Here is a 71,257-nt window from a genome sequence, read left to right on the forward strand (position 1 = left end):
CCAGAGAGATCATTTGTGCATTTTGCTTGGTTTCTGCTCAATGGTAACATTTTGCAGAACGACAGGACAATGTCACAACCAAGATGAACCCGTCGTGCTTCCCGATTTCCACACTCTCCTTGCCCTCCTGTGTCGGTGTCGTCCTGCCCCCTGTGCATTTCTTGGATCCACCAACGTAGTCCGGACCCCAAGGCACTCCAACACCCCAAAGAAGCCCGAGCTGTCCTGTTACTCCCTCCCTCGTACTATTTTTTAAAGCAATTTTTTCCAACTGACTTAATGCAAAACTCCAAGTGGGTCAGTAACAGGTGGACTCATGGAGCCACTGCAGGTATTCCTCCGCTTCCTGATCAGAGCCACTGACGGGCTGGGGATCAGGAACTAGTGACACAAAGCAGCTGGGATCTGGGGAATCCACCGTGGAGGTGCCTGGACAGATCCAAGGGACTCAGTGTCCCGGGCTGGAGGCCCGGCCCTGGCCCAGGACTTGCCTCTGAGCGTGAGCTGGGGTGCGGGGGGAAGGTCCCTGGACCTGGGTTAGAGGCAGAGCAGGAGCCAGGGTCCCAGGGCCCAGCCCTGACAGGCCAGGGTGGGAGTCTGAGGTCTGGGTGCCCCCTGGCCACCCAGGAGGTGAGTGGGGCTCTGCGTGGGGCGGTCCTGGGTCCAGCCCTAATAGCTCAGATGCGAGCAGAAGTCCCGGCCCAGCGCTGGCAGCCACCGCGGGTCCTCAGCACGCGGCAAGCACTGGCCTCACTCGGAAGGCTCCCCCCATCCTCCCACGCTTGGATCACGATTTGCCTTTTGGAGCCCAAGTCTCCTTCCATCCGGGTAGTTCTGTGAGCCCCCGGCTCCTGTTGACAAGCTGCTTCTCCGTGAGATCAGCTCCAGTGTCTGTCGCTGCCGCTCAGAGCCCCCATTTCCCCGAAATGGGACCCCCCAACTCCGTGTGGATCTCAGAGGGCCCTGGCCTTGTGAGAGGGCTCCTGGGCTCAGACTGGAAGCCGAGGTCAGGGCCAGATGCTGCTCGTAGGCAGGACTGCATCCCAGATCTCCTTCCCTGGAGCGCGCGGAGGGGACGGCACACGCTTGCCATCTCTGGGCCAGGGACCTGTTCCCACATTGTGCCCGTGAGCTCACAGCACTCCAGCTGGGGAAACTGAGGCACAAGGGACAAAGTTTTACGGCAGCTCACGGTAGCCGGGCCGGAACCGAACCCATGGTCCCTGCAGCCCCGTCTCTCTTCCTCACAGCCCTCCGGGATGGAAGCCGGGCAGTGTCCTCTCTAGCACGATCTCCACTGACAAGTTCTCTTAGGTCCTTCTCGGGGGCCTGCCCACGCCTCCACGCTCCCCGCAGAGTGGGGTTGGTTGAATTCAGCCCCAGTCACATGGGTCCACCCTTGCACAAGTTTCAAGAAACCTATTCAAGATTCTGATTTCATCCGTTTTAATTTTTTTCCCCTGAAAGTGAAGACTGGAATTCAGGGCTATTTATCTCACCAGGCGTGTGAAAGCTTAAATAAAATAAGCTTTATCTGTTGGAAGCTGTCAACTGATAAAAAAGAAAAGAATTAAGCGTATTCCTACTTAATGAACTCTCCAGACAGAGGCAGATTTCTGCCTCTTGGTTTAGTTCTTCTCTGCAGAAACAGCCATGTGCCCAGTCTGAGAACTGCCTTGGGACTCCACTCCCCGACCCCCCCAAACTGTCTAGACATCCTGTAAACAGAGCGACTGCCAGGCGGCAGCAGCAGGGAGGTGGGGATGTTTGTCACTTTGGTGACGGCTGAATGAAGATTCATGGCCACAGAATGTTCTCCTCGGGACAAAGGAATACCAGCTTCCCACCTTTCTCGGAGCGTTTTCCTGGGTCAGGAGCCCCACTCGGGAGAGCGTCATCTTCTCTGGGGAAACTATTCTCTTTCCACGACAGCCTCCCGAGGGTGCCAGGCCTCGGGCACTGATGCTGAGGGAGGCTGCTGAGCCGGGGCCTCCTGGGAAATGCGGGTTCCCCAAGATCGCCCCCCACTGCAAAGACCCTCTCCACCCAGTCAGGAAATCCAGTCGGCTCTATGTCCCACACCTACAGAGATTTAGCCACACCTGCCACTTCCACTGCCATCCCCCGGGCCAGGCCAGCAGGCTCTGCAGCCTGGACCATGGCCATGGCCCCCTCCCCGGTCTCCCTGCTTCTGTCCTCACCCCACTATGCTCCAAATGATAGGTCAGAGCGTGACAAGCCACTGTTCAAAACCCTGCAATGTTCCCATTTTATTCACAGTAAACCCCAAAGCTCTTAAAATGGTCTCAGGGCCCTACCTGATCTATGTCCACAAAACCTGCCACTTGTCCAAACTCACCTCCTTCTACACCCCCCTTGCTCACTACGTCCAGCCCCACTGGCTTCCTTGCAGGCACACTGTGGCCTCAGGGCCTTTGCACTGGCTGTTCCCTTTGCCTGGAATGCTTTTCCCGCAGATGCCGGCACGGCTCACCACACACCTCCTTTAGGTCTTTGCTCAAACGTCCCCTCCTCAAGCAGCTCTTCCCTGACCATCCTATTTTGTAGTATAGGGTCCACTCTTGGTGTTGTACATTCTATGGGTTTGGGCAAACGTTTGATGTCACGAACGACCATTATCGTATCATACAGACTACTTCCACTGCCCTAAAAATCCCCTGTGCTCTGCCTATCCTTTCCTCCCCCTGCCCCCACCTCTGGCAACCACTGATCTTTTTTTTACTGTCCCCACAATCTTTCCTTTTCCAGAATGTCATATAGTTGCAATCATATAACATGTAGCCTTTCCAGATTGGCTTCTTTCACTTAGTAATATGCATTTAAGCTTCTTCCATGTCTTTTCATGGCTTGCTAGCTCATTTCTTTTTAGTGCTGAGTAACATTCCACTGTCTGGATGCGTCACCGTTTATTTATTTATTTATCCACCTACTGAAGGACATCTTGGTTGTTTCCAAGTTTTGGTCGTTATGACTAAAGCTGCCATAAACATCCATGTGCAGGTATTTGTGTGGACATGTTTTCAGCTCTTTTGGATAAATACCAAGGAGTTTGATCACCAGATCCCATGAGAAGAGTTTCGTTTCATGAGAAACAGTCAAACTGTCTTCCAAAGTGGCAGCACCTTCTGCATTTCCCACCAGCACTGAACGAGCGTTCCTGTGGCTCCACAACCTCACCAGCATTTGGTGTTGTCAGTGTCCTGGACTTTGGCCTTTCTAATAGGTATGTCGTGGTATCTCATTGTTGTTTTAATTTGCCTTGCCCTGATGATGTATAATGTGGAGCAACTTTTCATATGCTTATGTGCTCTCTGTATATCTTCTTTGGTGAGGTGTCTGTGAAGGTTTCTGGCCCATTTTTAAATTGGGTTGTGTGTTTTCTTATTGTTGAGTTTTGAGAGTTCTTTGTATATTTTGGGTAACAGTCCATTATCCGATGTGTCTCTTGCAAATGTCTTCTCCCAGTCTATGGCTTGTCTTCTCATTTTCTTAACAGTGTCTTTCACAGAGCAGAAGTTTTTCATGCTAATGAAGTCCAGCTTATAGATTATTTCATTCATACGGATCCCATTTTTTGGTACCTAATAACTCATTGCCCAACCAAGGGTCACCTAGAATTCTTTCCTGTTTCCTTCTCAAAGTTTCTTAGCTTTGCATTTTACACTTAGGTCTATGATCCAGTTTGAGTTAATTTTTGTGAAAGGTGTAAGGTCTGTGTTCGGGTTGATGTTTGGGCATAGGATGAAGACAGTGATGAAGAAGATGATGATGATATAGCAGTGATGATGCTGTGACGCCGCTGCTGTGGCTGATGACGGTGATGTCAGCAGCTCTAGCAGATGCTGTCAATGGCCCACCCTATCTCCATGGTCCACCCTGGAGCTCGGCTGCTGACGGCTTCCTGCACTTCTGAAGCCTCAGGGTTTCTCTGGCCACAGGTGGAGTATTCTGAGCCCAAGCATAGAGACAGAGCAGAAGTGCTGGGGAGTTAAGACGTCCTCCTTTACCCTCCCCAGGGGCAGCCTCAGTCAATGACAGACAGGAGTTGGGAGGTCAAGACCCCTTGGCCCTTTGTGGGGCAATGTTGAGGCATGTCCTACACAGTCTAAGCAGGTCCCTGCCACAGGGGGGCCACTCTATCACACCTTGTATTCATTTACCTTCTTCACTGCCTTGCTCTCCACTCCCTCCCCTCCTGGACCACCTCCCCTAAACTACTTGCACCAAAACCCTTGCCTCAGGCTCTGCGTTTGGGATGCCCTAAACTAGGAGAGACCAGATGCTTGTCCAGTGCCGGGGGCTGCAGACCTGTGAGGAGGTTATTACTACGCTCATTTACAGTTGAGGAGACTGGGGCTCAGGGGGGTTGAATGGTTCAGCTGGAGTCACACAGCTGGTGGGCGCTGGCCCGGGATCCAACGCAGCCCGCTCACCTCTGCAGTCTGGGCTCGTGCTAAGTCATGAACGCACGCTCGAGTGAGAAGTGGGCACATGGTCCACCCCTCTGACTAACAGAGAAACAGGCCTTGATGGGGGGCCAGGGTGGCCAAGGTCACAAAGCAAATCAGAGCACCACTAGGACAACAGAATCCTTTTCTTTTCAGCGGCCAGCCTGGTCCTGCTGGGACAGAGATCCAGGAGTGTGAAATCAAGAATGTGCAACGGGTGGTGAGTGTGTCATTCATCCATCCCTTCATTCACAGGGTGTGTGCTAGTGTGTATAAGTGTGTGTGCATGTGTGTTTAAGTGTGTGTCTCTGTGGGAGTTTGAGCTTGTGTGAGAATGTGGGCCTGTATAAGCGTGTGCCTGTGCGAGTGCGTACATCTGCGAGCGTGGGTGCCTCTTCCATAGTGCAGCATAAAGGCACACACCTCGGCCCTTGCCCTCGTGGGGTCTGTGCTATGAGGAGTCAGACAAGTGTCCAGGCAGGGCCAACACAGGGCTCAGTGATGTGCTGGGAGAAGTTCGGGACAGTGGGGCTGGGACAAGGGGCCTGCTGCCTGCCTGAATGGTCAGGAGGGGTCTGGAAGAAGGGGGAGCCCAGCCAGGTCCTGAAACGTGAGTAGTCTGGGTGACCTGTTGGGTGGGGCTGCCGTGCCCCTCTGGGCTGGCCGGTGGAGGGTAGAGGGAAGATGAGTTTCTCTCTTCTCTTCTTGGCTGTGCTTTGACTTGCTTTGTGACCTTGGCCATGTCCTTCCCCCACTGTGGTCTCAACATCCCCAGTAATAAGGCGTGAGCCGGACCAGAGGTGCCCTCTGACACTGACCCTGGCAGGGAAGAAGCAGTTCCTGGCACAGGAACGGCCTTCTCCGCACCTGCTCTGGCCCGGCCACACTGAGCATCTTTCCCGGGGGGAGCCTTGCAAACAGGGTGGACCCCAGGTTGGGGCCAAGCTGTGGGCAGATGAGCTGGCATCTGGCCTGGTCCCCCCAGACTCACAGTGATGGGCTCACAGCTGGCAACAACCTTTCAAGGGGACACTGTGATGCCTTGTCAGGCGGCTGGTGAGCCCTTTCTGAATCCTGGTCCAACAAGGCGATGATAAAATATGCCTTCTCAGGGCAGGGAGGCCCCAACAGCCCATTATGGGAGACATTACCTTGTTTGAATTTAGAAATGAGGTCGTGGGGTGACATGTCAATGCAGTCTCTGTTTGCTGCTGGGGCCAGCGGCCTCCTCGTTCACGTGGAGACACAGAATGCAAAGTTTACATTTGCTCTTAGGATGTTTGAGACCCTCAGCTGATGTCTGGAAAGACGCAGGAGCTGAGGGCTTCCTGCAGCACCGGGTTTGCCTGAAGCCAGGCTGAGATACTTGTCTGAAATCTGAGAAATGATAAAAAGGAAACATACTGTATCCCAAGCACCCCCCCCTTTTTTTTTTAAAAACAAGAATTGTTTTTATTGTTTCTTTCAAATCTACATGGGATAAATAAATGGCTGACATTGTTGACAAAGAGACGCAAAACAAACTTTAAAGAAGTACGACATAAAAGAGTTTCTCCACAGCAGATAAAAGCAAACGAATAGAAGAAAAGGATGCTGTAATCCAAAGATTGATGCTACGGCAAGATTTTAACATGATGTAAAATTGTTATATAATGTGAAATTTTAAAAAATATTGCCAGCATTGGATAAAAGAAAACATTCCAGTATAATTTCTTCATAAGCTAAAGGAATGTGTTTATTAGATCTTAGCAAGAAATGGCTGAGAAATAATTAAATTGATTGACATTTTAATTTACTAAAAGAAGTTAAGAATAAGATTATATGTAAAAAGTACTTAGCGTTTTTTGTCAACTATATATATATATATATATTTTTTTACATCTTTATTGGAGTATAATTGCTTTACAATGGTGTGTTAGTTTCTGCTCTATAACAAAGTGAATCAGTTATACATATACATATGTTCCCACATCTCTTCCCTCTTGCGTCTCCCTCCCTCCCACCCTCCCTATCCCACCCCTCTAGGTGGTGAGAAAGCACAGAGCTGATCTCCCTGTGCTATGCGGCTGCCAAACCCCTTATTTTTAATCCTCACAGTAACTCCAGTGGGTGAGGGGTGGGGTGGAGAATGTCCACTTGCAAAGGGCTGGCTCACTGGGTGGGGCTGATTATCTGGGTGAAATTAGAGTAGGTCAGAGACATCAACCCTGGCTGAGACCCCTGATTGCACCAACTTGCTTAGCTGGGCCCATCTCGCATCTTAACCGAGTTCTTACATCAGACCAGAATGCCACCGAATTTGCTTATAATAAGAAATACCTACTGTTGGGTCAGTGATCAGCCCTATTCTCCTCCTAAGCAGACCTTGCCGTGGAAGACAAGCCAGCGGGTGGCTTGTGGAGCGCAGAGTCACAACAAGGGAAATTTCTTAGTTGATGCAGATGCTTGCTGGCATCAGCCCGAGGAAATACCCATAATGCTCCCATTCAGCAAGTTGTGTCTTAAAAGGTTTACGTTTTATCACATTTAATCATTTCAGCCATAGGGCCTTTTGCACGTGTCAAGGTCAGACCCTCCTATCACAATCATACTTTTACATTTATGCCTTTGACAACGTGATTAATGTCTCACTCCTCCCCAGACTGTGCCTTTATGAGGCTGAGATCTCTGTGGTCTTGTTCACGGCTGTATCCTCAGGCCCAGCATACAGTCCGGCATAGGGCAGAGGCCCCGCTGCTCTCTTGTTGGACGCGCTCGGGAACGTCCACGTGCCCTCGGCTGCCGAGGCTTTATGGAGCCCAACGCCTTCTCCTCAGGTTCTGAGGAGTTTTCTCTCCACCCTCCATCCCCTCTTCTGTAAAGAGCTTTGTTAAATTGCAAAGAGGCAATTTAATCTTTGTCCTGAGAAAGGCTTGTTCAGAAATCATATTCTTTTCTTTGTTAAGCCTGATGGGTTTATTTCACTTATAATGTGAAGTATCAAAGTTGTCATTCTGGAAAGTTTCAAGGCAGGGAGCAGGTGGGGGAATGAAATGGCTTTTCAAGGATATCAGGAGAGGCTGAGGGAGAAGGTGATGCATTGTAGCGGATTGGAGTTGGGCTCCAGAGCGAGACGGCCCGGGTTCACATCCAAGCTTTGCTACTTACTAGTTGTGTGACTTTGGACAAGTGGCTCAACCTCTCTGTGCTTCAGTCTCATCCATGAAATAGAAATAATAATCGTATCTGTTTCTTGGGGTTGTTATGAAGACTAAACAGGTTAAGGCACATAAAGTGCTTAAGTGCAGAAGAAACATTATGTGTTAGCTGTTATTTTGGTATCATTAGAGTATCCCCCTTCTCCCTCTCATGATCACCCATGGCAGCATTATTAGGGCTCATAACAGGAGTGAGGAACATGGCCATTGCATGACCTGTCAGTTAGGAGCATTTGGTTGCTGCTAACAAACATCTAAAATAATAGTGGCTTAAGATGAGAATTTATTTACCTCTCTGGTTTGAAAGTAGGTTGTGATGGCAGCTCTGTGGTGTTAGTTAAGACCCAGGTATTATTCTTGTTATTTTGGTTTTTGTTTTTGTGGTTTTGCTTCTCCATCTTTAGCGTGTGGTTTCCATACCTAGGTTTGCCTCATGGTCAAATATGGCTGCTGAAACTCTGGACATCAACTCTGTGTTCCAGGGAGGAAGAAAGGGACTGGGAGTATAAGAAGAACTGCTGATGACTCTCACTGTTCTTATATAGGCCAAGGTTGCCCTACTGTAAGCCCCCATGACTCTGCCAGGAGATTCACTCTCAGCTCAGGAACAGGGGCTGAAAACAGGAAGTGCCCTTAAGCAGTCCTCAGAGATAAACAAGAGCTGGTGGATAAATACCTCAGCTTCTTCGCCTCCTGGTGGGATAAGTCTGAGAGGTGTGTTCTGCACCATTTCCCCGAAGGTCCCAGCAGCACTGAGTCGTCGCCCACAGCAGTGACTGCCCATCCGTGTGCTGTGCACCGTTCCTCCCTTTCTCCGACTCACCTCCCCATGGCGCTACTCTGAAAAAATCCATTACGCTTGAATCCTTGACTCAGAGTCAGCTTGTGAGGGAACCCAGTCAATGACAGGGGACAGGGCAAAAGGGGCACCCCCGGCTGGCTGTCCACCTCTTAAGGAGCCCCTCCTCCCACAGCTCCGGTCAGCATCCACGCTCATTTCATTGTGCTCGAGCTGCAAGGGCAGCAGGGACCCGTAGGCCATTAGCTGGGATCTGCTGCTCAGGAAGGAGGTGGGGAGCGTGGCCATGGGGCGGCAGCCGGCACTCTCTGCCGCTGTGAAAGAAGGAAGAATTATGGAAAGTTTCCGCCTTCCTTTGGGACCAGATCTGACAAGGACCCGTCAAGTCTCTTGGACGCTTCCTGAGAAATGAATTCATTTATTTCATTCCACGAATGTTGGCTGAAACCTACTGAGTGCTCGGCTCTGGAATGCCATCGAGAAGAAGACACGGTTCTCACTGGTGTGAGGTGATACCTCCACTTAGAATGGGCATCGTCAGAAAATCTACAAACAACAAATACCGGAGAGGGTGTGGAGAAAAGCGAACCCTCTTGCACTGTTGGTGGGAATGTAAATTGATACAGCCACTATGGAGAACAGTATGGAGGTTCCTTAAAAACCTAAAAATAGAACTACCATATGACCCAGCAATCCCACTACTGGGCATATACCCAGAGAAAACCATAATTCAAAAGACACATGCAGCCCAATATTCATTGCAGCACTATTTACAATAGCCAGGACATGGAAGCACCCTAAATGCCCAACGACAGACGAATGGATAAAGAAGATGTGGTATATTGGAATATTACTCAGCCATAAGAAGGAAGGAAATTGGGTCATTTGTAGAGATGTGGATGGACCTAGAGACTGTCATACAGAGTGAAGTAGGTCAGAAAGAGAAAAACAAATATCGTATATTAACGCATATATGTGGAACCTAGAAAAATGGTACAGATGAACCGGTTAGCAGGGCAGAAATAGAGACACCGATGTAGAGAACAAACGTATGGACACCAAGGGGGGAAGGTGGCGGAAGTGGGGTGGTGTGATGAATGGGGAGATTGAGATTGACATGTATACATTAATGTGTAAAATGGATAACTAATAAGAACCTGCTGTATAAAAAAATAAATAAAATTAAATTTTAAAAAAAGATGACACGGTTCTCAATCTCACGGGGTCTGCTGGCGCCATGGGGACAGCTGTGGCCAGAAGCAGAGAACGGGGCCAGTGGTGGGAGACAAGGCCGGCAGGGGCCTGGCCCAGCTGCCCAAACCCCTAACCCCTGGGTGGGAGTGACACGGAGCACGTGTCGAGGGAGGCTGGATTATTCTTCAACAAGGGTAAAGACGAAGAGCCCAGATGTCGGTCTTTGGTATTGTGGACAGTCCCACAGTGGATGTCCTTGCCTGTCTCTTTAGTGCACGCATCTCAGAAAAATGGAGGTGCTGGGTGCTGGCTTGTGTATTTAAATTTCCACAAATACTGAAAAATCATCCACCAGGTGATTATCAGTATACACTCCCATCGGTAGCATATAGCAATTCCCCACATATTTGCCAAAAAGCGATATAATACAGTTTGAATTTATTTTTAATCTCATTGGATATCCCCCCCTTTTTTTTTTTTTGCGGTACGCGGGCCTCTCACTGCTGTCGCCTCTCCCGTCGCGGAGCACAGGCTCCGGACGCGCAGGCTCAGCGGCCATGGCTCATGGGCCCAGCCGCTCCGCAGCATGTGGGATCTTCCCGGACCGGGACACGAACCCGTGTTCCCTGCATCGGCAGACGGACTCTCAACCACTGCGCCACCAGGGAAGCCCTGGATATCCCCTTTTAATGTTTTAAATTAAAATTTAAAAAGTTACTTTTAAAAAATGTAAACAGCGGAGAAGTACGCATGGAGCAGAAATCAGAAGTCCCTTCTTTGTTTTTCTTATTTCTCACTTCATGCCCCATTCCAGAGGAACCACTGTTAAAAGTTTGTTGGGTATCTTTCTAGATTTTTCTTTCTGCATTTACATAATACACATTCATGAACATATATTGCCTTTTAAATGCATAACTGTTGTTATCACTGTATCATCTAGTGTCCTGGACTTTGCTTCACCACTTCTCTGTGCACCCCCCTTAATTTTTAGCATCTTTTAGTGCCCTGTTTCTCTGTCTTCTCACGCATCTACAGGCGGGAGGAGGGGGAAAGGGAGGGGAAGTTGATTATGGGGCTGTCTGGTTTTTCCCTTTCCTTCCCAGAGTTGCCTGGGGTGGGGTGACCAGTGTCCAGACATGTCTCCGGGGTGAAGACAGGAAGAAGAGAAGACGGGCTGTGGCTGCAGAGTCCCCGAAGAGGAGAAGAGAGGCAGGAGGCTGGCTGAGGCAGGGGATGCAGCACAGACTGGAATCCTTCCAAACTCCCGCGGGGAGGAAATCTCCTGAGGCGAAATTCAGCAAAATGCGATTAAGGATAAAGTTTTTATTCTTCTGTCCTGCAGGCAGCTTGGGAAAATGCCGTAGTCTCGGCATAAATGAACTCCCCCGTCTTATTTTAGTTTTAAATGACACTTGGAGCACCGGTTCCGACTCTGGGATAATGGCGGAGTCCCTGCGGCAGCCACGGCCACCGAGGGTGGCAACTGCACAGCCAGGGCGCTGGGAGCAGCGGCGCGAGGCCGGCCCGCGCGCCACACCCTCGCCCCGAAGGGAGCTGCCATCTATCCAACGCTGGCCGAAGAAGAATCAAATACATCAGATACAGACCGGAAACCACCCGCACCCTTTTCATGAAGAATACCTAGATTCGTTCACTTGTTCACAAACTCTTAGGTGGTGCTTTTGTACGCAGGGCACTGATCCTAGCGCTTTAGAAATAGTAATTGATTTGTTTCCTACAAGCTGGTGTGGGACGATTACCAGGCCTGTCGTGGAGATGGTGGGGTGGGTAGCCGTGCAGGTGGTGCGGAGTGAGGGCGCCAGCCCAGCTTATGTTTCACTCCGGGCTCCACACGGTCCCACCTGTTCCTGGGGCCTCGGCTGCTTTCCCCAGCAAAGCAGCATTCTGTCCCCAGGGTTGCAAACCACCAGCTGCCTCCCTTGTTGTCACATCCCTGCACCTCTGCACGCCCCACCCCTGGACCTCCCAGCCCCTGGCGAGGGTCTGGCTTCAGCGAAGCCCCTGTTTTGCCCTTGGACTTGGGGGCCCAGGTTCACACAAAGAGGACCCTCAGATGCTTTGGCTTCTCCAGTGGCTGTCCCAAGCAGCACAGTCTAAGAGTATGGGGAGCAGTCGACACCCACCAGGGTAGAACACGGACCAGGGTGGGACAGGAGATGAGTCAGCCTCGCCTCCTTCTGCAGGCAGACTGGTCTGGGAGGAAGGGGTCTCACGGCCTCTCCCGGGACATCCTGCCCGAGCGAGTAGGCAGCGGTGGCTGGCTTGGTGATGCCAGCCTCTCCCTCTTCTCACTCTTGCTTCCTGGGACTGCACTCCACAGTCAAGTGTCAGGGCCGAGCTCGGCCCCCAGCTCTGTTTTCCAGGGAATTCCAGCTGAGCCAGAGAGACGTGTGCCGAGTAACTTCAGCTGCCATTTCTGTGGTGTTCTCCATCACCAGGGACCTGCTAAGATCGCCACGGTGTCCGTTTCTTTCATCCTCACAGCAGCGCACGCTTTACATAGATGAAGGTTTGGCTCCATACGTGCCCAAGGTCACCAGCCCAGACGTGGAGGAAGCGGGCAGTTTGGGTCCGGAATCTGTGCTCTCAAGTGTCCTGCTAGCTGGAGCCGCAGGTGGCGTGAGGGCTGGCGGTCACCGAGCAGTCGCCACCGGCCGTACCTGACTCCGAGGGCTTCACATACAGCGTCTCAGGACCCCCGAAAACCCTGGGGAGGGGGGACTGGGATTATCATTTTACAGCCGAAGAGCATTTGGCTCGGAAACGTTTGAACAACGTCATTTATTCATTCAACACGTATCCGCTGGCTTCCTCTTCCGTGCTTGGCAGTGTTCTCGATGCTGGGGGTGTGACAGCAGGAGCTCCCGGTCTGCTGGGGGGCTGGGGGAGGGGCAGACAGCGAACAGTCACAAACACAAAGTAATGACAGGCCATGGCCGTGCCACCAAGGCATGAAGGGCGGAAGCGCCACCTCTGGTGTCTGGAGGAGATGCCAGCTTTGTTGACACCTGAGGGCCCCAGCCTGCAAGGGGTCGGGTGCGGAAGAGCCTTCCAGGCGGAGGGAACGGCACGTGCACAGACCTTGAGGTGGGAAACATCTCAGAATGTTTGGGGAAAAGGAAGACGGCCCACGTGGTGGGAGAGTAGTGAGGCCTAGAGGGAGGACACGGGAGCAGGGCCGGGGCTGACCACACGGGCCTGGTTGGCCTTGGGAGGGCGATGGGAAGGGACGGGGCCTGTCTGGCTGTTGAGAAGATCCCGGGGGCGGGGGGGGGGGGCGGTCTGTGGAGAATGGACTTGCGGGGCAGGATGGGAAGGAGGATGCCAGCGAGGAGGGTGGTAGCCCTCGTCCTGGGTGAACTCGGCACCCCTCAATCCCTCACCTCCGAGCCCTTCAGAGAAGCCAGGGGTCCAGCTCCTGGCAAACTGTAACAGCTGGAAAAACCAGGGAGCCCCAGGGTCTGGATGCCTGGTTATTTGAGGGGGGAATGGGGAGGGGGAGAGGGAGGGGAAGGCTTGGGGGCAAGTCGTGGGAGGGCTCTCTGTCTTCCAGCCTTCCGCAGTGTGCCTCTGGGATAAAATCTAGACCATTCCAAACTCCTCAGCATGCCCTGTGCAGCTCCCGCTGACTCCTTCAACGCCTCCCACCCGTCTCGTGCCTCTCTGCCTCTAGCACAGGTCTGCAGCTCAGGCGTGGGAGAGCTCCAGGCCCCCCAGAGGCCCCCTCCCACCCCTGGACCTTAGCACATGCTGTTCGCTCTGCCTACAAGCACGCCTCTGCCTCCCCCTGCCCCCCAAGATAACTGCCCTAACCTCCCAAGTCTTATCTCAAGACTGTTCCTTCTGGCAAGACTGCTGCTCCCAAGATCAGGTGAGGCCCCCTCCTTGGGGCTCCCACAGGCCTCCCCTGGGCTTATAACTACCTGCTTGTTTGCATATTTGCTCCATTCAGCTCTGAGCTCTGAGTGCGGGGACTGGGTCGGTGCCGTTCACAGTTGTACCCCCGGCACTGAGAACAGAGCTTGGCCCATTGTAGGTTTTCAGTAAATACTGCTGAGTGAACGAGAGATGGACGAATGAGTGAAGGTCCGAGGGGGAGAAGGAGCTGGTGCATCTCTTGTGCTTCCAAAAGGCAGAACCAGTTTTAGGGGCTGAAAAGGACATAAAAGCTGCTTTAATAACTGATTTCTTTGGGGATGACGGGGAATCTCCATCCCATCGTGGAAGCTTTTAAATGGGTGCTGGGAACAACCTGACAGGGTCCTGGGGCTGAGAGGTCCCCGTCTGTCTCCTCACGGCACAGCAAACCCCGGGGTTGGGGCAGGGGCTCAGTAGGTACCCATTGGGTGGATGCATGTAGTGGTCCTCCAAACCCAGAACGTTCTAGATTTGTCCAGTAGGGCATCTTAAAATGTGGCTGGTCTGAACTGAGCTGTGCACCAAGTATAACATACGTGGTGGATTTCACAGTCTTGGTATTTTCAAGTGAAAATGTCAACAATTGGCTTGCACGTTGAAAGGATAAGATTTTGGATATTTTGTGTTAAGTTCATATATTATTAAAATTAATGTTGGGAATTCCCTGGCGGTCCAGTGGTTAGGACTCGGTGCTTTCATTGCTGGGGCCTGGGTTTGATCCCTGGTCGGGGAACGAATATCCCTCAAGCCACATGGCGTGGCCAAAAAAAAATGATGTCACCTCTTTTTTTTTTTAGAAGGGATTACTAGAAACTTTTAAATGTGGCTTGCATTACATTTCAATCATGCAGAGCTGGCCTAGAATAGCAGTTCCCAACATTTCTGGATTCACTCCATTCTTTTGCATACGTACAAATAAGGAGTTTTCAGCAGTGTGTTTGAAAGGATCAAAGGACTCCAAACAGCAATCAGCTGTGACCACTCAGCATCGTCCTCAGGACATTTGCTGGGCTGGTGCAGTCCGGTCCCGCCCCCCTCCCCCGCCCCAGCGGCCTGGTGGCGTGTGGGTGACAACGTGGGACCCATCACTGTGCAGGTCCTGCTGTCTTCTCTTCTCCTCTGCAGTTCACACGCCACCCATCTTTGCAAAGGAAGTGCCTTCCTGCTTGTGGACACAACTCATGGCGTGTATTGTGCACTAAGGCCCTCAGCTCACTCAACCCCGAGGCCCCTTGCATAGAGGTCAATGTAAGAGTTTTGTATCATTTGCAGAAAAAGAAATGCTGGTGATTTATATTAAAAGAAGAGTGCACATCCCTAACCGAACAATCCCGTCTGTACAAATGGATCTTAGAGAAATAAAAGCCTGGGGACTTCACCGTCCCAGGAGCTCTTCTCAGAGCTGGCCTCCTCTGACCGCCCACTCCAGACGCTGGAGGCCACCTCCTTCCGACAGGATGGTGCCCGCGCAATTACAATTGTTCAGTCTCTTGGCTTTCCCACCTGCATACACAGATGTCAATGGCAGGGTGGTTTGTAGTTAACAAAACAAAACCAGGAACAGCCTAAATGTCATGCGCAGGGTAAAGTGAGGAATATTTGCTGCTATGGAAAGTCACAAGTTAGGGCCACGTGAATAGATCTGGGAAGATGCCAGCACAGGTTTCTGTAAAACAGTTCTGAGTGGTGTTTATTGCACGATTACACTTTGTGGGGTCTTCGAGGGGTGTTTGGGGGGGAACAGAGAAGAGGTGTGGATGGCAGAGTGGGGGATTGGGAGTGGGGGAGGGGAGGGACGGGAGAAGTCAACTTCCTCTTCATGCATCTTGGTCACCTGGCTTGTTCCGACAAGTGTGTGATGCGTTTATAATTGTAAAACAGTAGGAAAGCTGGGTGCCTCGCATTGATCCGAGCTGGGGGCCCTTGTGAGGACTGAGTGTCCAGCAAAGAGACTCCACTGCCTGCCTCAGAAAAATCAAGCACCACTGCAGCGGCTGCCGCCTCTTCCAACCCCAGGAATCTATTCCGTTTCTCATGCAGATTCTTCCGTGCGTGCAGTCTGCAGGGTGGAAGATGGGTTCTCTGCCTGCGCTGACACTAGCTTCCCTCATTCTTGCCTGGTCTGGGATCCCACCTAGACATGGGGTCAGAACCAGGAAAAGCAACAAGGAGAACACGGCTGAACGCCAGCTGGGGCGAGATTCAGGGGCGGTTTCGTTTAAGGGTGAGGGTCCTCCCGGCTCTGCTTCCCATTTGGGCCTGTGGAGACACTCGTGATTCTTGTTCCATTGTTTAACACCCAAAGAATTCCAGAAGCGAGAACGCCTTCCCTGGCTGGGAGCCGCCCCCGGCTCCGTGTGTCGGAAACAGTAAGGCAAGTTTCCTCTTGCTCCCCTCGTGAAGGTTTATCAGTCAGGCTCGGCGATGGGTGTCTGATGCTGTACCCTGGACCGCAGTCAGGTGAGGAATTCCTCGAGAAGATAAATCAGTGCGGAGACGGTGGAGACCAAAGCTGGGCAGGGCTCCTGGGTCCAACAGGCCATACGCATTGCCAGGGTCGGCGAGCCCAGACAAGAAGAGTCAGACCCAGGAGGCCCCTGGAGTGGATGCTCTGTTGCTGGAAAAGCCCGCGGGTGCCCGGGGACTGAGTGATGTTAATTCTGGGGACTCACCTTCATTAGGGAGACTAGGGCTCAAGGGACAAGCCCACGCACAAGACAGGCAGCGTGGGTTGGCTGCCCCAGAAAACTCAACTCCAACTGACTTTAATAATGAAGGGAAGGTTTGGGGACCTGCTAAACCTAGAAAGTCAGAAGCTGCTGTGGCTTCAGCAGCTCCAGCAATACGGCTGGGCCAGAGTCCCCCACCTGCCCCTCTGTGTCCGCTGTGTTGACATCATCCTCAGACCAGCCTGCACTTGGCCAAAGGTGACAGTCAGTGTCTCTTGTCACTGTTTTCTTCCAGGTTTAAAATAGTAGGAAAGAGAAAGTTCACTTCTGCAAGAGCCCAAGCAGTTCACTTCCGTCTGGGGCCAGGGACCCATCTTGGAAGCAGGGCCTGTGGCTGGACCGGGACCCAGGGCTGCTTGGCTAACCTGGCCAGGGCTTGTCCCCGAACAGAGCATGGGCCATGCTCAGCAGGGGGCCAGGTAAACTTGAATTCCTGATAAACAATGAAGAATTTTGAGTACAAGATGTTTAGAATGTCCAACATATAAATTAACAAATATATATATATATTAAGCCGTACGTGTAATGTATTATAATTTATATTTACACTTATATATTATAAGTATACATAGATATGGATATATATCTAAACGTATTAATGTTATTCACTGTTTATCTGAAATTCAAATTTAACTGGATATGCTGTATTTTGTCTGGCAATCCTGTGCACACAGGAACTTCAAGGCCCTGAGAGGGCAGTGGAACAGGGGAATGGATGCTGTCTGGGCAACCAGGAGTGTCCACTGCGGACCACGGAGAGGGCTCAGCCCGAGCCTGGATTTGCCAAGATTGATAGCATAAGGCCGGCAAGGCGATGCGTTCCATGCAGAGCTCGGACGCCGGATGGAGCCCTGGCCTTGGGACCACGTTGCGTGGAAAATGACATCTTTAAGCTGCAGCGTCATCCTTCACCCGCGGGGTGCTCAGCTCTGAGCAGAGGAACTGAGGAGATGGCAGCTCAGCCTCCGGCTCAGATCTGTGGGCCGCGTGCTGGAGGGCTCGGCCCCTCCTGATGGGCATTTCCCTCCACCCCTATTCCTGGGGAAGCTGAATGCTTATACTCAACTCCCCCCGTAAGTCTGCTGTGTGTGTGAGATGCAACCCGGTGTTCATTTAGTGTCATTCTGCTCTGCTAGACTGTGCATCCCTGGGAACGGTAGCCAGCTCCTTGCTGCTCATCAGGCAGCCCCCGAGCCTGGCCCGGGGCTGGCCCCAGGAGAGGTGCCCAGCACCCACCTGTTGGCCGATGGCCCAGCCGGTAGGGAGCAGAGCGAGGGTCTGCCTGTGGCTCCCTCACTCCCAAGCCGGGCTCTTGGTAACTTGCCATGTCCTTGAGATCAGGCAGCCTGCCAAGGGGGTCACAGGGGCTGGGTGTCCCTCTCTGCCCAGGCTCAGACCTGCTGGCCAAGCGGGCCCTCCCCCTTCCTGGGCCTCAGCGTCTCCATTCTGATGATGTTCCGGATCTTTTCCATCCTGGTGTCTCAGAACCGGACTCTGTCTTGCCCTCGTGCGTTTGCAGGAGGCTGCAGGTGCTCTACCGTGTCTGCTGGGAGTTGGCTGACGTGTACTGCAATACAGCAGCAGCAGAGCTGGGAAGTGGGAATTCAAAGGACATCGACCCACATCATCACTGAGCTCCCTGCACTCTTCTTGGCCGTGTGTGTGTGCCTTGCACGGAAGTGTGCATATGCTTGTTGGGATGTGTGTGTGTGTGTGTGTGTGTGTGTGTGTGTGTGTGTGTGTGTGGAGGGGAGCAGTGGGGCAGTTCAAGACCAAGCAGGGCCACGCAGCAGGGTGAGTTCATCCATGGGGTGCTGCCCCCAGGTGGGCTTTAAGCTCATGAGAGGTGAGGCCACCGTGGGCCGGGGCAGTCTGGGAACCCCTCCTGAGGACACAGGTCTTGTTTGAGCTCCACAAACATTTAATTGAACAGACATGGCCTTAGCAGGGGTGGGAGTGGACCCAAGTTGGAAGGCTGGGTCCTACTGGTCCCAGCGTGTGACCTGACATTGTTCACATCCTCTACGGAGGCCCAGAGTCGTTATCTGTAAAATGTGTACCAGTTTCCTCCGGGCCGCTGTGACAAAGTGCCACAAACTTGGCTTCAAACAACAGAAATGTATTCTCTCAGCGTTCTGAAGGCCAGAAGTCCCAAACCAAGGCGTGTGGGCAGGGCCGTGCTCCCTCCCGCAACGGTAGGGTCTCCTTCCTTCCTTGCCTCTTCCTGGCTTCTGGTGGCTGCCAGCCATCCTTGGTGTTCCTTGACTTGTAGCTGCGCCGGTCCAGTCTCTGCTTCCATCATCCCGTGCCCCTCTCCCTGTGTGTCCGTGTCTTCACATGGCTGCCTTCTTACAAGGACACTGGTCATATTGGATTATGGGGCCCACCCGGCTCCCGTTCCCGGCTTGCGTGGCTGCCCTGACCAGCTGGCTCCTCTGCAGGTGGACTGGTGGCCGCATGCCTTGGGCCTTCTGTGGATACCTGCTCAGGTGTCTGCCCTTGTCTGTCCCCTCCTGTCTGGTGCCACCACTCACTGTGACCTTAGACGCCCCTGCAGGTGCAAACCCCAGGCTTCCCCATTCAGGGCTGGGAGCCTCTGAGGAGGTCCTGGGCCCCACCTGTGGAGGGAGGACCCAGGGAGCCCCCAGCCCTGCCTATGGAGAAAGATGGGGCCTGGAAGGAAGAGTGTCCCCCTGGGGGAGCAAGCTTTCCAAACTGCACACATGCTCCTTCTATGAGCCCTTCTGCGGCTCGTCACAGCCTTCAGGACAGCCCCGGCACCCAGCCCCATCTGCCGGGGTCCTGCCTCTCTGCTCTTTTCTCCTACCGCCTGATCTCTTCACGCCCAGGCTACGGGTGCACCGGACCTCTCAGTTCCTCATGTGGACCCACCATCTCCCACCCACAGGCCCTTGCTCGTGCTGCTGCTTCCTCGGACAAGAGTTCCCCATCACTGCCACCTCCCAGCCCTGCTTCAGCTGCCCAACCTCCCCAGCTCTCAGTGCGGCAGTCACCACCGACAGGAAGCCCCTCCTCTGCCCCCAGTCCAGACTCCTCAGGGTGCCCCATTGCAGCACGGAGCTCCGGAGGGCAGGCCCTGGTGTGTCAGGTTCACTGACGGCTTGCGGGGCTTAGAACAGAGCCTGGCACAAAGTAGGTGCCCCGTTAATATCTGTTGAGGGATCCAGCAGGATGCCCCTCGGACTTAGGTGTTAGGCTTCTGTGAAACATCGTCTCCCAGAAGCACTGAATTGCATTCCAGGAGTAAGATGAGCTCTGGCCTGGGGAACGCAGACACAGGCACCGCAATTGTGGCAGGGCAGGAGGGACTGAGGGCGGGGAGTATCTTCCCATTCCTGCCCAGGATTCTCTCCTGAACTGTGGGTGAGGCCAAGCAGGAGGGGTAGAGGAACTCCCTGAGTATGAGGTTGGGCAAGTCACTTGAGTGCCTGGGAGCTTGGTTTCCCCATCTGCAAAATGGGCTAATAGTCATCTCTATATTTCAAAGCATGGTTGTGAGGATGGGTGCCTGCGTGTGCCAAGTATTCCACAAATCATTATTGTATTTGTTTCCTGGGGAAGTTGTAACAACGTAACCACAAATAGAGTGATGTAACAACAGACTCTTATTCTTCCATAGTTCTGAAGATAGAAGTCTGAAATCAAGGTGTTGGCAGGACCAGGCTTTCTCTGAGGAGAGAATCCTTCCATGCCTCTTCCTGGGTCCTGGTGTTTGCTGACATATCTTGTCATTTCGGGCTTGTAGGCACATCACTCCAATCTCTGCCCCTGTCATCACATGGATTCTCTCTGTGTATTTCTCCTCTCTGTTTGTTATGGATTAATTGTGTCCCCCACCCCAATTGTCTATTGAAGTCTTAACCCCCAATGTGATGTTATTAGGAGGTGGAGTCTTTGGGAGGTAATTAGGGTTAGATGAGGTCATGAGGGTGGGGCCCCATGACGGGATTAGTGCCGTTATAAGAAAAGACACCACAGAACTTGCATGCTGGCACCCTGATCTTGGACTTGTGACCTCCAGAACTGTGAGAAATATATGTCTGTTGTTTAAGCACCCCCTGTCCACCCCATCTGTGGTCTTTTGCTATGGCAGCCTGAACTGACTAGTTAACTCTCTCAGTGTCTGCTATCTCTGTTTCTCTCGCCTCTCCTTCTGAGGACAGCTGTCATATTGGACGAGGTCCAGCCCTGCTCCAGGATGCCTCATTTAACTCGATACACCTGAAGGGACTCTAGTTCCAAACAAGATCACATCCTGAGGTTCCAGGTGGATGTGGATTTCAGGAGGACATTTCAACCCGGCACAGGGGTTATCTTGTTTAATGTTTCATCCAGCCCAACAATTACCCAGTGAGATCAGAATTATCACCACCATTTCTCAGATGAGGAAACTGAGGGCGCAAACAACTGCCGAGTGACAGATGTAGGACTTGTACCAGACATGAAACCAGGACACGAATGAGAAGGTGGGGAGTACCTGGGTCCTGAAATTCACGGTGCCTCTCCAGCTCTGCAACATACACAACTGGCTATAAAGAGGAAACCTGAAGGAAAAGAAAGAAAACTCAAATTGTCTCTGTATGTTTACAACCAAAGGGCCTCTCTGGGAGTAGCATATGAAATTTTAATATTTTAGGCAGGCAGGCAGTACTTCTTGTCTAGACATGGAGAAATGTTGAGATGCAGAATTATTTCCAACGCTCCAGCCAATGCAGCATGGTTCCTGCCTGTCCCCCCAGATTATGGGGTGTCATTTACTGTGCATCTGTGGACATACATCACAGAGGCCCCAACTGCCCGCGGGTGGCCTCAGCCGCTGCATGTCACCGTGATGCAGTGGGACTGAGAGATGCCGGCTGGTGGGTTGTCTTTTCCCAGACAATTGAGCTGCTTACAAATCAATAAAAACAAGGTTGATTGGGATGAGGGCTTTACCAGAGGCTCGCACCACTGTTAGAACGACAGTGACTGTGTAAGAGGGATCATTAAACCTGTAATTAAGCTCTCAGAAACATTGGGCAGGGAAGGGAAAGAGAGTAAGGGATGGGGTCGGGTTGGCGTTTCCCATTGTTTGGCCATATTTCTCTCTTATTTGCTACCTGGAAAGGTAAGCAGAGCAGTCTCCTGCTGGCCACTCCGCTGGGATGCTGAAGCTGGGGCTGGGGCACCTGACCCGCCCTCCTCTAAGCTGTGTGATCTTCAGCCAGTTCCTTCCCCTCTCTGTGCCTCCAAGTCCTCGTTTATAAAGCGGGCTCATGAATGGGCAGAATTAGTCTCTTCAACCCCAACAGTCCCCATGGGACCCAGACTGGAGATCCACGGAGGCCGAGGCTGGGAGGCAGCTGAGGATGAGGGCAGTCCTTGCCGCTCTTGGTGCCTCCTGCAGCGGCCATTTAAAGAGGGCACACTGTGTGCTCAGCAGCAAGGGGTTCTCTCACCTGCAGATGGGGAAACTGAGGCTCAGAGCCGGGCAGCGGCAGAACCAATGCTCGGACCCCAGCTTCAGTTCCCTCCCTGCTGCATCTTCATTCACCAAACGTTTCCTTACATTGACTGTGTCCCGGGCCACGTGCTGCCAGACAACGGCGGAGCCCCATATAGCCACCAGGACAGTGGAGGCTGGCAGAGCAGCTGGGACCCCACCTCACTAAACCTCTCTGCATCCCGTCGTTACTCAGATGCAGACTGTCAATCAAGCAGCCACATGTGCCCAGTGCCCCGTGTGCTCCAGCCACCAAGGGCTGCGCTTCTAATCTGGGACGAGTGGACAGAGGGATGGCGAGTGGGGTGAGGTGTCAGTAACCCCCAGTGTCCTTGTTACAGAGCTGCCACCACCCTCCTGGGTGGCTCTGGCGTTTTTCCTTCTCTCTTGGGCCCTCCCATGGGGTGGTGTCTGGTAAAAACATACCCTCTCCGCCTTGTCCAAATGGCAGTCACAGAGGTAACCCCGGGACGTGCGGCATTGCACCCTTGAGTCCTTATTCTATTCGACATTGCTTGTCACCCAAACCATGTGCTGCCTTTCTTCCAACATAACTATGAAGCTCCTCAGAAATGCTCGTGAGTAAGTCCACAGATTCTGAGGCTGGTGGGTGACCTGTTCACTTGTTGAGCACCTACTGTGTGCCAGGCTCTATGCTGAGAGCTCTCCTTTCTGCCTCAGCATGATCCTTTGAGGGACAAATGCTACTGTCCAATTTTACAGACAATGGCAGTGAGGTGAGTGTGGTGGGCAGAATAGTGGCCTCCCAGCTGTCCACAGCCGAATCCCCATAGCCTGTGAACATGTTACGTTTCGTGGCAAAGGAAGATTAGGTGGAATTAAAGTTGCTAATCAGCTGACCTTGAGATGGAAAGACGATCCTGGGTTATCAGGTGCCCCAGCGGAATCACAGGGTATTCATAAGTCAAAGAGGGAGGCAGGTGGGCAGCGTCAGAGTCATGTGATGTGAGGAAGACTCGGTGGACATTGTTGGCTTTGAAGGTGGGGGAGGGGGCCACAGTGAAGGCGGGGGGCCGGCTCTGGAAGGCAGCAACGGCAAAGAAAGGGGTTCTCCCCTAGAGCCCCCAGAAGGAATCAGCCCTGCCAACACCTTGATTTTAGCCCAGTGATGCCCATTTTGGCGTCCAGAACTCAGGGATAATAATTTTGTGTTGCTTCCAGCTACTAAGTGTGTGGTAATTTGTCATCACAGCCGTGGGAAACCGACTGCAGCTAAGTTCCTCATCCTAGGTCACATATAGTAAATGGTGGGGCTGGATTTAAACCCAGACCTCAGGGACTGGTTCAGGGATGGACATGCGAACAAGGCTGGCAAATCCAAAGCGATCCTTGGAGTTTCCTTGGAACAAACAGGAAAGGAAATCTCTTTCCATCAGGGCTGCTGAAGACCTAGGTGCTATAGCCTGGAGGGGTGGATTAGCTACCGCTAGGTAAATGTCGTTCTGAATTACAGAACTGGGGTGAGAGGAAAAACAACGTGCTGACATTATTTGAGCCCCTGGATACCACCGTTCCTGAAAGCAACACATCTTTACATTCCGGGGACAAATAAACATGCCTTTTTGCTCAAGCTGCTTTGAGCTGGGCTTTCTGTCTCTTACAACGGACAGATTCCTGGCAATCTCAGGATTTGGGCATGGCTTTTGAAAACCTAAAGGATTAGAACTTGATTTTGATTTCCTCTGTGCAAACAACACCCCCCACCCCTTCCCCCCCCCCCCCCCACTGCCCTTTAGGTTTTCAGAGAGAGAGCAAAAAACTCAGATGCCAAGGAGCCTTTGAATCGTATAATCCTACAACGGCACAGCCTCTAGGAGCCTCTTAGTCCTTAGTTTTACCCTTTTTACACGGATACAGAGAGTGGGAGCGACTTGCCCACAGTGACACAGCTGCTAGGAGACAGCCGAGACCAAAATCTGGGTCTTTTCATCCCCACTCTACCCCTTTGCCTTCTGAAGTTCCACGAGAAAGGGCTCTGAGTGCACACTTTCTGGATGGTTTTCCTGCCGACAGGACTCAGGAAAGAACTGGGCTTGTCCAGCCTTGACTTTGCCGCACTCGTAACATGGCTCACGTTTGCTTGTGGTCGAGCCTTTAGAAGGCGGCTTTCTGGCTGAGCCACTCTCCAGCCCCGGACTCGCCTGGAAGTCACTGTGGGTTCTGCCCGTCTGGTCAGCTGTGGGTGTACAGTTAATATTTCCCAGACTACGCTTTCTTCCTGGTCCCCAAACTCTCTGACCCCCTCAAAGCTCTGAGAAGGGAGGAATGTGTCAGGGGTGGGTCTCCCAGCCATCTTGGTTCCTTTGCTGGTTACCTGTCCCGCGTCGAGGAATCAGATGGCTTCACTTAATGAGCAGCTGGGAGCCAAGAGGTCCAGACCCCAGGTTCGTGCTAAAAATGCCAGCTGTGTCCAAAGCGGGCACCAGCTCACACCCACCGACCAGCCCAGGTGGAAACACACCCTCTACTCCTCCTCCCGGCTCACGCTTTTGTTTTTTCCAGCCCCGCCACCATTTACAAAAGATCTTTCTGCATCCCCTGCCGTGTTCATGGTGGAGGTCCTTCCTCCTCTTCCTGGGAGTGGTCTGAGCAGATTCCCAGCCTCTGATCATGAGCCGGATATTTACTGAGCACTTACTAAGTGCAAGGAAGCTTCTGTCAGTATTAGTATCAGTATTAGTTTAATCCTATGAGGTGGATACAAGTCTCGTCCCATTTGAGATCCTAGGGAATGCGCCCAGGTGTGTGGAGTGACTCCCCCAGGACAGCACAGCTGGGAAGAGGCAAAAGTGGAGGCAAAGCTGGCATCAGTCTTACTCTGTCCATTTTACTGTTGAGGAAACTGAGACCCAGAATGGGGAAGTGACTTGCTCAAAGTCACACAGCAAGTGAGTGGCTGAGATGGGCTCAGAGTTCCTGTTTCCTGACTCCCAGTTTTCTGTCTCCCCCAGGGGTCCCACAGGCCCCCGGGCAGCAGACCGGGTAGAGCATGTGGACGGCCTCCACCATGGCCACCAAGGGTCCCTTCTGAAACCTGCCTCCGCTAAGGTGGTTAGAAACCCTCCCCGGGTGGGGATCCTGCCCCGCAGTGGGCGGTCCTATCCGGCCCATGGTTCGCAGTGACCCCCTCCACCAGGGCACCCCACCTGCCCCACCATGACCCCCAAGAACTGCAGGGCTCCTGGGGTGGGCTGTGGAGAGCACAGCCTGGTGCTTTGCTTGAAGCTTTAAAAAAAGATTCCATTCAAGGTGGATTCTGTCCTCTTGGAAGGAGAGAATCCACCTTCTAGTGGGAGAAGCAGATCGTTGCTGTGGCTACTTCCCATGAGGAAGTCGTGAAAACAGAGCAGGAAGCTGGGCTGGGGGGAGGGGTCGGGGAATCTTGAGGTGACGGGGCAGGGAAGGCCTCTCTAGGGAGGTGACATTGAGATAAAACCTGAACAATGATCCGGAGGTGGCCATGAAAATATCGAAGAGCTCCAGGCAGAGAGGACAGCAAGTGCAAAGGCCCTGAGGTAGGAATGAGCTTGTCTTACTGAAGAATCCATAAAGTCAGTGAATGAGGGGGTGGGTGGTCAGAAATGGAGTCAAAGAGATAGACCTTCTTAGATAGAGAAAATAACCTATCAGTGATGTCCTCCACCACCCAAATATCCAGGGTGCGGGGGGAAGGGGACTTAGGTTTATGGCAGGTACATCACGTGACACATACGGCATTTCGTGCTGCTCTTGTATTAACTGGTGAGGTGAGAACTCCCATCACCCCCATTTAGCAGAAGAAGAGCCTGAGGGTCCAGGAAGTGGGAGGCCCGTGGAGCTATCGCTGGCCAGGCTGGCTGCTGATGGGGCCTGTGGGCTGAAGGAGGCTCTTTGCTGAAAATGCAAAGTCCAGGGGAGCTTGCTCGCCCGGCGTCTCAGCTTTCCTCTGTATCACAACGTAGTTCCACTTTTCCTATTTCCAGCCAAACGTTTTGGAAACTCTGGGAGGTGTCAACCCATACAGGCTCCAGAGGCTTCTGGGACTGCTTGTGCAAAACTGGTGGGGGGCGGGGAATGATATCTGCCAACCTTTCCTCGCTCAGACATGGGGCGTTGCGACTCTCCCCCTCAAGGGAGAGGGGATCTGGGGATGTGGAAAGCACCTCTCTGGGTGCCGGCTTTCCGGAGAGTCTGAAACACAGCGTCCCACGGTAAGGAGCTGAAGGAAGCAGGCGCTGTTTTGGCAACGTGTACGGATCACTCACAACTGGTTTGATGGGCGATGGCGCCCGGGAGGCCCAGGAGCCCTGGCACCCAGCCTGAGGACGGCTCCTTGCATGTTTGCTGGGGGCGTGTAACCCATGGAAGCTGCGTCCGGCATCTCCCGGGGGCTCCCCTGTGCTTGGCCCAGGTGTGACGGGACCCAGATCGACCTGTGCCGGGTGGGAAGCCGGGATGGGCACGTGAAAAGATCTGGTCTTCTGTTCACAAATATTTCTTGGTACTTCCTTTGTCCCAGAACCTATCAGCACCAGGATGCGGCCACAGGCAGGACTGATGGAGTCTTTTCTCCCGAAGCTAGTGTTCTACTGGGAGAGCCACAGGCCATATAAAGAAACAAATAAAAATACGCTACCCAGGAGTGACACGTGATGGGAGGGGATGAGGTGACCCGTGGAGAAAGGGGGGTCATGGAAGACCACTCTGAGGAGGTGGCCTTTGTGGGGAGACCTGAATCGAGAGGGAAGACCCCCCCCCACTGGGGAAGGACAGAATGACACAGGGCCTCATGCACCCAGTTGATGCTATCTGTCAGCTGTGCCCCCGCCTTGAGGCCCATTTCACAGATCAGTAAGCTGAGGCACAGAGAACCAAAGTAACTTGCCAAGGATATAGAGGCAAGAAGTTGAACCGAAGCCCCCTGGCTCCAGGGCCCACACAGAGAACCAGTAGGCTGCACAGCCTCCCGAAGATATCTGGGGACACAGGGTCCTGCCCAGGATTCCCACCGTAGCCTGCGGCTCCGAATCAAGTCCCTGTGCGCGTCTGAAGACCACGTGGGGGCGGGTGCTGGGCAGCACCAGCCTGATCGATGGAAAGCTGGCCCTACCCCCTCCCTCGTGCCATGTGTCCCCCCACTTCTGGGTGCTCTCAGTGGGGACCTCGAGCAGGTTCAGAGGGGAGGCTGCTAGTTACAGCTCCCCACAGTAAGTGTGGCAGAGGGCTGAGTATTTTGTTTCCAATCTGCCAGAGACCTGGAGGTAACCCCTTGGTGCCCAGGCCTGGCTATGCACGGGTCACGTGCTCTGATGTCACTGCGGCGTCAAATCGCTAGAAAGCTTTTTAAACACTCTCATCATGAATGGGTAACAAGGTCCCGAGGTGAGATGTGCGAAGCTAGCGTCCCTGCACAGCATCCGTCATCCACTGGCCTCCAGAGTCTGGCCGCACTGGTCCCCTCCAGCAGCCTGAGAGCCACCAGCCGGTCTCACCAGTGGCATCTGGGAACGAGAGTGCTGGGCTGAGGCTCTGTTCCTAAATGTCTCCAAAGCCCCGGGCCTCTGGCTCCCAGAGGGGTGTGAGCTCTGTGCTTCTGGGAAAAGGCAGGGAGCGATGCCCCGCTGCTTGCTCTGGCCGCGGACTCTATGCTGGTCTTTGCGAGACCCGGTGGACAGGCACAGCTACCATGGGGCTGGCTGACCCGATTCAAGTGATTCCATCAACTTCCGGCCCTTAAGCAGCTGTCCACCATCCAACCATTACTACGTTCCCAGCCCCTGCGCCTTGCCTCCAGCTCAGTCTCACATCAGAACTGCCCCTTCTCCCGGGAACACGCCTCTGGATGGCCCACCCACCCACGCGGGAGGGAGGGGTGGGTCCGACCGCTTGCCCCAGCCCAGCCAGCCCCAAACGTCTCTTCCCTGGAGCCGGGCGGCCAAAGCAGCCTCAGGACTGGAGGGCACGGTCAGCCCCTGGCCGGAGAGGGTGGACGGCTCCTGGCGGCCCAATGGAGCAGAAACATGAGAAAATGAAGTGCATTGCACTAAACTTCAGGCAGGAAAAGCATTGACTCATCCCCCTGCCCCCAGCCAATTTTTTTTTTTCCCCCAAAAAGCAACCACTGAACTTTTTCTACTTTCAGTCCCCAAACGAATTCAATCATGTATTGGGTTTGGGTTTTATTGGGAGACGGACCCCAGTCGTGCTTTGTTTTCTCACTTAGGTTCTCAGTGATCTCATCAACCAAGTTGGGGTGTCCTCAGGGCTGGGACCTCGTGGTCCTCCTCTCTTTGCCCCAAGTCCCTCTCTGTTTCAGAAACAGTCAAAAGTAATCCTCCAGCATGAGCTCCCGGGAGGCTTGGGGCTAACAGGAGTTTGACTGGGTCTTGGCACCAACGCTGTGGATACTTCATTTTAAAATAATTAATTAATTAAGTATTTTTGGCTGCGTTGGGTCTTCGTTGCTGTGTGCAGGCTTTCCCTAGTTGCGGTGAGCTGGGGCTACTCTTCGTTGCGGTGCACGGGCTTCTCATTGCGGTGGCTTCTCTTGTTGCGGAGCACGGGCTCTAGGTGTGCGGGCTTCAGTAGTGTAGCACGCAGGCTCAGTAGTTGTGGCTTGCGGGCTCTAGAGTGCAGGCTCAGTAGTTGTGGCACATGGGCTTAGTTGTTCCACGGCATGTGGGATCTTCCCGGACCAGGGATTGAACCCGCATCCTCTGCATTGGTAGGCAGATTCTTAACCACTGTGTCACCAGGGAAGTCCCGTGGCTGCTTCCTTTTAACATGGGAATGTTATAAAGTCAGTGGCAGCAGGACCCCCAGGCCCAGGTCCTCTGGAATGTCTTGCTGTAAATCAACACTGGTGTCTTTGGCCACACGTGTCCCTAGAGGATGTTCCAGAGCTTGACCCTGTGTGAGAGCCATTACCTTGAACACGGAACACAGGACGGTGTGTGGCAAGGGTGGAAATGGTTGACTGTCTGGGACTACAGAGGCCGCAGGCTAAAATATCACCAAAAAAGGCACCGAAGTGCCCGGAACCACCTCAGTAAAGGGTGCTGGGAGGGTCTGCAGGTTCCAGCACCCTGGGCAGAGGGGTGAACTCAGGCTCACCGCCCAGATGGGAGTGGTGCTGTGTGGTGTTTAGAACACAGAGTACTCTCCAGAACTCTTGCCTTAGGCTTCCACAGCTCTTGTAAGTTTATAAGAATAAATACAAACATGCTAGTCGAAAGATAAAGAAATAAAATAAATGTTATGAAGTCATTTTGAAGGACGGAGGGGAAAAGCTGCAAAGGGACACGTCCATTCTTTATAAGACACTTTATGATCACCTCCTTTCTGAAATGTCTACCGGAAATACGTTATATGAGGATGCAAAGCTGTTTGTTCAAGTTATCACTGCAGCTGAAAAACATAGTATTTTTCCCACTTTTTTTTTTTTTTTAACTCTCATCACTAAGAAAATTGAAGTAGAAAATCCAGCAGACAATTATGCTTCGTGGAGTGGTGTCACGTCTGCAGGCTTCTCCGATGCTCACGGTGGCCTCTAATTAGATTCGGGGTTCTCTATATGTGGGGGCCTCAGTCTAACGCAATTTGAAAGCTAATCATGCTTAATTAGGTTGTACTATTAGGAAACAGCCAAGCAAACGGAAGAATTGTGAGTCATGCTTGGGAAACTTACAAAAGCAATATCACAAAACACACTGTTACTACCGGAGAGAAGCGCAAAAGTCACTCGCCTTCTGTTTGAACGACTGGATACGCAACCATGCTGGAGAGGCACTGAGGGTCGTCCCTTCTCTAGGGGGCCAAGTTCTCAAGGTGTACTGGCTACATCTGGCTGCCTCCTCTCAGAATGGAGGGGACTTTGTTTCAGGAAGTGATCTGGAGAAATTTCTTGTGCTTTGCTGCAAGATGTGAAACAGACACCTTTATGCCTCATTTTATTGGGGCACGTGGTTCAAAAGCAGCTGAAACCCGGGGTAGAGGGAGGCTGTCACTGTGCTGATACGTCCACGTGTCATGGTTTAAGGACCTGCAAGAAAGTAGCTGAAAGACATGTGCCTTGTAGACGGCACAAGTCCAAGCTCAAGGTTAATTCACCTCCGGACAGTTGGGAAAGCTCCGAGGCCTGGAGAGGAAACCTCTTGTGTTTCCAGCTCTCTGAATTTATATCACCAGGTTCATCTTCACAGAAGTGAAAAGAGGTTCTCAATTCCCCACCTGTTGATAAGAGCATAAGGATTCCAGTTCAGCCATTAGATCAATTTCTGACCAAGGATGCTAAAAGAGAGCTTCCACTCACCTCCTCTGTGCTTTTATTTTTCATTGGCAAAGTGAGTGTCAGAAAAATGAATGAACACATCACTCCTCATATATTCATTGCCAGGCACTGGGATTAAAATAATGAATAAGACATGTTCCTGTCTTCAAAGAGCAGGGATCCTTTAGAAAGCAGAGCCTGAGGCAAGGATTAGGTGACTTCTGATGTACTGGGGAGGAGCAAGCCCAGGGCAGTGGAGGTGATGGAGAGGGAGGTGAGGTGGTGAGGGAGGATTTGATGGGCGGTGTTGCAGGGCACTGGCTGCCACACCCAAAGTGCTGAGGAGGGACAGAGTGGGCTGCCCGGCAGGTGTGTTCACCCAACACACGAACTTCCCTGGAAGGGCTTCAAGGAGGAACCGCATCTCCAAGAAGTCACGGGAGAGAGAAAGGAGAAGGCGTTCTGCCCGGCTCAGGGAATCCCCCCTAACACACTTCCTCCCCAGGCACCTCATCCAGCCCCTCTGTGCTGCTAGAAAAGCCAGGGTCCCCTCTGTGTGGTATCTCACGTATGGAAGTGGAGGTGTGGGGTGGTGTCATCCAAGAGGGAAGGAAGGGGCACCTGGGAGAATCTGAGAAGGGACACGAAGCTTGTGACCCAACACAGGGAGACAGACAAGTGAAGACACAGGTGCATGTGTCCGAGGGGTTGTGGAGAGGGGGCATCTCACAGTCTGCGAGGTTCAGACAGACCTTATTCCAGGAGGAAGGAACATGTATCCCGACACTGGAAAGATGAGTGGGATTTGGCCAGGGGAAGGATGGGGCAGGGACAGTGTTCCAGGCAGCAGGTCCAGGTAGGCAAAAGTAGGTAGGCTGGAAGGTGCAGGGGGAGACTGAAGCAGGAAGAAGGCTAGGATGAGCCTGGAGAAGTGGGGACCACGAGCCAGACCACGCCCGGCCTCGTCAGTGTGGGAGGGGCTTGGGTTTTGCCCCCAGCAGTGGGGAGCTCCCCTCCAAGCAGCCGGGGCCCTGGCCCTTGGCTCTCAGCACCGGGAATCTGTTTCTCTTTTACATTTCTGGCTTTGCTCTCCTTCCCTCTGGGCTGGGAGCTCAGGGGAATTTAGAGCAGCTGTCTCCAGACACCAGGGGTGAGAAAGTCCAGTCTTCCCCATGCTAGCCTCATAACAAGTCACCGTCACACCTCGCCGGCCTTGGGGGACATCAGCACTGTGCCAAGAGCTGGCAGCCTCGCTCGTCTGCTGGCCCAGGATCAGCAAAAATGAGGGCAGGGAAGCAGGTGTGGACAGGGCTGGAGGCGTGGGCGGCCGGCTCTGCTGTCCTGCCTGGTTGGCTAAGGAGGACCCATGATGTGAGGCCAGCTCAGCCTCTGGTGAGGGACCTGGGGATGTGGCTTTGGTGGGTCCTGTCGTCTCTCTTAGGTCCCCTCTGGAGTTAGCTGAGCACAGATCCACTTGGTTGCTATGGTTCAGAGATGCCCACCAGAATTTCCCTCCTCTCTTCCTGGGTATTGGATGAGGGATGGGCGTGTGACCCACCCTGGACCAATCAGAAGTCTGAGATCGAGGCTCTGAGATGTTGCATAAATGAAGCTCAGTCTCTGGGTGTGGTGGGCAGAATAATGGCCCCCAGAGAAGCCCAAGTCCTAATCTCTGGAACCTATGAATATGTCACCTTATGTAGCAAAAGGGACTTTGCGGACGTGATGAAGAATCTTAAGATGGGAAAATTAACCTGGATTGTCTGAATGGGCCCCATGTATTCATAGAGGTCCTTATAAGAGGGAGGCAGGAGGATGAGAGAGAGAGAATGTGAGGCCAGAAGCAGAGGTTGGAGTGATGACTTTGCTGCCTTTGAAGATAGAGGAAGCGGCCACAAGCCAAGGAATGCATCAGCCTCTAGAAACTGGAAAAGGCAAAGAAGCAGATTCTCCCCTAGAGCCTCGGGGAAGGAAGACAGCCCTGATACACCTGAATTTTGGTCCAGTAAGAACCACTGCAGAATTCTGACCTCCTGAACTCTACGAGAATAAATCCATGCTGTTCTAAGCCACTCAGATTGCGGCAACTTGTTAGAGCAGCAAAGGGCACTGAACACGCCGGGCACATGGGTCCTTGCTGTCGGAGCGCCTTCATTTCAGAACAATGTCACGCTCCCCTCGTCAGAGATGTGGGGCTTGACATCGCTTGTAGGAACCTGGGGGCGATGCCCTCTGCGTTGCCCCTGGCTTGTGGGCTTCCCTGCAGCCAAGCGTCTACACTACCTGATTCTCCCTCCAGATCGGCCTCCTGGGGCTGCAGAGTATTCGTGCTCCACTCTCCTCACTACAAAATAACTGACGGCTGCTGGGGGATTAGCCTTGGGTTTCCTCGTCCACAGTGGTTGAAGTTTCCCCGAGTTCGGAATCAGCCGTTACCCTGACGGCACTTTTGGTGGGCCGCTCTTTTCTGCTGTGTGACTGTGACCTGGCGGGTGGCCTTCCTCCCTCCTCCCCTCCCTCCTTTCTTCTCCCTGTGAACACACACAAAGTGCACCCTGATGAATTTTCACACGTGCACACACCTGTGTCGTCACCACCCAGGTTACTCAGACCATTTCTAGCACGTCTTCTGTTTAAGCCCCCAAAGGTAACCTCTGTCCTGACTTCTATCACTGGATCTGTGTTGCCTGTTTTTTTTTTTTTTTTTTTTTTGCGGTACGCGGGCCTCTCACTGTTGTGGCCTCTCCCTTTGCGGAGCACAGGCTCCGGACGCGCAGGCCCAGCGGCCATGGCTCACAGGCCCAGCCGCTCCGTGGCATGTGAGATCTTCCCAGACTGGGGCACGAACCCGCGTCCCCTGCATCGGCAGGCGGACTCTCAACCACTGTGCCACCAGGGAAGCCCTGTGTTGCCTGTTCTTGATCGTCACATAAAGTGAGTTGAGTTGGGAAAACTGACTCTTGTAAAATGTGCATCTGGTTTCTTCCACTGGGAGATCCATCAGTGTCTTGTGGACCAGTAGTTCCTGCATCACTGCTGGGTAGTGTTCACTGTGTGGATGTATCACAGTTTGTCCATTCTCCTGTGGATGCACGTTTGGGTTCTTTCCAGATTTGGGCTACAATGAATAAAGCTGCTTCCAACATTCATGTGCAGGTCTTTGTCTGGACATTTGCCCTCTTTTCTGTTAGGGTGTTTCTAGGAATGGAATTGCTGGGTCGTAGGGTAGTTGTATATTTGGTCTGAATTCTTTTTTGATTACTCTCTTGCTGGTTGGATCTCACTGTCAAAAAATTGACTCCAGTTCTCTTTCCAAAACTCTCCCAAGGAGTTCTCCAGGCATGTGTGTCCTCTTGTGTGTGGAGCATCTAGCCACTGTGTTGATTTGAACATCTTGCCTACATGTAACGTTTCCAGGTCACATCCACGGCCCGTCTGGAATTTGTGGAAGTTGTTTTCTGGTGCAACGTGTTTCTGTGGAAAAGTCAGATCAGCTCAAATATTTCCCTCCTTTACCCTGATCTGTTTTCCTGCTTCAATGTTTGAAGAAGTCTTTCTCTGTCTTTGGAATTCAATTGTTCAATTACAGCATATCTCAGTGTTGGGCATTTTAAAGAAAAGTTTCTTGGAACATATGAGTGTTTTAAGTATAAAGTTTCAGAGGTTTTTCTTCATTTCAGGGAAAGTTTCCTGCTTCATGTCTTTGAATACATTGTCACTGTTGGGCTTTGTAATCCAGGGACACCCCCAAACGCTTATATCGCGTCTCCTGCGACAGGCCTCCACCTCTGTTAGCTTCCCTCAGCTTTGATCTCTTTGCCCTTTTCATGTGTATTCATTTCATCTCATGCCTTTTCTCTCTGTTAATATTTGATTTCCAGCTGTATCTGTTGTGTTCTCTGTCATTTAAAATTTTATTTCTTAGTTATGTAAAAATTTTTTTAAAAAGTCTGTTCCCTTTGGTCAGTTTATATCTTAAATAGGATTTGAAAATCATTTTGTCTTCCAGCATTTGTTTTACTGAATGCATAATGTTTATTAAGTTTTTCTAGAGGGTGAAGCAACGGAGAGAAATTCTCTTCTGTTTCTGGAGACATATTTTCTTCTTGGTTGGGCTCTTTTTTTTTAATACATTTATTTATTTTTTATTTATTTATTTTTGGCTGCATTGGGTCTTCATTGCTGCACACGGACTGTCTCTAGTTGCAGTGAGCTGGAGTTACTTTTCGTTGTGATGTGTGAGCTTCTTATTGCAGTGGCTTCTTTCATTGTGGAGCACAGGATCTAGGCGTGCAGGTTTCATTAGTTGTGGCACGTGGGCTCAGTAGTTATGACCCACGGGCTCTAGAGTGCAGGCTCAGTAGTTGTAGTGCACGGGCTTAGGTGCTCCGCGGCATGTGGGATCTTCCCGGACCAGGGCTTGAACCCGTGTCCCCTGCATTGACAGGTGGATTCTTAACCACTGCGCCACCAGGGAAACCCTGGACTCTTTTTTAAAAATACCTCTTTTCGGCAGAAGGGGAGAGGCAGCACATCGAAAGGAGGGCCTCTGGAGTGTGGAGTTCCGGAGTTTGGAGTTCTGCAGAAGGGGCTAACGGATACCTTTGCTGATGTCCAGGTCTCTGTAGTGGATTGCCCTAATTTGACTAAGGAGCCATTTACCTTTCCCGTAAAAGGTATCTGTGGGAAAACTAGAATTGCAGAAGTAGGAGGTGTGCCTTACTTATTGCCTCTTATAAATAAAAAAAAATTATGATCTAAATAAAATCGCAGGAGAAATCCAGCTTCCTGGAGCTTTTGTTCTTGGAGCAGAAGCAGGCCCATTTCCGACTCTTGGATTCAATTCTGAGTTTATGCCAGTTGTTCACACGGAAAGTGAACACAAACCTCCTGTGAATGGACGTTACTTTGCTCATGTTAACTCTGCAGATGGAGGGTGCCTACTAGGGAAATACAGTGAGAAATATCACGATTTGGGGTTTGCATTACTGGCTAATCTTTTTGCCAGTGAAGGCCAACCTGGAAAGGTGATTTTGTTTTAAGAATGCAGTATTCTCCAAAAGTTCTCAGATAGCTAAAACTTTGAATGCTTACTGCAACTACTGTAGTTTTCTTCAGAAAATCCAAAGCTACCCAAGTCCCAAACCTCTTTAAATAACCCAGTTATAAAAGATTCAGAAAATACTACAGGCAGAGTGAGAGTCTCATTTAAAACTAAGGTTAAGAATAATACGTTGGGCTTCCCTGGTGGCTCAGTGGTTAAGAATCCGCCTGCCAATGCAGGGGGACATGGGTTTGAGTCCTGGTCTGGGAAGATCCCACATGCCGTGGAGCAACTAAACCCATGTGCCACAACTATTGAGGCCCACGCGCCTAGAGCCTGTGCTCCACAACGAGAGGAGCCACTGCAATGAGAAGCCCGCGCACTGCAACAAAGAGTAGCCCCTGCTCGCTGCAACTAGAGAAAGCCCACATGCAGCAATGAAGACCCAATGCAAACAAAAATTAAAATAAAAAGATTTTTTATTAAATAAAATAAAAAAATTAAAATTAAAGAAAATTTTTTTTAAGTAAAATAAAAATTTTTTTAAATAAAAAAAAATAAAAAAATTAAATAAAAAAAATATTTAGTAAGCGATAGCATTTTTCCAAGGAACTAAAAGGTCATTGAGGTGAAAGCCAAAAGAAGAACTGGAAAACTTAACTTCGTGACTTGTATAAGACAGACTCTTGAAAAACATTATGGAGATAAGCCTGTAGGAATGAGAGGTACTTTCGTGATTCAGAAAGGAAAAGTGAAGACTCACATTATGCCGGCAGAATTTTCTTCCTGCCCATTGAACTCTGATGCTCTATCACATTGATAAACCAATAGAGACCCATTCATTTAGGTGAGATTAAATCAACAGATACTCGTTTGACTGATTAACTCATTAATTGATACTAACATAAAGCCTAATAGAAATGATCTCACTACTTAAGCTCTATTTTTTTTGGCCTTTGAAATGAAAGGTATGTCGACACTGTGCTCTGTATTACTTCACAGATCTATCTGAAAGGGATTATCGGGAACAAAGACACATGATGGAGATGTTTTTCATTCTTTTTATTCTAAAAATAAATCTTATGTTTATAATTAAATATAAACACGATTAAGAATCAAGTGATTATTAATAAACCTACCTAAGGAGACAAAAGACCTGTATGCAGAAAACTATAAGACACTGATGAAGGAAATTAAAGGTGATACAAACAGAGAGATATACCATGTTCTTGGATTGGAACAATCAACATTGTGAAAATGACTATCATTGACAATAGCCAGGACATGGAAACAACCTAAGTGTCCATCGACAGATGAATGGATAAAGAAGGTGTGGCACATATATACAACAGAATATTACTCAGCTATAAAATGAAACGAAATTGAGTTATTTGTAGTGAGGTAGATGGACCCAGAGTCTGTCATACAGAGTGAAGTAAGTCAGAAAGAGAAAAACAAATACTGTATGCTAACATATATATATGGAATCTAAAAAAAAAAAAAAGGTTCTGAAGAACCTAGGGGCAGGACAGTAATAAAGATGCAGACATAGAGAATGGACTTGAGGACATGGGGAGGGGGAAGGGTAAGATGGGACGAAGTGAGAGAGTGGCGTGGACATATACACACTACCAAATGTAAAATAGATAGCTGGTGGGAAGCAGCCGCATAGCACAGGGAGATAAGCTTGGTGCTTTGTGTCCACCTAGAGGGGTGGGATAGGGAGGGTGGGAGGGAGACGCAAGAGGGAGGAGATATGGGGATATATGTATATGTATAGCTGATTCAGTTTGTTATAAAGCACAAACTAACACACCATTGTAAGGCAATTATACTCCAATAAAGATGTTAAAAAAAAAACCCAAACACCTCTTTTCTTCTTTCCCCCATCCCTCTCTCCCTCCTTCCCTTCCTTCCTTCCTTCCTTATCGTTCTGACTTTCGTTACTCTGAAGTCTGCTCTGTCTGAATTTAAATATCCACTCCTGCTTTCTTTTCATTAAAAAGAATGATCTATCTTTTTCCACCCTTTTATTTTTAATGCATCTGTGTCATTACATTTAAAGCAGGTTTCTTGTGGACAACATATAGTCAAGTCTTGTTTTCTTATCCACTCTGTAAGTCCATGTCTTTTAATTGGTGTATTTAGACCTTGATGTTTAAAGTGATTATTGATATAGTTGGATTAATATCTACTGTAGTTGTTTCTATTCATTGTACTTGTTAATTTTTGTCTTCTCTTTTTCTGCCTTCTCTGGTTTTAATTGAGCATATTCTCTATGACTTCATTTTTCTCTCTTCTCTAGTATATCAATTATGCTTCTTTAAAAAATTTTTTTTAATGGTTGCCTTAGAGTTTGCAATATACATTTATAGCTGATCCAAGTCCACTATCAACTAACACTATCTCACCTCATGGGTAGTGAAGATACCTTATAACACAGTCTTCTCAATCCATTCCTCCTTCTGTTTCCTATAGTATTGTTGTCGTTAATTTTGCTTATTCACAAGCTATAATTACCCAATGCATTTTGCTATTATAATTTTGAAGTTATCTATTAATCAATTACAAGTAAGGAAAATACAAGATTCAATTTTACCTTCATTTATTCCGTTTCTAATGCTCTTTCTTTATGTAGATCTGAATTTTCCTTCTCTCTGAAGAACTTTTAAAAATATTTCTTTCAAGGCAGGTCTACTGGTGACAAATGCCCTCAGTTTATTTTCCCTTCAGATTTGAAGGATAATTTAACTGGATACAGAATTCTAGGTTGTCAGGCTTTTTCTTTCAACACTTTAAATATTTGACTCAAATCTCTTCTTGCTTGAATGGTTTCTGAAGAGATGTCCGATGTAATTCTCATCCTTGTCCCTCTGTAGGTAAGGTGGGTTCCCACCCACACCCACCGCCCTGGCTTCTTTCAAGATTTTCTCTTTGTCTTTGGTTTTCTTCAGTTTGATATGCTTAGGTGTAGATATTTTGGTATTTAACCTGCTTGGTGTTCTCTGTGCTTCCTGGTGTCTGTCATTAATTTTGGAAAATCTCAGCCATGTTATTATTCATATATTTCTTCTGTTCCTTTCTTTTTTCTTCTCCTTCTGTTATTCCCATTATGCTTATGTTATGCCTTTTGTAATTGTCCCACATTTCCTGGATAGTCTATATTCTCTTCTGTGCTCTCTCTCTCTCTTTTTTTTCTCTTTGCTTTTCGATTTGGAAAGTTCCTGTTGACACATCTTCAAGCTCACTGATTCTTTCCTCAGCCATGTCAAGTCTACTCATGAGCTTGTCAGAGGCATTCTTACTTTCTTTTGTAGTGTTTTTGGCTTCCAACATTTCCTTTTGATTCTTTCTTAGAGTTTCCATCTTTTTGCTTTACTGTTCTTGCATATTGTCCACTTTTTCCATTAGAGCACTTAGCATATTAATCATAGTTATTTTAAGTTCCTGGTCTGATAATTCTGAAATCTCTGCCATTACTTAGTCTGGTTCTAATGCTTGCTTTGTCTTCTCAGACTGTGTTTTGTCTTGCCTTGTAGTATGCCTTGTAACTTTTTCTTGAAATCTGGACATGTTGTATTGAGCAACAGGAGCTGAGGCAAACAGGACTTAGTGTGAGGCGCTATGACAGTCTGGGGCTCAGAGCTGGGCTGTGTTTCATGTTTGTTGTAAACATAGGTAACAACAAAGACTTCAAGTTCCTCTCACGCCCATGTTTTCATCCTCTTGTTGTTTTTGGTTTTCCCTGGAAATTCTTTCTTAAGTTGAGTCTGTGTCTCATGGCTCTCACTTGTAACCTCCTGTTATTATACTGGAGCTAGTATAGTGATGTGATAGTAAAGTAATGAGGAAAGGACCTATTCTGTAATCTTATCATCAAATCTCTGTGGGCCAGAGCCTCTGGGCTGTGACCTTCAAAAGAGTTTCTTCCTCTCCCCTAAAGTGAGATGGAAGGCCAGAAGGGGCTCCAGCTATCTAGTTGCCCTTGACCTAGGTGATCAGGCTCTGGTAAAGTATTTTCCCTTGAGTGCAGGCCTTTGCTAAGGAGAATAGAAGGTTTGGGGCATATTTCAGAAGGGTTGTTTCCCCCTCTCCCTGTTGGAAGCACAAGTGGGACTTCCGAAGGGAAAACTCATGAAAGTGTGGGACCCGTCTTGAAACGGGACACCCTGGAGTTTTTCATCTCATGCTAGCCCACACTCAACCTCCAGCAATTAGTCAATTGCTGTTGAGGAGTTCCTGCCCACTACTGGCTTTAGCAGCTTCTGGTCCCTGTAAGTTAGCACTCTGTATCTGCCTGTCTCTCCCAAGTTTCTGGGGAGGCAGTCTGCCCTGGGACCTCAATTCCTTGAAGGATCTAAGAAGAGATGTTGATTTTCAGTTTGTTCTGCTTTTTTCTTGTTGTGAGGATGAGAATGATGAGTTCTAAGTTCTGCATGTTGGAGCAGAAACTAGAAGTCCTCAAATACATTTTAAAATCAAGTTGTAATGTATTTTGTTGTCAGTTACTTGAAACCTCTTGAAAAATTCAGATCAAAGGGACAAATTATTTCTTGTGTAAGCAATCTGCATAATTGTCTCAATTACCCCTTCTGCATGTGGGGGCATGTGACCTTAGGTCAGCCTCAGAACCCAGCCAGCACGTCCCCCAGTGCAGGTTGTGAGTGATGTGTGATGGGTCGGGTGCAGGACTGCAGGGAAGCTCATTCCAGGGGGCGGAGTGCACAGAGCCATGAGCAGGGCCTAGACCAGGGTGAGGCAAGTGAGGCACTCAGGGTGCAAAATTTAAGGAGGCCTGACTCTCAGGCACCAACTTTGCACAGGACCAACCCTGAGAGTGACATCTCCCTAAATTTTAAACCTGAGTGCCTTGTTTGATCACCTGAGTCCCAGCCCTGGTTACCAGCACAAGCTCTGAGTCCAGAATGCCCAGCCTCATCCTTGTCTGCTGCCTGCTGGCTGAGTGACCTTGGGTGAGATTAGAACTTCTCTGTGTCTCAGTTTCCTCACTTGTAGAGTAGAGATAAGGCTAGTGCTTACTAGTGGGTAGTATAGACTGAATGTTTGTCTATAGCAAAATCCGTATGTTAGACTCCTAACCCCCAGTGTGACAGCATTCAGAGATGGGACATTTGGGAGGTGATTGGGTCATGAGGGTGGAGCCCTCATGAATGGGGTTAGTGCTCTTATAAAAGAGACCCCAGAGAGCTCCCTCAGCCCTTCCATCATGAGAGAACTGAGTGAGAAGGCAGCCATCTATGAACCAGGAAGCCTTCATCAGACCCCAAATCTGCCAGCGCCCCGATCCTGGACTTCCAGTTTCCAGACCTGTGAGCAATAAATTTCTATTGTTTGTAAGACATCCAATCTGCGATATTCTGTTATAGCAGCTCACACAGACTAAGATACTGGCAAATAGTAAGCCCTCAAACATGTCACTTGTCTTTATTCTCCTCTCTTGACTCCTGTAGCAGAAGCTGCTTGTCCGCTGGGTTCCCTCAGCCATTCTAATTTCTCCTGCGGCTCGGCCAGCCCATGTCCCCATCCGCTGCCCCCTGTTCTCAGCCTGGCTGCCTGCTGGCTCTTTCTTGCACCCCAGAGCTCGTCCAGCCCATCAGCAGGGGTGGCCGGGAAAGGCCCCTGGCCGCCCTCAGCCATGAGTCTGAGTCAGTGGGTGAAGACCCCGGGTGCCTGGTCTCAGCAGGGCGGTTCCGAGGTGCTGCCCACAATTCCTCGGAAGGAGCAGCTGCAGCTTTATCACCCCTCTTCTCTGACCCCTGCTTCCTGGTGTCACGACCCTCATCAACTACCTTCCTCCATGGCTTGTCTCAGGGTCTGCTTCGGGCTGCACCCAAATGGGGCGATTTGTCAGGGATGAGTTTCGTCTCCGGAAAAGCCCTCTCTGTGGTCTCCCAGGACATCTGTCCAGTATGCGTGTATGTGGTGAGGATCCATTCGTTCAATATCACGTCCTGTGCACCTCCTGGGTGCTAGGGCACCCATCAGGAATCGCAGGGCCAGATTCTTGGGGCCATCAGCTGTAGGACCTATAATGCCCCCTTTGTGGCCAACACTGATTAGAGCAGGTAGCGGTCAGTGAGGAAGGGAGTGAGCTCTGGACTCTGCCTGCCAGGGTCTGGACCCTGGCTCCAGGCCATGAAGCCATGTGATCCCGGACACGGCTAATACTGCTGAGTGTCAGATGCTCATCTGTGAAATGGGCAGAGCCCAGAGGACCTCGTAGGGCTGCAGTGAGCATGAGATGAGTTGATACCCAGGCATCTATGATGAGCTCGTAGTTCAGTGGGCACGTTGCAGTTCAGTACCAAGTTTAACAAGCCCATTTCCCCCCATTACCTTCTGATTCGTGAGTGAGTTTTACGTCTATATAAAAACAAAATCACCTTCACACCAATCAAAACTGCTTTCCCTTTAGGAAAGAGGAAAGTGATTACTGACTTGTAGAACTCCCAAAAAGACCCGAAAAGACATTCCCTAATTTCCCATCCTGGCGACTCACTGCCGAGTCTGTCTTGTTGAAAGTTAATCAGAGCCGACATTGTTGCCCCAAAGAAAATAAACTTCTCCTTAATGATGTGACAGAGATACAGAGGCAGGAAATTTTATCCAAAAACTCCAAAGGGATGGAAGATTCTGACTTCCCCTTATACCAAGCATCTGTAATTTTGACAGTTTGCTGATGAAAGAAAAAAAACAAAAAAAACCAAAACACATCTTCTTAGCAGTGAAGAAGTCTGTCTGGTGAGGGAGGTTTCAGGGGAAGAAAGTGGAAAATTTTCCTCCGACCCCTCCTTTCTCGGGTTGAACACTAGCCTACGCTGGTTTCCGTTCCCACCTCCTCTCTCTCCGCCTCTGTCCTGTCTGTCTATTCTCATCCCTCTCTCTCTCCACACTCATAATTCCTGATTCCTCAGCCACGTTTGCTCACCTTGAGACCCAACTGTCACCCCCTCCGCTGCCTTCTGAGACGTCCCCAAGTTCCCCCATCACTGGGTCTCTCTGCCGGGTGTAAGCTTGCAGACCCCACCGTGCACCCGTACTTAAAACGCTGCTGAGACCTGTCACAGTTCTGGGAGGACCAACTTGTCTGCACCCAGAGAAGCCTCCTTCTGAATCTAAGGGTTTCCCTCCTCCAACGCAAACCTAGCCCCCGGAAGATTCCGGGTTTTTCTGACACCCTGGTGTGGAAGCCGTGAAGTGTTGGGTGTCAGGTTAATCCTGGCCCCTGGCTTCCCTTTGTTCAGTCTGTTGAGCCCCCAGAGCCACTCCCATGACGAGCCAGAAATGAAAGCCACCCCACCCTACAGAAAGCACGTGCCCGCTGTCCAGGGACGGTGCAGATGTTCATGAAGTCCCATCGGTGGGTGGATTCAAACGCTGTTGTGGCCATCAGGCTGCCTGTGGATGTCTAGAAAGATTTTAGGGCTCATAGGAGTGGGAAGCTCCTCATTGCCGAGCTGTGGTCCCTGCTCTTAAGCCCAGAGCCCTGCCCGTATTATTCTTCGGGGACACTGAACCAGGTTCAAATGTTGTTGTTGTTTGCCTGGTAATAGGAAAAAGCTCAGTGTCTCCAGCTATGTTCATTTGTCACAGGACTCTTTCCATTTCCAGTAACAAAAGCCCAACTCAACCTGGCTTAAGAAAAAATGTTCAGAGATCTAGCCAGCTTCAGGAATGGCTAGATCCAGGGGCTCTAACAATGTCACAAGAAATGTCTCTCTCTCTCTCTCTCTCTCACCATCCTTTGACTATGCTTTTGTCCATGTAAGTTCTGTCCCAAGCAGGGCCTTCCCCTGCCTTGGCTTCCCAGAGCTCCCAGCTTCCATTCCTGCAGCTTTACATCCCCTGGTGAGAGAGTGCATCACTCTCCCAACTTCTGTGGCTGCCTCTCTGGAGCCCCATGCACATCCTTGAACCAATGACTGTAGTCAGGAAGATGACAAGAATGAAAAGCCCTGATTGACTAGGCCTGGGTCATGTGTCTTCCCCAGGAATTAAGGGTGAGGTCAGCCCCACCCCATCCTGTACATGGAACAGGAGTGAGAAGTCCCCACAGGTAAGCCAGGTGCTGTTGGTAAACAGACTGGGAGTGGATGCTGGGCAGCAGACACAACACACACGGCACGTGTTGATGCGTGGAGTGTTGGGTTAGCCTGGAATTGTGCCCTGGTGCTGCAGTCAGTCCCACATGGGATTCCTTCACATCTTCTGAAGACCCAGAACCCAGCCTTGATTGGGAGCGAGGATTTAGGGGTCAGACAGAACTGATTTCATAACCCAACCCAGCCATTTACCAGCAGTGTAGACACTTGCACAAGCTCCCTGACCCCCCAAGCCTTGGCGATATTAACCAGCACTGGCTTCACGGGCCTGCCACCTGGGCAGGCGCCCAGGGCCCCGTGTTCTAAAGGGTCCCGAGCTCAGTTTAATGCTTTGCTGTCACCACCTTGAAATCCTTTTTTCTTTTAATTTTTATTTATTTATTTCCGGCTGCGTTGGGTCTTTGTTGCTGCGCACGGGCTTTCTCTAGTTGCGGCGAGCAGGGGCTACTCTTCATTGCCATGCGCGGGCTTCTCATTGTGGGGGCTTCTCTTGTTGCAGAGCACTGGCTCAGGTGCGTGGGCTTCAGTAGTTGCGGCTTGCGGGCTCAGTACTTGTGGCACACGGGCTTAGTTGCTCTGCGGCATGTGGGATCTTCCCGGACCAGGGCTCGAACCTGTGTTCCCTGAATTGGCAGGCAGATTCTTAACCCCTGTGCCACCAGGGAAGCCCCACCTTGAAATTCTTAACAATTTTTGAACAGAAGGTCCTGCATATTCAGTTTGCACTGGGCCTTGGAAATGCTGCCGCGGATTCTGACAAGTCAGCTAAAGGGTTGGGAGGTGGCACTCGCTTGGGCAATCCTGTATCTGTAGCCGGGAGACACAGCGCGGTGGTCTTCAGGGCTGGCGTCTCAGAGCCCTCCGCTTGTGCTTCCATTTTCTGCCCCATTCTCACCTCCCTCTGTCTCGCCCGGCTCCTGTTCTTCATTCAGTCTCCCCGTGCACTTTGCACGCCCACGCTGCTTTGTTCTGAGTGCCCACCTGACAATCCCTGCCTGTCCTGGGGCTTTGCTGCCCACGGAGCACCCACAGGGTCCACACAGAAAGTGGACCAGGTGAGCCTATCATGCCTCTGGCCCCTGTCAGCACCCACGGGGCACAGGAGCCGGTGGATAAACGCCTCCCCCGCCATCCCTGTTCCGGGGGCTCTGAGCCCCCGAGCGGTGCCAGTGCAGCCAGGGCCCCTGAGCCTCTTCCTCCCTCCCTTCCCACCTGCCTCCCAGCTGCACTCCGGCTCCCCAGGCCACTTTTCAGACGAGCTGCCTGCACTCAGGCCTTTGCTTCGCTGCTGGGGGCAGAGGGGCCGCATTTCCCCCTGACCTAGTCATTACAGGCCACTCTGAAGACAGTGCCAAGTGACATTACTGTACCGACCCCCTTCGCCCTCTGCAACCCTCCGCTCTTCCTTAAAATGGAACGGTGCTGGGAGCCCTGCGCCAGGAACCGCTTGGGCGGAAGGGACGTGGGACCTGGAGGATCCCCACTCAGGTGGCCCCCCCAGGGAGGGCCGGAAAGCCCAGGGGTCGTTGGGATTTGCGAGTGCACAGCCCCGCCCTCCCCGTGTGGCTCGGCGTCTTGGGAGGATGAGTCGTGAGGACCGTCCCCTGAAATCCTGGCTTGGACGGCCTTGGGGGTCCCACGTCAGAGCCTTCGCTGGGGCGGCCTCTGGGCTCCTTGAGAGTCCGAGGCTGAAATCAGTCCACACCAACCAAACACTCAGCTGGGGGCCTGGAGGCCCAGATGAGGACAAAGGGCTCAGGGCAGTGAGGGGGCTTCAGGGCCCCCCGGGCGGCCTCCCTGCTGGCCCAGGGCTGTCCCCACTCGACGCCGACGCCCCAGCTTCCAGGTCAGCAGAGTGAGAGTTTAGGAATGGAGACCTAGAGGCTGGGGACCCGGTCTCCTCCAAGCTGGGGATACCGGCCAGAAACTACTCTTCCCTGGGGGCCATGGTGGGAATAAAGGAGACAACGTCTGAAAAGCACTTATGCCGTAAGCTCTCAGTTAAAACGGACGATGAGGATGGAGACTGGTCTTTCCATTTTATTCCCCACAGTGACTTGGGTCCTCAGGGCCTGCCTTTCCCATGATCCCCCAAACCCACAAAGAAGCCTGAGCCCCTAGGAGGCCCCCAGCAGTGGTCTCCTGTTTGCCCCACAGAATAGGTACTTTCTGGGGCCCGGAACCCAGATCCTGTGCCCCAGACAAGAGCTGAAGGTCACCCCGCTGCCTGCTCCTGACTGATCCACAGTTTTATCTCATTTCTCGGCTTCAGGCACAGCCAAACGAGGTGCTACCTCTGAGGGCAGCGGGCAGGGCCCAGCGGGCTGGGGGATCCATCCAGCAACAGAGAAGCTGGCAGTGTCGCCGTCCAGAACAGCCTCGTGGCAGGACGTTGGCAATTTTCATTCTCAAGGCTGTGACACAGTGTCTGTGAGCCCTACAGGGTGCAGCCCTGCTGAGAAGCCCCCCTTCCTAATGTGTCCCTGCAGCCCACCTGCCCACCCCTCTCTACCCACCACCCCACTTACCCTCTTGGGCTCAGGCTGGAGTTTGAGGTGAGGGATTTTCCCTGAGACAAGCCCTCTGACGCAGACCGATGTTTACTTCCCTGTTTGCTTTGCCTTGGGTTGGGTTAAGGAATGTTATAAAATGACTGTTTATGCCCTAAATGAAACCTGAGTGACAGTTCCTCTTTCCCATAAATACTTCTGAATATTTCCAAAGTCCGTTCCAGACCTCCAGGGGCATGTGGGTGCAGAACCGTGTGGTCACAGGCCCCAAGGGAACTTCTTTGACCTCAGGAGACCTCAGTTTACACATGCTGTGAAATGGGGCTGGGACATGCCTTCTCTATGGGGCTGCTGGGAAGCAGGATGGATTCATGCTAAGGATGCCTCTTTGGACAAAACTGCCTGTCACTTCTCTAGGGGTTTGTGGAGGGTGGAGGTAGGAGACGGTCCACGTCTGCCTGAGTTGCCTCCGTTCAAGGATGGCCCCTGGGGGGTGCTGCTCTGGGTCTGCACATTCTGGAATCCAGCCAGCTCGGCTGACGGTGGCCCTGCTGAGGGCTGGTCATGAGACCAGGGCAAGGTCCTCTGGTCTAGGCCCGCCAGCTTGCCTGGTTTTCAGCGTTAGCACCGGAAATCTCACATCCTAGGCAACATCTCAGTCCCGGGCAAATCAGGACAGTTGGTCACGGGGCCTTGGCTCGCTCGTGAGCAGGGTGGGGATAATAACAGGGTTGTTGTAAGGCCTAAATGAGATCACGCACGTGAAATGCATATGGTCAGAGAGAGCTGTTATAGTCGCCGAACAATGCAGGGGGAATCGGTGCGACGGCAGCTGGGGTGGCAACGGGAGGATGGCCTCAGCTCTCTCTGCCTGTCCCCCCCAGGCCGCACTCACAGCCAGCATTAACTGTGTGCCTGCTGCATGCCAAGCGCAGGGCTCAGTGCTCTCCACGGAGCGCTTTCTGTTCTGCACAACAGTATTCCCATTTTAGAGATGAGAAACCAAAGGCCCCCAGAGCTGAAGCGACTTGCCCACAGCAAGTCCGCCAGAGTTGCTCACCCAGGTTTGTCTGACTTCAAAGCTCTCACTGTTCCCAAGCTTCTGCATTGCCTCCAGGAGGGAAAGAAACTTCCAGAACCAAAGTCAGAGATGAAACCCTGGAGGGCATACACCCTCATGGACCCTGGAACCACACTGGCCCCAGTGGAAACATTCAGTGGGTCAAGGCCACAGGTCTCGGTTTCTTCCCCGCACTTACACACCGAGTGGGCCGTGTTCTGTGACCAGTGGGCATGGCTGCGGCTGAGTGAGGCTCACTACTTACCCGACCTCTGATTTTCCCTCTGTCTGCGCCCATACTGGCCTCCGTACCAGCCTTGGCTCAGAGTTTGAAACCCAACTCCTGGCACAGATTCGGCTTCCTTTGCCCTGCTCTGATGTCTGTGGTCCTGGCCAGCTCTGCCCAGGCTCCCAGGGCTGTCACTTCTGAGACTGTCCATCCCTCCCTAACACCCTCCTCCCCACTCCCGACTCCAACATAGTCCGAGGGAAGAGGGCTGGGTGGGTCTCAGTGCAAAGGGGTAAAGTGACGTTTCTTTAGTTTCCCAGAAATAGTCCTAAACTATTTTTTATTCAACTCATCAGCTCATGTCAAGTCATCTCAAGCCATGTCAACTCAGGTTAAGTCCATTAAAATCAACTTGGATCCGATCAGACCAAGTCAGCCCACCGGTCCCCAGCCCTTTCCATCCCACTCAGATATTTATTGGGGATGCTCATGTGACAGGCCCGAGGAGACTCTGGGAGGGTTGTCAAGGCCAGGAAGATGGTCTAGCGGACAGCAGTGGTGCAAAGTGCTTCACCCATAAGTGGGCAGTTTAGGAAACAAGAGACCAGGGGCACAGCCTCTGGACTTAGACAGTTAGGTTCCAATCTTTGCTCAGAAATTTAACGACCACGTAACCTGAGAAAGGGGCCCCAGCCAGGCTGAGTCTCACCTCCTCCCCTTCTCTATAAAATGGGAGTAGTGATGGCATCTTCGGTGGGAGTCCAAGTAAGGATGAGACAAAAGGTTTCAGAGTGGCACCTGGCCGGCGGCAGCGTTGGACACATGGGAGCCGTCACTGTGTTTGTTACTATTGTGATGATTATTCCTCCAACTCCTCTGGGCAACCCTGTGCCAGGCAGGATGACTTGAGAGATGTGGAGAGAAGCCCTGTCTTCTTGAATCTGGAACTGGTTCCCTCTGCCAATCCCATGTTGACATCAGATATCGTCAAGTGCGCTCCCCGGCTGACCGTAAGCTCTTTGAGGGCAGGAATCTTTGCTCAGACTTGTGGGGTAGCAGACCTCCAGGACCACACCAAGTCCCTTCACTCTGGCACGCTCAGAGTGACTCCCAGGGGGTGGCAAGGATCCTTGGAAGGTGTTTGGAGCCCAATACAAGGGAAGAATTTCCAAGTGGAACATCTGAACGATGGAGGACCTGCCTCAGTTTCCTAGAACTGGGAGTGCTCAAGCAGATTACATCACTGAATCAATGGTGGCCCAGAACCTTCTGTCCAACCCACGGTCCGTGGTGGGCAATCCAGAACCCCGGCAGACTGAGTGTCTCCCCGGCACTGACCCCTGTGTAGTGTCGGGACGTTTCTCTCCTCCCTGAACCTGAGATGCCCCCTGGAAATACTTCACAGGGATGCTTCATGGGCTGATGGGGAGAGGCGTGTGGAGCGAAGACAGATGGGGTCTGCGTCCTTGTCTGGCCACCTGCCATGTGTGCTTACAGTCACTTAACCCCTAGAGCCTGGGCGTCCTCATTTTTTCTTTTTTATTATTATTATTTTTTGCGGTACGTGGGCCTCTCACTGTTGTGGCCTCTCCCGTTGCGGAGCACAGGCTCCGGATGCGCAAGCTCAGTGGCCATGGCTCACGGGCCCAGCCGCTCCGCGGCACGTGGGATCTTCCCGCACCGGGGCACGAACCCGTGTCCCCTGCATCAGCAGGCGGACTCTCAACCACTGCGCCACCAGGGAAGCCCTGGGCATTCTCATTTTAACTGAGTACTAACCTTATAGGGCTGGCGTATCAGTGTCCTGTGGATGCCGTAGCAAGTTACCACAAACTAAATGGCCTGAAACAACAGAAAGGTATTTGCTCACAGTTCTGGGGGCCAGAAGTTCAAAGCTAAGGTGTCAGCAGGGCCGCACTCTTCTGAAGGCTCTAGGGGAGATTACGTCCTGGCCTCTTTCAGCTTCTGGTGGTTTCTGGCTTCCTTGGCTTATGGCCACATGCCTCCAATCTGTGCTTTCATTTTCACCCGCTCTTCTCTGTGTGTCTCTTGTCAATGGATTTAAGTTTCAACTGGATAATCCAGGATGATCTCATCTCAAGATCCTTAAGTCCATCTGCAAACACCTCTTTTCCAAATGAGGCCACATGTACGGGTTCCAGGGAACAGGACGTGGACATATCTTTCTGGGAGCCACCCTTTGATTCACTCCAATTCGTCTGAGAATTACACGAGACGGAGCGCAGAAACCCAGGAGTCAGGGGCTTACATTCAAATCCTGGATTCATTGCTCTACTGTGTGACTTTCCAGAGTCACTAAACCTCTCTGCCCTAATTTTTCAGCTGTAAAATCCCAATGCTATTGGGATTCCAACAGAATCTATTTTAAGGGTTGTTTCTGATAATTAAATGAGTTCATACATGTCTAGGGCTTAGTCTAGTCTTGGCCATAAACATAAAACGGCCACTAAATGGAGGCCAACGTCGTTGTTTCTAAAATAAGTCTGGTATTGTATGTGCTGAGCCTCTGGCCCTCCCTTACCTAACCCCTTCTCTCCTCTTCCCTGCGATGGGCCCCCTTCTGTCTGAGCTGCCACGGAGCCCCCTCCGCGCCTTCCTGCGGACACCTGCTTGCCCACGAGTTCCTGGACACATTTCCCCTGCAAGCCTCTCATGGGGGAGCCTTCTATCAATTAAAAATATTGCCACCACCCCCTTCCCACCGCCTTTGGGGCAGAACATTAAGATGCAGTTTCTGCAAAGCCACTTTATAAAATGAGAGTAGCTGAATGCTCTCGGGTGTAGGAGTAATTATAATTCCCAAGTTTCTCTGAACATTTTTCTAACTGGATCTTTTTGTGTCATCTCAGAATAGACACGCTTGTGGGCTTTCCTGGGCTCAAAATAGTTGTGAGATAGGAGTTGAAATCGACATCTGAGTTTGAATTATAACAACTTGGGTACAACTTTCGATTGGATGAATTTCACCAGCCAAATGCGGCTCCTTCTGCAAATACAGCTTCCTTCTATGGAAGAGCAGAATTCCTGCGCTCGGGCTGTGCCTCACTGCAAGTGGCCCTTCAGCAGCATGGTGGCCCCGGCCAGGGAGCGGGGACATCCACTCCCCCCAGGGCCTCTGATGGAGGCAGAGCAGCCAGGCTTAGGGGGTCTGAAGCACCGACAGGTCTACGTCTGCCTGAATGGGGGCCTCCGTGCCGTCTGGGCTGACGCTTTGGTCCACGTCCCTGGAGCACAGGGCTCAGGGCCTTGGCTCTGAGGCTGTCAGATGGGGTTGGAATTTTACATCCTCCACTTATGATCACTGTGATTTTGGGCAACTTACTCGATTTCCCGTGCCTCAGTTTCCCCTTCTGTCGAGTGGGGATAACTGTCCCTAGTTATCTCCCTGGGGCGTTGTCAAGACTCAGTGAGCTGATACGTGGAAGGGTCTTAGAACAGTGACCAGTGACGGTCACGGGGTCAGTGTTGCTGGTTTTGATTGTTTGACGAACGGTGGGTGCACAGAGAAGGCATGAGGACCCAAACCGAGTTAGAAGTCACTGGTCCTCCTGCTTCACAGGTCAAGGTACCTCAAAAGAGACTCAGGGGTCTTGAACGGGGTAGGTTCCCCTGGAGGCCGGCAGGAACGCATGAAGGGTCGTGGGGTGGAGACGGCACCGGTGCGGGGCCAGCTGCAGATACGCGAGGGAAAGCAGACACGTTCCATCCCGGACTCTGCAGTCCTCTTCTTCAATGTGACAAAAATGCACTTGAAAGGCTTAAAAAGAAAAGCTGTCCCTCGCCCCCTGCCGCTGCCTGGGGTGAATTCATTCTACATGCAGGAAACCTAGGCACTGATTACCTTGGGGGACCTGCATCTCTGGCAGTGTCCTGGTGCAAGCCCTACCCGTGGAATGGAGAGATAATGCACTCTAACTTCATTTTTTAAAACAATATTTTATTGATTTCACTGAAGCTGTCTAGTCAGTGGATCCCCTCCCTCGCTCCCTGAGCCATGAGCAGACAGGGGGCGGGGGGGAGGCCTGTCTGATGTGATTAACCCTTTCAGAGTGTGACTGAGAGGGGCTCTTGGAGAGCCGGTGGGATGGCAGCCCCAGGTCGGGTCTACACTGCCTGATCCCGGTGCGGGTCCCCTAGTGGGTCCCCCTGGTGGGCGAGGCTGAGGGTGTCTGCGCTTTCTGAGGGTCTGTGTTGCCCCAGTCAAAGCAAAAAGCAGTACTACTTCACATCCAGAGAGCTCTTCAACCCCTCAGAGGAGAGGCTAGGAAACGGGAGAGGTCGAGGCACCAGCCCGGGTGGCGCGTCCCCTGAGTCGCTGCTCCAGCCTCTTCTCAGCTGGGGGTCACTTTATCTGAAGAAGATAAGACCCGTGCCTTTGCTTACAGCGTCCCTGCGTGGAGTCTGGCCAAGCCTGCGGCTCTGGGGCGAACAGACTCGTTACAATTGCATCCCACTCCTCCGAGTTCAGGCGAAGCAGGAATAAATATGGAATTTTTTCCTTTAAAAAAGAGATAACATTCCTTCCCTGCTGCTGGGGTAAAAATTGCTCTTTTAAAGTCCCAGCATTCTCTGCTTCGCTGCCCTGTTGTCATTCTGCTTCGTGCTCAGAACAGCGTCCAAGGGCAGGGCCATCTTTTTTTCCGGCCTCTCTGAGCACTTGGCGAAATGTAATCAGTCTTTAAACAGCAAACCACAGGCAGGAAGAGCCACCCAGGGTAGGAGCTCCTTTGAGACCCGGGCCTTCATTGTCCCAAGCCAAATCCTATGACACGCTGTATTGAACCGCAAGCATGTGCTACTGAACATTACCTTTTTTCCCCCCTCTAATGCTCTTTTTTTTTTTTTTTTTTCCTTTTTGGATCTAAGGTGGAGAGGTTTGAATACATCTAACTTCTGAGCTCAAAACTCTCCATCTTCCCGTGTCCCCGGAAAGCCTCCACGTCGCTTCGTATATTCTCTTACTTCCCCTCCCCTTGCCTCCATCCCCGCTTTGGTTTCCCATCTCCCGCCTCTCCATGCAGCCCACACCCTGGATCGGATGTGTATCCTCGAACGGTACCTGTCTTTCTGACGAGAAAAAACCCGAGAACACACGATCACCCGAACTCTTGCCCTTCTGGCTTCCTTGTCTCCCTGCCCCCCACCCCCCTCAAAAGCTCTGTGTTTATTACCAAAATTCCTGCTGCCATCTTTGGGACCCCAGGGAGTGGGAAGCTTTGAGGCCAGAGGATTGAGTTGTGGTCGCAGATGTTTCTTGTCACCCGCATCTGGGTCTTTCTCTTCGCACAGAACAATTTTAAGATGTTACTGTCATAAAGTCCCCGCAAGATTGGCCAACTGCCGCTGCCAGCGCTGCATCAGTTCCATCCCTTGGAGTCGGCTAAGAAGACTCCCACTTAATTACCTCTGGGGTGAGCCAAGAAGAGGGGCTGCAGAGTATTTTAATAATCAGGACACAGCTTTCAAATCAAAGCGATTATCCTAGCCAGGATCAACCCAGGTCTCGTACAAACACTCGGCCAAAATGAGTTTTCAAGGAGAAGTTCTGTCTTAAATTATGTTTATGGATCGTTCTGGTTTTAAGGGAATATTTAGACTACAGTTCACAAAAGCCTCCCTCTTTGGTGGGGAAAAGAAAACTGGCTTTCATGTTACAGTTTTTGTCTTTGTCAGCATTTCTAATGGCAAGAATGACAAACTCTGCTTGGGAAACGCCAGTGCTGACAGCTGTGTTTTATTATTGAATATTTCTGGTGGCGAGGTTGGCGGCCGCTCTGTTTATATTGCTCGTAAGATTTCATGCAAGACTCTGCGAGGTCCTGGGCTTCAACCGAAGTGTCTGATCCACTGGATAATTCATTCCATCCCCTCCATTCCTGGTCTCTTTCTTTCAATTTTTTCCAAGGGCAAATTGAGCACTTCCAGAAAATGGAGTCTGACGGAGGAATGCTGCAGACCCCAGGCCCCAGCACGGCTGAGGTCTCCTCCTTGTCCCAGGAATGTGCAAGGTGACCTACAAGTGCTGCTTTGCTGCTTCTCCACTAAGTGCTGGTTCGCAGGTCAAGCAAGTCAGCTCTGGAATTCTGCCTTGACATAGGCTTTTGTTTTTACATCTTTATCGGAGTATAATTGCTTTACAATGGTGTGTTAGTTTCTGCTTTATAACAAAGTGAATCAGTTATACATATACATATGTTCCCATATCTCTTCCCTCTTGCATCTCCCTCCCACCCTCCCTATCCCACCCCTCAGAGCACAGGGAGATCAGCTCGGTGCTTTGTGACATAGACTTTTTAGCAAAGCACTTCCTGCCCTCAGCCCATCAGATCCTGCTGCTGAGATTTTGGGAAGCTCTCTGCTCAGCGACAGAGGGGAGCTGCATTTTACCTTTCAAAAACTTTCTGTCTTACTGAAAGCCAGCCAGCCTGTCTTGAAGCGTTACATCTGCCTTTGGAGGTATAAATGGGGTCTCGGCCTTGTCTCTTCCCCCTTTTTCTTCATAAATATGAAAAAAAAAACCCACAAGAGCAGACACCTGGCTAACTTGGGTCATTTGTTTTTTCATTTGTTTTGTCAACAGACTTTTGCCATCGGCTTCTGGGTGGGTGTAGAACTGGAGTACAGATATCAGCTGCGATCCCCCTGCCCCCTAAGAAAAGATGGTTTCCAGCCCCCCTCCTTGCACACCCAGTGTAAGTCCAAACTCTCTGCTCGATGTCTGCAAATTTGGGGAAGGGGCGTCAGTTTGTCACGGTCCCCTCTGGTCTGTCCCCATAATGAATTGTGGGTCCTCCCATTATCTTGGTCTCCATCCTTCATGGTGCTGATTCATGTGAGGGATTCAGCCTTTCCTGTATTTCCACCGAAAGCTGTCACTCTTATAAGACGTGCACATGCGTGGAAGATTTTCCTGGGAGTTAGAGACACTGAGAAGATTCACATCCTAAAGGAACGGACAACAGTCAATTACCATTTATTTTTCCTGAACATGTCTCAGCCATGTCTGCAACATGGGTTGCCCATGTTGTCTATTCCTTTTATGTTTATTCAGCTCCTGCTATGTGCCCAGGAGACCACCATCCCTGCCCTCAGCATCTACTGGATTGGGGATGTGCAGGGGGTATGGGGTGGGCGTTTAGAAGTGGGGAGCTCTGTAAAGGGCCACGCCCCATACGGGGGCATGAATCGGCGAACTCTGAGCCAGCCCTGAGAAGAGGACGGTCAAGGGTCAGGCTGAGGCTGGCAGGACAGACAGGGGAGGGGAGGGGTGCTCCTTGGGATGAGGGTGAGTGTTCTAGCCACCCGCTTCTAGTGCCCAGAAGCGGGTGGGTTCGCTGTGCAGATTCAAGGGTGGGAAATGTCAGGAGGAGCTCAGGGAGGGAGGCTGGCGCCTGCCCTGGGATTCCCCGGGGATCCAGGGCCCTGGGCTGGGCGGCTGAAGGGCATGACCCCAGGGCTCTGCCCTCGGGGGACCCTCCCACCTGCCCCCAGGTCCTCCCTTCCCCCACATCCCCCGCACACGCCCCTCGGGCTTCTGCAGCCGCAGGGGGTCTGTGCGCACATAGCCCGTCACGGCGGCCCCGACGCGCGCGCCTCTTCTCCACGTCTGCCGAGGTCATGGGCTATTGGCGGCTGTGGACCAGGCGCTCTGGGCTCAGATGTCTGTCCTCATCTAACAGCTGGAGTTGGGCCAGGTAAGGAGTTGCGGGCTGACACGTTCCGTGTGTGGGGGAGCGTTTCTCGCACCCTCTCGGGCTCTTGGTGGGCAGTCCCTCTGCCCCGTCCTCCCAGCTGGCCTCAGAGACAAGCCCACGGGGGGCTTCCATTTCAAGGGTCCGACTCTCACTCCCACGGGAAACGGACGGGTGGTCACAGAGTCCGTGCAGCCTGGACGGGACCGCTGTTTGGGGGCCCAAGACGTCCCCTCAGCCCTGCACTGCGTGTGGTTCCGGGACCCCTCTCTGGAGTCGCTTTTCTTGCTGGAGCTGGAGCCCCCGGGTCCCCCCACTTCTGAGAAGCGGCTGCAAGAGGCCCCCGGGGTCGCTGCGCGTGCCCACACGTGGGCCTCGTTGGATGGTATTTGGAGACCGAGTAGGTCGCCGGCCTCCACCCCGCCCTCCTCTCAACCTGGATCCTCCCCAGCTGAGGAAAAGTCGCCTGCCTACTGACAGTTGACACCGAATCCCAGAGCAGGAGGGGGGTGTCTAACCTCTGGAGATGTCTAAACCCCCCTGTGCAGACACTTTCCCGCCCATGAAATGGGAACAATACAGGCGCTGAGCCCTGTGAGGACGGGATAGGATCCTCCCACGGGGAGGCACTGCCACTGTGACTTCTCCTTACAAACGGGAACCGCGGCTGCGCTGTATCTGGGGACCAGATTGAGGCCCGGGCTGGGAGGGTCCCTGCCGGACTCCCCCCGAACGCAGCGCCCGTTCCTCTACCCCCGACTCCCCACCCTCTGCCCACAAGCAGGACGTAGAACTAACCGGCCCCCAACACACCTCTGTGGGAGGCACTGTCTGTGCTCCGTGCTCTGTACCCTCCTGGTCCTTGCAGACACAGGCGCTGTCCTCACCCCATTGTTCAGGTGGAAAACTGAGACCCCGACACGGGTAAACTGCCCAAGGTCAACAACTGGCAAGTGGCAGAGCCCGGATTAGGTTTCCTGCCCTTCCCGCCGCACCAGACTGTGACGTGGAGCTGAGTGGTCCAGGCGGTGTAGACGCTATGCCCTCCCGCACCCCTCCTCCCAAATCCCACACAGGATCACAGGATCAATTTCCACAAGAAATTCTCTTGAGCGCAAAGGACAATCAATCAAGATTAACAGCTCGAATCGCCTGGAGGCCCCTTTGGTTCCAGATGCTTTTTGCTAATTCCAGATGGTTGTTTTGTTGGTGGTAAACTAGCGCCTTCGTGCTCTTGGATTCGGTTTGCCCGAGTGTGATTTCTTTCCAGCCCCAGTCCTGAGGCTCTCGTCCTGGAATCCAGGTCACAGAGGCACAGGCTGCCAGATGTTTTGTAGCCCTCTTATGGTGTTAAGAGACATTATTCAAGCTTGGAAATAAAAGGAAAATATTGCTGCGTGTTCTTTCAGAATCGTACTAGAACAGTATCTAACACACCTGACTAAAACTGATCTGATTTTCTGATCTGTGAGTGACTATCGATTGGAGCCCAGACTGATAGTAAAGTGAAATGTTAGCTTGTAGAGATTAAGAAGTTGCAGTGACTGTCCAGAAGAGATGGAAATGATTAATGGCTAATAGAAAATATTATCTCAGAGTTTACAAATTTTTTTTGCCTTGTGGGACACAAGACATGAACCAGTTTTGTATCTCACTTGTATCCAACTCTCACATCCTCTTGAATCGACTTTGCCATCCTATTTCACTCATTAACAAATATAATACTTGTGACATCTACTCACTGTGTGCTTTATGAGTTGTGTTTTTAATTTTTTTGAATATTATACTTTTACATTAGTCCCCTTTCTCTAGTCTCTCTGGCAGTAAACTTATTTTATACCCCTCAGGTTATTCCAAATGAGAAGCCCAAACTTAAAACATGTGAATATCATTGCGTAAACGTCTCTTGATTTTATATCCTTTTTAATCCTTCATTTTTTTTCAGAACCCAAACTGTGGCTTTGAATGTGACCCAAATAACTTCTATGCTCCACAAGGCTCAGCCTCTGCTAGTCAGAGAAACACAGCTAAATAGTCAAGAGGAAACAAAATGTAATTCCAATTCTCACTTTCATTTTCAAAGGATATGGAGGGGATGCAAATCACAACCCAGAGGACACTTCTGAAAAATGCCTTTTGCCTCCACCCCAATTCTCTCACACTCAGCAAACCACTTCCAAGCCTCTTGTTCAGCACTGCCTCTGTGTTCACTCACTGCCCTAATTGTCCGGAGCACACTCCTCAATGGCTGGTGCTAGGAATGCTTTTGATCGCAAGCCCTAGAAAACGCAATAGACCTTACGGTTTAAATCATAAGAAGATTGTTTGTTCACTTAATCAGGTACCCAGAAATACTGGGTCACAAGGCAGGCTCAGACATTCAACAGTATCGTCAAGGATCCGGTGTCCATTCTTACATCCAGTGAAATTTTGTCCTCATGCTTGTTGCCTCATGGTCACAAGATGGCTACCACAACTCCAAACATCACGCCCTCATATGCAACATCCTCAGCAGGAAGAATAGAGTAGGAACTAAGGACTTTCTCCCCAGATGATCCTGTCTTTTTATCCAGAAAGAAAATCCTTCCCAGATGTAATCCAGCAGACATTTTCCTTTCTTCTCATTGTTTAAAACTGGGTCACAGGGCCACTCCTAGTTATACGGGAGGCTTAGAAAGCAAGCACTGGACAAAGTAGAAAGGAATCATCATGGCTGGCTTCGACCAGTCACCACTCATTCCCTGGGGCTGGGAACAGCACAAGCCCATGCAGGTGGGGTTCTGTTAGCCTTGGAGGCAGGAGGGGAAGCAGTTCACACTGTCGGTCACACTCTTAAAGTTGGTGAAACAACCATAAGACAAGTGATGAGCTTACATACGTGAAACACTAACTACAGCCCCTCACAGGGCACATCCTTCGGGAAGAATTGCCATCCTTGGCACGCAGCTTTCTCACCTGCCGAACCTGTGGCGCCTTGCAGCAGCTCAGCTTAGCTCTGCAGCCCCAGAAAGTCCTCAGCAAGTCAGAGCTCAGAGGTGGGAGCCTTCCAGATGCATCACCTCTGGCCACCCAGGAGCTAGGACGGGTCTCTACAGCACAAGCAGCCACCACACCTGGAGCCGTCACTCTGCATCCAGCCTCAGTTCAAGCAGCACGTGTTGCTCTATTTCTAACAAATGGCACAGTGTGCACCACTGTTTTCTGTCTTACGCATGAGGGATAAAGAAGGTCGGAGGAGTTAAGTGACATTGTCAAGGGCAGCTAGTAAGTGGCTGAGCTGAGATTTGGCCCAGCTCCGTGACTTCAGATCTGTTGTTGTTTTAAACACTTAGTACCCTATTCCTTCTCTTAGCAGAGGAGGGGATGGAGAGAAAGTGGGTCCCTGGGGCTACGGGTGATGGACCAGGCTTTGATGCCCAGACCCTTCCAGAACCTTGGCCCATGGCATCTGGGGCCCATGTCTTACACCCTCTTTCTCTTGTAGAGATTGCCAAGGCCCCAGCTCATCTCTTTCCTCACAGGCTCTCACTCACGCCTCCTGCTTTTTGAAGGTCCTGGAATCCATTCCATCACCACCTAATTCAGAGTTCCGAGGCGTGTGACAAGCCAGGTCATCAGAGTTGGAATGATCCTAGGAGTTGCCCTTATCTTCCAGGGCTAGCAGTGATGGAGGGGTGGGATGAATGATAGGGTTTCAACATTAGGAGGGAAAGAAAATGTCAAGATCACTCTGGGGCCCACTTAGGCTGAGTTCTGATGGCCTTTAAGGGACTGAATTTTGAGGCAATCCCATCACTGTTGGGGTGGGCAAACTGCACTGGGGACCTGGCTGGGCTCTGGCTCTGCCTGGAGCAGAGAGGCTGCCCTGGCCAGGCTGCGTTTCCTCCCGCTCCAGCTGCCTAGGAAAGGGGGCTGTGTGCTGATGAAGACACCAACTTTGGAGATCTGGGTTCGAGGCCCTGTCCCCCACTCACGGACTATGTGACCTTGGGCAACTCAGTCCAGCTCTCCAAGCTCATTTCTTCCCCCATGAAGCAGGAAATGGCAGTAGTACATCTCACTGGGAAGCGGCACATTTGAAGGTACCCATACAAGAAAAGCCCCCTGTCCTGCTGGGCATGCAATTCAGAAACTGGCCACCATGACAACTGTGCCTAAAATACTTCCTGTGATTAATCTTAGGTTTGATAAACCATGCAGTCAATGACCCAGAGCTTTCCCCCACCCTGCCCGACTTCCCTTTCTGTGCCCTGAATCCTTTCTTTCATCCACTACTGTGGGTGGTGGTGTTTGTCTCTCCTGGAAGGATGTTCTGGGCATGGTGAGCAGAACAAACCCAGATTCTGGAATCCTCCAGGATCTTCCAGATCCCTCCAGGACCGTCTAGGCTCTTCCAGAATCCTCCAGCATCTTCCAGACTCCTCTAGGATCTTCCAGGACCTTCTAGGATCTTGCAGAATCCTCTAAGATCTTCTGGGAGCTTCCAGAATCTTCCAGGATCTTCTAGACTCCTCTGGGATGGTCCAGGATCCTCTGGGATCTTCCAGAAGCTTCCAGAATCCTCCAGGATCTTCTAGGAGTTTCCAGGCTCTTCTAGGATCTTCCAGAATCCTGCAGAATCCCAGTCCCCCTGCTCACCTGTGGTGGGACCTTGGGCAGGTGCTGCACTTCCTTACACCTCAATTACCTTTTCTCCTGAGAATGTAAAATGTCTTTCTTGGGGGCAGGGGGCGGTGGTTTGGAGAATGAAATGTGGTAACACCTCGGAGCCCGCCCGTCCCTGAACCTCACTGGAATTTGGTAGAGGTCAGCCCTGTCACCCCTCTGGGGCTCCTTCTTCCCCATTCACACCTTGGCTGAGATCCTATAAGAAATGGTCAAAAGACTGAAAAAATGAACAAACAGCCCGGTACCTAGTGGGGCCTGATGGGAGAGCTTGGGCGGGGGTATTTCCACATGTGAGGGAAGGAGGAAGGCCTTGGCATTTAGCAGGTTGCGTCCTGAAGCTGTTATCCCCCCGGGAGGTAGTTGTCCCCCTCGGTACCCCACACTCCAGCCTTGCCCGGAGGACGGGGATGTGGAGAGGAACGCAGAGGAGGGGCTGGGGCTTCTCTGCTGCACCCACCTGGGGCGCTGGCTCTGAAGTACGGCCCGGTGCGCACTGAGCCGGCAGATTTATCTGCATGGAGAATGAAAAACTCCATTTTCCATGCAAATAAATCCGTACAGGCTGACCTCTATAGGTGTTCCCCACTTGTGCCATTCAAGGATTTGTAAAAGACCTTGAGTTAAATTTGACCTTGAGCCCTCCTGGCATTTGCTCCGTCCCCTCCCATCCCGGCTCACCCTGCCCCTCACATCAGGCTGGGCACTCGGATAACTTGCTGACTGATGATTTTGGGGTTTTGTACAAGATGTTTATACAGATGTGAACACGCTGGAGAGAAATTCTCAGAAGCGGCTATAGTCACTGTTAGTCTGGCGACGCACTGCCCCATGTGGCAACCAATACATGTGCCTATTGAAGTTTAAATTGAAACTAAATAAAATGTAAAATTCTGTTCTTTAGTCCCACCAGCCGCATTGCCGGTGCTCAGCAGCAGCATGTGGTGAGTGGCTGCTGTACTGGTTGGTGCAGATGTAAAGGGCGTTTCCATCACGGTAGAAAGTTCTAATGGACAGCACTGGGCTTGAGGAGAGCCCTGGTTTTTTTTTTTTAATTCTAGATTTTATTGGTGTTTTTGTTAACAAAAGTAACAACTGTTTGTTGGAAACCATGTGGAAAATACAGAAGACCATACAAGAGAGCAGAGAGGGACCCGGGCGCAGCTCAGTCACTGAACGACTGAACCTCAGAGGGACACCAGCGTCCTCACCATGGGCATGGCCCTCCTGGGTCCTCCTTCCCCCAGCCCCCCTCCCGGCCTCCTATTGCCTCCACGCGGATGGCAGCCAGTGGGCAGGGCAGCCTGGGAAATGTAGTCTCAGGGGAAGAGCGAGGGCGGATGTGGGAGCATTTACTGACGTCCTGGACCAGGGACAGAAGTGGGTCCCCTAAATTCCTGTGTTGATGCCCTAACCCCAATGTGACGGTACATGGAGGAGATTAAGGTTAAATGAGAACACAGGAGTGGGGTCCTCATCCGATAGGAGCAGTGGCCTTAGAAGGAGAAGGAGAAGAAGGGGAAGAAGAAGAAGGGGGAAAGGGAGGGGAGAAGACAGGGGGAGAGAGAGAGCCATGTTCCATCCCTTCCACTTGTAAGGCAGGAAGGAGTTCTCAGCAGAGCCCACCAAGTTGGCATTCAGACTGATCTCAGACTCCCAACCTCCAGAACTGTGGGAAAATGCATTTCTGCTGTTTAAGGGCCCCAGTCTATGGTATTTTACTGTGGCAGCCTGAACTAAAACATTCTGCAACTTGGAAATCCACCTCCACAGACTGGCTGTGCTAGGCAGCACCATGGCCCCCAAAATGTCCACCCCTAGTCCCCAGAACCTGATGGAGCAAAAGGGTCTTTGCAGATGATCCTGGGCTAACTAGGTGGACCCCGTGTAGTCACTAGGGTCCTCATAAGAAAGCAAGGGAGACAGAGGGCCAAAGTCAAGGAGGGAGTGGTGATGATGGAGCAGAGGTTGAAGGGATGAGGCTGACAGCTTTGAAGGTGGAGGGAGGGGCCACGAGCCAAGGAATGCAGCAGCTTCTAGAAGCCAGAGCCTCCAGAAGGAAGGCAGCTGTGCCCACACCTTGATCTTACCCCGGTAAGACCCCTTTCAGGCTTCTGGCCTCCAGAACTATATGCGAATAAAGTTGTACTGTTTCAAGCTGCTCCATTTGTGGTGATCTGTTACAACAGCAAGAGGAAACTCAGACACTGGCACAAAGTCTGTGAACCCAGAAGGTGGGCAGAAAGTGGCCAAGATGACAGATTTGACGGGCACGCCCTCCTGGGTTTCGAGTCCTGGCTCCGCCACTTACTAGCTGTGTGTCCTTGAGAAAGCCACTCACCCTCTCTGAGGCTCAGCTTTTCTGTCGGGACGTGGAGGAGAGTGACCAGTCCTGCCCCGCCTGCCGCCGTGAGGTCAGGCTTTCCCTCCTAGATCGTCGGCCACGTGCCTGTCACGGTTCCAGGTGTGAGGAGACTGGTGTCCCAGAAAACAAGCTCCCGACTGCCAAGCCCACACGCCGGCGGGTTCAATAATAGGACGTCATTCCAGCACAGTACCAGGTCTACAAGAGGTGCTCAAGCATTGCTGCCCACAACCTCCTCATCGAAGAAATCACAGACGAGTCACCATCTTGCCAAAGTCAATGTGAGCAGGTACGGGCTGGAATTGGTCACCAGGTTTCCTGCCTCCAGAACCCGGGGGGCTCGAGAAAGGGCTTCTCCCGCATTTCTGATGCTGTCGAGCCTTTAGGCTCTGGTGGTTAGAGTTTGACTCACTGGGGCCTTGGCTGACCCGGTGAGACAAAGCGTAGTTTCCTTTCAAGACACTTAAAGGACTTAGTGTGAAGAGTCCCCAAAGTGTGTCCGTCAGTGACAGCAAGTCCTGGGGGGCCCAGGCCCATGCCCTCGTTCCCTGACATGGCCTGAAGTTTCCAGGAAATGGTCTTCCTGCACTGCCCTCCCCCCCATGCATGGGGGTCACGAGGTCTTAGAACTCTTGGGAAATCACTGGAAAAGCCCCAAGAACAAGAGAAGATTTGCTTCTCCCAGGCTCCCACGGGCACGGCTTCTGGAGACGGCGAGGCAGGAAGCCGAGAGCCTGGGGTCTGTCTCAGGACTGGGGGAGCCATGGGGGGACCGGGCCACTAGCTGGGGCCGAGGGCCAGAGCTGGTCCTCAGATCGGTTTGCCTTGACCAGCCCAAGTTTTTAAATCAGAAAAAGATCACGGGCTTTAGCTCCTTTTAAAAATAGAGTGGGGTTGATGGGGGACCGGGCAACATCAGGGCTTCAGCCCCAGTGGGGCCCCCAGTTCACCGCAGCCCCGGGCGTCCTGGGCCTCCTCTGCCCCGTGTGAGACCTCGGGCCCTTGATCTCAGGCAGCGGTTCTCGGGCACTGGGGTTTTGCTCTCGGGGGCATTGGGCAACGTCTGCAGACATTTTCGGGCATCACGAATGGGGCGGGGCTGCTCCTGGCATCTAGTGGGTGGAGGCCGGGATGCCGCAAGGTCCAAGGCAGCCCCCATCACAGAGAGCGACCCACCCCGTGTCAAGGAGGCTGCAGTGAACCTGCTGGAAGGCGGCGGGTCTTGGTTCATGTCCCCAGAGCAAAGCTGGAGGCAAGACTTGGGCACAGGTGGTTTTATGAACGGTGGACCTGAAAGACAGTAAAACGGGGAGCTCCGTGCTGCCGGGGGCCTTTGGGGCACCTCAAGGACGTGCTCAGAGCTGAGCACAGATGGGGTTGGGGGGACAGAGAGGATGGGGCATTGACCTCTGACTCCCGCCCCTTGGGTGAGGGTGGTCTCCTCAGACCCCTCGCGCCAGGGCTGCATCTGCTCAAACTTGACCCCTGAGCCCCACTCCCTGGCCAGCTTACCCTGCCCTCCATGGGGGTCCCCTACGGCCCACAGACCTTCAACCTGGACGGCCCCAAGCCAGAGAGTTGTGGGCAGGATAACCTCAGCTCTGCTCTCCATGAGCCCGGAAGCTCGCCGTGCACCTGCCCTGACAAATTCTAATTCAAAACTCAACGGTTCTTTAACCGTTGTGACGCAAAAAGAAGACATCCCAGCACCGGCCTCCAGGATTGGTGGGATGGGGGCGCTCATGGCCCCAGGAACTTGCCAAGGTCCTAATTTACTGGCAAAATACGACTTGAATCCCATCAGGTAAAGAGAGCTTAGCTTCACGAAGTGATCTCTTAGGCGCAAACAGAGGAAAATACGGTCAGACAGCTCTGGCCAAACAAACTCACAACTTTCTGCTCGGAAATTCCAGGCATTCTCACAGAGCCAGCAATGGCCTGCCGCTTGCCCCCCTCCTCAGGGACAGACCTCAGCCCAGCGTGCGGACCGCCGTGCTCCATCCACCCCATATCTGGGCGTGTGCGTGGACCCCGCTGGGAAGCAGCCTTCTTGCTGTGGCTCCTTCCTGCGTAATTACTTTCTGTAAGCTCGAAGAGCTTTATCACGCAGGAGGCAGAAAGCCCTGGTGGGCGAAGAACAGTGTCGTGGATGAAGATGTGACAGCGGGCATGGAAGGAAGGTGTGGTGGCCAAGGCTGGTGCCTTTCCCTCCATCCTCGAAGCGGCCATGAGACTCAGTGTCTTTTTGTACTGGGAAGGAAAGGTACAGTGTCCCAACGTTTAGGACCCTTTTACCCCTCCTGCCTCACATCTCAGGCTTGCTTTCGATTTGCTTCTTTCCATCAACTTTGCAAAGGCATGTGTGTTCATGCACCTTGAACTTGAATTACCTTCTGCAGCCCACACTGATGGGCCCACGATGGCCCAGGTGCCCTGCTGGGTACTGGGAAGCTGAGATGAACGAGCCCAGCTCTGTCCGCACAGAGCTCCTGGTCTAGGAGGGAGACGTTACCACCTACATGGCTGCCCACATAATTATTTAATTATCGAATACAGCAGAGAATGCGGGAAAGAGGGAGATGGAGCACAGAGGAGATCTGGGAGGCCTCGTTGTGGAAACAACGTTAAAGTAGAGACCTGAGTAAAGTGAGGGGAGAGAGACATGTGAATATGTGGGGAAGGCGTTCCAGTGCAGGGACAGCATGGGCAAAGGCCCTGAGGCAGGCATGTTCCTGGTGTGTCTGGGGGCAGCTGGAACCGGTGAGCCGGGGGTGTCGCCAGAGGTGAGGTCAGAGAGAACAGAGAGCGGTCAGCTGACATGGCGTGGATTGTTTGGAAGGCATCCCTCTGGTTGTTGTGAGACGGCCGGAGAGGGACCAGAGACCGGATGGAAGCTACTAGGTCCCCTCAGTGGGCGATGCCAGGGCAGGAACCAGGGTGAGAGCAGGCCTGTGTGGGGTCTTTGCAAGGCCTGGACCATGGATGACCCAAGGCTGACTGATGACATTCTTCCATCTTTCTCAAGCCTCCTCAGCCCCTCCCTTGGCAGGAAGGATGCTGGAGCCCCTACTTCTTAGGTCAAAGGGGCCCTCGTTCCCAGGAATTAGGGAACTAGAAACTCATTTCAACACACCACCCCCGGGGCAGAGCCTCCAGCATCCTCGAGCCAGTCCAGGACATAGAAGGATGAGGCCCCTCAGCCTGCCAAGGCCAGACCATTCTTCACTTGGCAATATCATAGAGCCCTGCCCCCACTGCCCCCTTTTTCCTCCACCCCGCAAGGCTATTCATGAAAGAATTAGCCCAGCGCTAAGACAATCTGAGTAATAAATGTGCTGGGACAACCAGACAGCCATTTGGAAAGAAGATAAAATTAATCTATTTCTCATCCCAAACACAAGAATAACTCCGCAGGGATCAGTGATCTACGTGTAAAAATGAAACTACGCGGGCACTAGAAGGAGATGTGGGTGAATTCCTCTAAGCTGGGTGAAAGGGAAGACCTTCTAACTATCATGAAAATCAAGACTGATACATAATTTGATACATAAAAATGAAAAATTGTTTCATAGTGGAAAACACCATATGCAGAGTCAAATGGTAAACTGGGAGAAAATATCTGTAATCTATATCAGAGATAAAAGGTTAATGTTGTTCAAAATACACAGAGCATTTAAAAACTGAGAAAACCAGACCAAAAAGACTATGGGAAAATGACCAAAAGACATAAACAGACAATTCACAAAAGGAGATTTAAAATGGCCCATAAACATGTGGAACGTGCCAAGTAAGGGAAATAAAAATGGAAACTCCACCGAGGTATCATTTCTTACCCATCAGAACAAAGGTCAAAACGTGACACCAGCCTCTGTCGGAGAGACTGGGAAACAGACACTCTCTTGCACGGCTGGTGGGAATGCAACATGGCAGAATCTCTACAGAGGAAAACTGGGCAATATCGTACAAGATGATACACGCACTTGCCCTTCGATCCTGCAATCTCACTGCTAGGAATTTACCCTAAAGACGTACCTCCGATTGCATGAAAATGCACACACACATTGTGTACAGTTGCAGAGTATTGCAACCAACCTGAACACCTATGTGCAGGAGCAAGTTTGAGTAAACAATGGCATCACCTGTGATGTGGAGTACTACGCAGCTGTGAAGAAGACTGAGGAGGACCTCTGTGAAGGAATAGGGAGTGATTTCCGGGAAAGGTTGCTGGCTGTAAATAACGAAGTACAGAAGAGCACATGTTGGACATATGCTACCTTCTGTGTAAAAAAAAAAGTGGAGGGAGGGGCTTCCCTGGTGGCGCACTGGTTGAGAGTCCGCCTGCCGATGCAGGGGACACGGGTCCGTGCCCCGGTCCGGGAAGATCCCACATGCTGCGGAGCAGCTGGGCCCGTGAGCCATGGCCGCTGAGCCTGTGCGTCCGGAGCCTGTGCTCCGCAACGGGAGAGGCCACAACAGTGAGAGGCTCGTGTACCGCAAAAAAAAAAAAAAAAGTGTGGGGGGGGGGATAAAACATACACAGGAAGAAAAACATGGAAAGGATAAACAAGAAAACAGTGAACTTGATCCCTATGAGGGATGGAGTGAGGGGAGGATGGAAGGGACCCAGGAAGGAGTGCTTCTCTGGATGTGCCTTTTAGCCCAGTTTTGAAATTTAGAAGCATGTTTATATATTCAAGAACATAAAATTAAATCAGTAAGGATGGGGGTGGGGAAACTAGAAAGGAAAGGAAGCTAACAAATGAACTCAAATGTATTTCAAATGAACACCATAGCCACACTGAAATGAGAAGAGAAAAAGAGAATCAGAACCCATCCTACGAACTCACAAGCACGGTCCCTGGCAGCTCTGGGGCGGGGGGTTGGAAGAGATTTGCAAACACACCAAGCTCTTTTGAATGGATGCTTTTGTGGTGCTATGAGCAACACAACTGCGGAATTGTTTTCGATTATAAAATTGAGTGTATGAATAAGTGTGGTGTTATTTTCAGGAGCCAGGTTCTCACTGGGAAAGAAGGGAGCATCAGCTGCGGAACCGGGAAGGCAAGAAAGACCTCCAGGGTGTGGGCTGGGGTCGGAGGCGCATGCGTGGAGGTGGAGTTGGGAGTGCACAGGGTGTGGAGGAAAGGGGGGGTGCAGGGTTAGGCAGCGGGGCTGTCAGACTATAGGCAGACTCAACAAGTTCTGTCAGCCTAACAGAGAGTTCCAGAGCAAGGACTGTCTGTGGAGGGGTCCCAGATGGGGTGGCAGCAACCCGACCCTTGTAGCACTGCCTGCACAGCCATTGCTTCCCCAGAGGAGCTCCAGCTTCAAAGCTGCGCGGGACCTTGAGCAAGCTGACAGCTGGGGACTGTGCTCTGCACAGCTGGGGGTCTGAGAGGCAAACTTCTTTGTCTGCACGGAGGTATCAGGCGAATGCATGATTTCCAAGATAAATTTATGTGTGTGTGTGTGTGCATGTATATGTATATATGCAAGTGTTTCTATATATCAGTCATTTCTTAGCTCTGTCTACTAGAAAGGCCTAGAAGCAAAGACACCCCAGTAGCAATAGCAGCGCTAATGCCCAGATCTAGGTTTCTAAAACCATTCACTATGAAAGGAACAGGATCCTCAGAGAAATGGCCATTTCCAGGGCTGGGGCAAGGAAGGTACTAGATGAACCTTGAAAAGCTTATTATTCCAAAAAGTAAGGAGGTATTAAGAAAAAATGAAGACATAGCATAAGAACACATCTTGAAGGGGCTCCAGGGGCCAAATCTAGGACAATTTGAGCACCAAAATAATTAAGAACAGTAATGAATTGTAAACCATTGTGGAAACGTGGTTTCCACACGTTTCCACTCATCCATGAGCCCATACCAATACTAAATAGATGAGTGAATGAATGAGTGAGAGAATGAATGAGTGAGTGGATGAATGAACAAACGAATGAATGAGTGAATGAATGGGTGAATGAATGAATGGGTGAATGAATGATTGAATGGGGGAAGAAGGGCTCTTGCTTATGGAAGAACACCAGATGCTGACTGAGAACTGGGGAGGGTGCTGGACTTAAAAGCATTACTTTGCAATCATGGTTGTAAAGATGGGTCAGGGCCAGGGTCACCAATGGGTAATTTGGGAATTTGTTGAGGGGCTGGATATTTGCATGGTCTTAAGGAAAATTCGTAAATAAGCAGTGGAGAAATCAGGCAATATCCTGACCAGGTGATAAAAATTAACATCTCAGCACAGAGCCAATGGGCCCCTGAAGGGCACACACATCACCATGCAGTCAGCTGGCAGAAATCCCATCCTGCCTCTAACTATGTGGAGAACATCAGATCCATCCAAAAAGAGTAACACACTATTTTTTTTAATGGGGTCAGCGGGGGAGGGACTGTATTTTTCAAATATGTCCATGTCATAAGGACAAAGAAAGACGGCGGAAACGTTCCAGCTTGAAGGACGCTAAAGAGACACGACAACTCAATACAAAACCGGGTCCTGGACAGGACCCTGTACGGCAGGAGAAAATGCTAGCAAGAACTGCATTGGGCCAATTGGCCAAACTGGAATATGGATGGAAAATCAGAGAAAAGAATCGCATGCATGTTAACTTCCTGGAGTGAGTAACGGTATGTGGTTGTGTATGAGAATATCCCTTTTCTTAGGAAATGCACACTATAGCATTGAGGGGGAAAGGCCTCTTAAAAGGCTTAGAACAATCTATACAAATGGGGGGGCAGGCAAGAGGGGCAGATTGAGGTTGAGAGACAAGGAGGGAGAGAGGGCTCGCAAACGATGAAACAGAGATAAAATGTTAGCCGTCAATCTGGGCAAACAGTTATATGGGGGCTCTTTGTACAATTCCTATTCTTTCAACTTTTTGGTAAAGTTTGAAATTATTTTCAAATAAAAACGCCTTTAAACATGAGCCCTTTGTCTCCCCTGGCCGGTATCGCATAGAGATTTACCGGTGGGCCAGCCTCTGACCCTGGGCGCCCCTGGGGCCCCTTGTGGGCCCACCTCAGGGCCGAGGACAAGTGGAAGGCAGGACTCATCGTACTGTGAAACCAGGGGGACGGCAGGGGTCCCGCGGCCCCATGAGCCCCGCAGGAGGCAGCTGTCAGCCTTCCTTCCTTCAGTCCCCGGGTGGAGGATGTGGCGCATGTGGGCAAGTCACCCGCCACGTCCCTGTCCCCAAAGCTGACCCTCCTCCCTGCTGTCCTCTTTGGAATCCACTTGCACCCCAGCCTTCAAACACGCCTCGCACAGAAAGCACGCACAACCCCTTCTCACTTCTCGCAGCGTGCTCCCCGGCCCAGCAGCTTCGCACCCCCGGTAGCTGCTCAGACAGCTCAGGCAGAATACCGGGCCTCACCGCAGCCCTGCTGAACCCAAACCTGCATTTTAACAAGACCTCCGAGTGTGTGTGTGGGTGCATCAAAATCTAAGAAGCCCTGAGCTAACCCACTTAACTTTTAAAAAAGGTCCCATCTAGAAAATGGGGGCTAAGGTAGCAGTTTCTGTAAGTGTGCAGATTACAGGGGCTGGGACTTCTCGGTGCTGTTGACTCTGGTGGGCTGAGGGCACCCCCAGGTCTCCCCCGCCGGGTGGCAAGGCTGCAGAGCCCAGCCCCCATTGTGTCACATCTGTATACAGCAGTGGCCTAATACGTGGGTGATGCTTCCCATATGTGCACAGACACACATGTACACACACACATGCACACACCTGGGCAGGAGAACTCCTCCTTGGACTGAAGTGTAACCCTATTAAAACCTGGGTCCTGTGTTGCCCCACTGATACCCTAGTCATACGTGGTTGCTACAACCAACAGTCGGTCAAAAGGCATGTGCTGGTTACCTGTGTCTCTCCGAGAACATCAGAGGACCCTGTTCACGACCAACAACGTGACTTGTCAAGACCGTATGCGCCCAGAGAGCCTCGCCTTCAGCAAACTCCTGCCTCTTTCCAACTTCCTGCCTGTTGAGTTTTAGTCTCCCTTCCTTCTACCAAATCTCCGTCATTTCTTTGTGGACAAACTTGGTTTCTCTGGGCAGGTCCTCCCCTCCGCTTCCTGCCTTTCTAGTCCTATCCTTCTGATTCTGTGTCACGAAATTCTGAGAGGCGGTTGGCGAAGAGTAGTCCTTGATGGGGGGCTGGGATCAAGAGCTGGGGCAGGAGGTGGGCATCGTCACACATTAATAAATGTCGCTCACTTCATGTTGTACCTGGGGCTCCAAACCGAAGAAGGCTCGGGTGGAAAGATGCCAGCTCCGTGTGTGCACACACATGCTCACACTCTGTCTCTCTCTGACACACACACACGTCTATAGTGAAGCCCATACAGCCTGAGTCCCAGGGCCTCTTCCTCTCGTGGCCCTTCCAAGGCCCTGGGAAAGGCCCTAGCTGCCTTCTGATCATCACGCCGTATCCATGATCTCATCGAAGGCCCCCCAGTTGTGCAAGCACCCGGCCCTGCAGTCCTTCTCCAACAGTAGAGCCAGGAGACCTGCCACAATATGGGGGATCTGGGCGGCCCCCTGGCAGTGTCTTTTGGGTGCACATGGCAGCCATCTCGGTGGTTAATCTTGTTCAAGGGACATGGGACCTGCTTTAGCCCATGGTCTCCATCACCAGGATGCTTCCCGGTCACCCTTGGGAACACAGTCGTGATCCCGGGGTTACCAGGCCCCTGGAGATCCATCCTTTTCCTCCTGACAGCAGGTAGGAGACAAGGCTGGCACGTGACCCTGGGGAAGGCGAGGCGGCCTCCACGGGGCCTAAACGACGGCTTCATCACCTGGCCTCCACCTCCGTCACACAGCCCGGAGGCACCGACCAGCCTCGCGCTGCCCCATCCTAGCTAATCGGCTCTGTCACTGGCCTCGCTGGCTGTTCCCAGGCTCTCCGAGCCCCCCGGGCCTCTGTCGCTCACCGATTTGGGGAACCGGGGGCTTATCTTTAAGGAGCAGATGGAGAAGTTCTCATTTTTTATTAAAGCCATCCAGTCTGCATAGAGAAAGTAATCTGCCGGCAGCTGCTAGAATAGCTATTTTAGATGCATTTCCATAGCTCCTCGGCTGTCCAATGATGCTGGATTTCTCTCTCCCTCTGTTCTCTTGGAACACAGCCAAGTTCTGGTGTCCTGCTCATAGCTGGGGGCCTCCTTCACGTTGGGGGACAGAGAGGGAGCCACCCTGAGTCTTTGCCAGTGTCTCCTATGGCACGGAAGACGAGGTGCCCAGTGCCCAGGACAGGCTCTCGTGGAAGCTGGATGCCGACTGGGTGGAATCTTGGGAACACGGGGAGAGTCAGGGCATCCCTTTCAAGCTGGCCCCCTCCCCCGCTCATCCGTGGTCTGGCTTTGTCTTCATTCATCCATCCATTCATCCCTCCTACAGGCATCCTTTGAGACTACCATTGCCACACTGTTCTAGGTGG

General features: G+C 51.6%; 1 pseudogene; it reads left to right on the forward strand.

Annotated features, from left to right (window-relative positions):
* Positions 1 to 926: 926 nt before the first annotated feature.
* Positions 927 to 35,963, forward strand: LOC115844500 (ester hydrolase C11orf54 homolog; annotated as a pseudogene).
* The last annotated feature ends 35,294 nt before the right edge of the window (positions 35,964 to 71,257 follow it).

Source organism: Globicephala melas, chromosome 15, assembly GCF_963455315.2.
Source record: "Globicephala melas chromosome 15, mGloMel1.2, whole genome shotgun sequence".
Taxonomy (NCBI): Eukaryota; Metazoa; Chordata; class Mammalia; order Artiodactyla; family Delphinidae; genus Globicephala; species Globicephala melas.